Raw genomic sequence first — 54,512 nt, forward strand, 5'->3', positions numbered from 1 at the left:
AGGGCGCGAGCGCTGAGTCCCGGGTCCCGCGGTTCGAGCCCCGCGGGCGCAGCCGAGGGCGGCGAGGGTGGGAAGGATTGGTGTCACTTCGTCCTTCCCCGGGGGGGATTGGTGGTGGTGCGAGGGTTGGGCTCTGCTCCGGGAGAACAAGGGTGTGTGGAGGTGAAGAGCAGCCCTGGGAGCGTGCCAGCAGTATGCCCAGGTGGGCAGGAAGGCCAGTGGCATCCTGGCTCGGACCAGGAACAGCGTGGCAGCAGGACCAGGGCCTGCCCTCTGTACTCGGCACTGCTGAGGCACCTTGAATCCTGTGTCCAGTTTTGGGTCTCTCACTGCAGGAAGGACATCGAAGTGCTCGAGAAGGGAGCAGAGCTGGGAAGGGGCTGGAACACCAGTCCTAAGAGGAGTGTGGCTGAGGGAGCTGTGGGGGCTCAGCTGGAGCAAAGGAGGCTCAGGAAGGACCTTTTCCCTCTGCAACTCCTTGACAAGCCAGGTGGGGCTTGGGCTCTGCTCCCAGAGAACAAGGGACAGGACAAGAGAAAACAGCCTCAAGTTGTGCCAGGGAAGGTTTAGGTTAGACATTAGGAAGAATTTCTTCGCAGAAAATGTGATTAGACACTGGAATGTGCTGCCCAGGGAGATGGTGGAGTCTCCATCCCTGGAGGTGTTTGAGGAGAGACTTTAAGGATAGTGTGAGGTGGCTGGAGGTGTCTGCCCAGGACATGAAGTGTGGGATGATGCACAGAGCCATCAGAGTCACCCTGTCCTCTGTACTTGACATGTGGGGATGGTGAGGGAGGCCCATGGCTCACACACTTGTCCCCAGGTGAGGAAAGCTGGCACAGGATCAGAGCAGCTCGTTCCTGCTGCCACCATCCACAGGCCCTGCTCACAGGGTCCCTGTCAGTCCCAGGACTGGCTGACAGAGACCACTCTGTCTCTGACAGAGAACACTTTTCTTGCTTGTGGGGCCATGTCAGGCTGATAAAAGTCCATAAAACCTCCTTCAGCTGCTCTGGAGCTGGGCATGATTCCCTGGAGAGCAGTGAGCCATGGCCATTGCCAAATCAAGAGTGCCAGTAGGAGTCTGGTCCTTTACTGGTGTGTGTGTCCCACCATTGGGACCATTTCCAAGGAGACTCTTCCCACCACCCACAGGAATCCAGAACCATTACTTACCAACCATCGGACTTGCTAACTGTGTCTCACAGAGCTTAGGTTGTGCCATCCACCCTTTGGATTATTTGAAAACAGCTCTCAGGTGGTGGATCTATGTGCTGCTTCCAACACCCCAGGAGCAACCTGGTCTAGTGGGAGGTGTCCCTGCCCATGGTAGGGCGGTTGGATCTAGATGATTTTAAAGGTCCCTTCCATCCCAAACCATTCCATGCTTTTATCAAGCAACCTGGTCTAGTGGGAAGTATTCCTGCCCATGGCAGAGAGTTGAAAATGGATGATCTTTAAGATCCCACCCAACTCAACCAAGTCTGTGATTCCATGATCTCTGTACAGGAGGTCATGGGGCACATCCATGGAGTGACAGATCCCTGCAGCAAGCAAGGGGTGACTTCCCATTGGCAGTGTGAGCTTAGGGATGCTCAGGCTGGGGAGAGATGGAGCTTTTTAATAAGGAGAGGAGAAAGAGGAGGAGGAGGAGACGCTACTCACTTCTAGACACCACAGATGATTCGAGGCACACTTGGCAGCGAGTCAGGCACAGAATCAGTGCGTTCTGTTCATTAAGGAGCGACTGTCACTTGTAGCAACATTTAGAAAATGTTTCGAGGGCTATGGCAGGATGTTAATGACTGTGTGTGTGGTGGAGCAGGAACGTCCTCTCCTCACTGCCACTCCTGGGAGATGGGCTGAACCTGGGGTGAAGGGTTGCTGCAAACACCCTTGGGACTGGATCCTTTGGGGGTGCTTTGCCAGAGGGACACACTGAGCATTGGAAATCATTTGCCTTCTCTTCCGTAGTGGTTTTATCCCTTCCTTGTATGAAGCAGGGCTGGAGAACTCAGTTTGGGATCTGACAGTGTTGTGGGTTTAGGAAATATTTCAAGGGCTATAGGAGGATGTTAATGACTGCAGGAGCATTGAAGCAGGGACGTTCTCTCCTCACTGCCTCTCCGGGGAGAAGGCTAGTCCCAGGGTGAAGGGTTGCCTGTTGGAGAAATCACCCTTGGGACTGGATCCTTTGAGGGTACTTTGCCAGAGAGCCACACCAAACTTTGGGAATCATTCCCCTTCTCTTTCCTAGTGGTTTTATCCCTTCCCTGTAAAATCTCCAGCAAAGCAATGTGAAGGTGTGGTGGGAGCTGCAGGATGGGTCATGGTGCTGTTGTCCTGCAGGCTCTCATCCCACCCTCCCTGTTTTATCCTGCTTCATCTGCTCAGGCATGGAGTGTGGCTGGAGAGCCCAGTTTGAGATCTGACCGTGTTCTGGGTTTAGAAAATGTTTCCAGGGCTAATGAAGGATGTTAATGATTTTGTGTGTGTGGTGGAGCAGGGATGTCCTTTCCTCACTGCCTCTCCAGGGATATGGCTGGATCCAGGGTGAAGGATTAGAAACACCCTTGGGACTGGACACTTTGGGGGTGCTTTGCTAGAGGGCCACACAAGCTTTGGAAATCGTTTTCCTCCTCTTCCACGGTAGTTTCATCCCTTCCTTGTAAAACTTTCCCTGTAAAATTGTACCCCTTCCCTGTAAAAAAGCAGGGTCAGGTGTGGTGGGAGCTGCAGGATGGGTCATGGTGCTGGTGTCTTGCAGGCTCTCATCCCATCCTCCCTGTTTTTTCCTGCTCCATCTGCCCAGGCATGAAGTAACTGGAGAGCCCAGTTTGGGACCTGATGGTGCTGTGGGGTCGAGAGTAAGAGAGTCCAGAGTTTTGACAAGGTTTATGCCTCCTGGTTGGATGAATCCTGTGGTTGGCTCTGCTTGGATTGGGACAGAGCAGCCTGTGGCATGAGCACCACAACTATGTGCCTGCTCCCATCACAACCTGGCAGAGCCCAAGTCCTTCATCCCTGGATCAGACTTAGTTGTTTACTTCCCTCATCCTGACCTTGGTGTTTCCTTTCAAACTTCAGTCTCCAGTGCTGGGGAGGAATACCAACACAATCCCAAGGGATCAGCAGGCCCTAAACCCCATGATCCTTTCCTATCACCTGTTTAGTGGTTTCCCTATACCTCTCTGCCTTTTCCCGTTCTTCCAGTGGCCTTGCCAGGTTTTTATCTGTTTATAGGATCTCACCTTTAGCCACAAAGGAAGCCTTGGCTGTTTTGGAAAGGATTAGTGACGCTTGGAGTGGTTGTTTAAATTCTAGACATAGCCCTGTGTGATGACAGCACTTATTTTTCCTCGGAAACGCTGGCTGGGAGCAGCTCTGGGGCTGTTTCAAGGGGGATTTGACTAAAACCAGGGCTGGGAGCGATGCAAGGAGCTGTGCAAAGCATCTTTATCCCTGCAGAGGAAAACAAGGAAAAGTTCTGTGTTAGGAACAAAACCCTTGGAGAGCACTCGGCTGCCTGGGGATTTGGTTCAGGGCAGACACAGTGGTTTCCTTCCCCCGCCGTGACCCAGAGCTCCCGGGAAGCGCCTGAGCAGAATTTAGGACAGCAGGCAGGACACATGCATCCCCAGCACCACCTCTGGTGGTTATGAAATTCCCCTTTTCCCTCCCTGATGTTTCTGTTCAGTTGTTTTCCTTCATCTTGAGGCAAACGTTCTGTCGAGTCACCTTTTTTTTCCAGTTTCTTTGCCGGAAAGAGCCTCTGATTCCCGATGGAAAGAAGCTATTTTTAGGTGAAAGAAGAAATGAGGACGTTGGGCTTGAGAATGTGTGATAAGGACTTAATTTCTTGACAAGTAGCTCTAATTTGTTAGGCATACTCCTTTTCCCCCCTTTATTTCCTTATTTTATTCTTTTTCCTTTAAGGATTTGCTAAGTGCCCCCACTCCTAAAGCCTCATGTGCGTTCCCACTGCTTTGGGGTCCCTATAGCCCAGGCATTTTCCCTGGGCAAAATCTAGTAGAAAGTATCCCTGCCCATGGCAGGAGGGTTGGAATGAGATGATGGTCTTTTCCCTCTAAAAGCAGCACGAGGTTGTCTCAGCTGGAGCAGGAGCACAGTAAGAACAGGGGAAGTGGGACAAAGAAGGAGCTGACTTTCTTCCCAGCTGGAGTCAGGCAGGGCCATACCAACAAGCAGAAGTAGGAAATAATAAGAGAGAAATCATAGATCTTTCACAAGAAGGAAATAAAGGGGAATAATCCCAAACCAGGACTGTGGCTTCTCTCCAGTTTTATTTTTCTGTTAACATCATTTGAAGCTGTTTTCAAAGTCCATAATAAAAATTAAAAGGAACAAGTAACTTCAGCTTCACAGAATCACTGAGTATTCAGAGCTGGAAAGGACCCACGAGGATCACAGAGTCCTGCACAGGACATCCCCAAGCTGTGAGACCAGTGCCTCACCAGCCTTACAGGGAATAATTTCTTCCCAATATCCCATCTATCCCTGCTCCCTTGTCCTGTCACTCCAGGCCCTTGTCCCAAGTCCCTCTCCAGCTCTCTTGGAGCCCCTTTAGGCACTGGAAGGGGCTCTAAGGTCTCCTTGGAGCCTTCTCTTCTCCAGGCTGAACACCTCCAGCTCTTCCAGCCTGGCTCCACAGCAGAGTTGCTCCAGCCCTCGGAGCATCTCTGTGGCCTCCTCTGGACTTGCTCCAGCAGCTCCATATCCATGTTGGGCCCCAGAGCTGGAGGCAGCACTGCAGGTGGGTCTCACTTGAGTGGAGCAGAGGGGCAGAATCCTCCCATCACCTGCTGCCCACACTGATATTTAAGGTTGGTCCATCACTCCTGTGGCTCTTGTGCAGATCAGGTCCAGCCCAGCATGTAGGAGCTGCTCAAGATGAGATTGGCATGTGCTAAGTGATGCTTGCTGTTACCAAATGTCACTTTCCCAGCCCTGTTTATCCCATGCAATCCATGGGGTCCTGCAAACATGTTTTTAGAAAACAAATCACAGAGAAGAGGAAACACAGACACCTTTGGGTTGGATGTTTATCTATTAAATTCAAAGAACCTGCCAAAAAAAGCCATCCATTGGCTTTTTTATTTCTCCATCAGCCAGGGCTGGATTTTAAACAAGGAGTTTGTTTGTTTGTGTGTTGTGCTGCAGGTTGTAAACCTCTACTACTGCACATAATACCTGTGAAAGGTCTCTGTGCCCCATCCTGGCTTTGCTCACATTCCCAAGCAGACCTGTCATTACTCTGGCTGATGTCACTGGGATGCAGGAGCTACTCCCATATGGATCTTGTCTATTTAACATTGGAAACTCAAATTTTGAGCATCAAAGGGCTGAGAATCCATAGCTTTAGCCTAAACTTGCTGTGGGCTGGACCACCAGTGTGTGTGCAATTGCGCTCATTGTCAGGCCATGCCTTGTCACAGTCCTGTTGCTCAATGGCTTGAGTTGTCTAAATTTGTTTGGTTTACTTTAAATCTCTTCCTAATTAATTTAAAGCTGACATCAGCCTGATTTTTGAGCTCACCCCACCCCAGGTCTGCATACCTTTGCTCTGGCTTAATGAAATCCCTTTTAAAATCAGGCTGTAATTAAATTGGTGGAGTTGTACATACCTCATATCCTTCCCAGGGCTGCCCAGCACAGGTTTAGAGGAACACTTTCCTGTTTAAAGGTGATAAACACCTTTCTAATAGCTACTGACCACCTCTCACTGCCCTTCTCCAAATTCCTGGAGCCTACAAGGAGTAGTTTCCTTCTCGTTCTTATCTTGGAGTGAGCTGGACCTTCCTGGCTGGCAGCACAGCCACTTTTGAGCTGGATCCATAACCTCCTCCTGAGCTGCTGTGCCCTCAAAGGGAATTAATATTCCCAACCACTCCATCTTGCTTGCAGGCTGGTGAGAAGTGGTCCCAAAATAGCTCTGATTAATCACAGGAAATTTGTGTTATTCAGTTTTCTCCCAGATAACTGTTTACTACAGCAAATGTTCCAGGAATAAAGTGGTGGAAAAGATCATGGACGGATATCTGGGAGCTGAAGGTCAAACTTTGGGGAATCTTACAACCTCTATCCCTCACATGAGTACACTGAGAGAGCTGGAAATGAACCTGTTAAACAGGAATCATCCTGAATTCTCATGGAAATCAGGGTTAGGTTGACAGCATGTTGTAGGACACTGAACAGTGCTTGGCTATGTCTATATCTTGGGCTTGATCCTCTCATCCTGTTCACTTGCCATCATAGAGTGGTTTGGATTGGAAAGGACCTTAAAGCCCATCCAGTCCCACCCCCTGCCGTGGGTGGAGACACCTTCCACTAGCCCAGGTTGCTCCAAGCCCCATCCAACCTGTCCTGGAACACTTCCAGGGACGGGACAGGCACAGCTTCTCTGGGCAACTTGGGCCAGTGCTTCACCACCCTCACAGCCAAGAATTTCCCCTAAATTTCTGAATTTTAGGAACTGGGTTTTTTTGCCTTTTGTATCCTTGCAGTTCTATGAAAACCAATCTTTAATTAGAAAGAAATCTGATGGCTTCTAGTCAGGAGTCTAAACCCAGGAAGCAGGAAATGGCCTGGATCATGGAGAGGCAACCAGCACAGTCTAGCAGCAAAGCAGCTTTCCATAGTCGTCTGAAAAGGAAAAAGAAAGTCCTGTGGCTGAACAGCAGGAAAAAAAAATGGGCATTTTTTTCTATGCTGAGACACTGCAGGAGAGCTGAGCAGTGAAGTTTAGAGTGAGGAGGGTTATATGAAGCCTCAAGAAGGCAATTTGACTCTTGATCTGAGCTTGCTTCCATTTGATGTGGTTCTCAGAGGGGTTTTGTTGTGAAAAATGAGGCTCTTATTCATCAGAGTATAACAAACCAAAACTTGTTCAGACTGATACTCCTCTGGTTTTTGGTGTTCTCTTTAAAATCTTGGCCTGGATGTGGGAGTGATGGAGGTTTATTGCAGTTGCCTCATTGGAAGGACCCTGGACTGGAGGCAGCAGAATGAGGAGTTCTTAATGGCTTGTCTTCAGCTGTGCTGTCGAAGGGTGGTGATGAGAGGTGTTGAGGAAACCTGAGAGTGTGCTGAGCTGATCAGAATGTGTTAAAGGATAACTCACATCATTGGAGTGCAGCTCATCCCATTTTGTGGGATCCGGGAAAGGTCAGGAAGATTTTGGCTTTAATTAGGGTGATGGATATTGTGCTTCAGGGTGGCAATAGCTCTTAAGGTGAAAAGAGTTTGGGGTGGTTGAGCAACACAGTTGCCTTCTTGTGAGACTTTTAAGAGGAGGTTTTTACTTGCTTATAAGAGCAGGAAGGAAGAGCATATTCAAGAGCACGTTCATGGAATTGTGTTTTGGACAGCTTGTGATAATGGAAAAAGAAAGGAAACCACAGCTGTCTTGGTCTTGTTGCCTGCTGTAGGGTGGAGAGGGTGGGCTAGAGCTCAGGTCTCTTCACCTGCTCCCTGTATATTCCTGATGGTCAGAGATCATAGAGTCATGGAATGGGTTGCTTTGGAAGGGATCTTAAAGTCCATTTAGTTCCAACCCTCTGCCGTGGGCAGGGACACCTTCCACTAGCCCAGGTTCCTCCAAGCCCCATCCAGCCTGGCCTGGAACACTACCAGGGATGGAGCAGCCACAGCTGCTCTGAGGGCACCCTGTGCCAGTGCCTCACCACCCTCACAGGGAGAAATTTCTTCCTAATATCCAAACTAAATCTCCCTTTTTTTAGTTTAAAGCCATTCCCTCTGTCCTGTCACTGCTTGCCCTGGCTAAAAAGATGTTCTTCAGAACTGAATTCCTCCTGGTGTTCCAGCCTAGGGAAGGAGTGCCCATGCATTCCCATTGTCCTTTCTTTGAAGTAGCCATAGCAAGAAGGTTATTTCTTTAATTTTTAAAAGCAGGGATGAAGGAATCAAGCACTGAAATAGTCCTGGCTGCTGGCAGCCAAGCTGTTGGCCCTGGGTGACCTTATGCCATGAACTACCTTATGGCATCTTGCGGGCTTTGTCCTGACTCCACTCAGACAGTCCTGCCCTTGCCCTGGGGATGGTCTGACTACAGAACAGACTCAGGCAACACCACCTGGAAATGAATCCCTCATTCCTTTCTGTGCTGGCACAGGTTGCCCAGAGAAGCTGTGGCTGGCCCATCCCTGGAAGTGTTCCAGGGCAGGGTGGGTGGTTGAAGCAACCTGGTCTTGTGGAAGGTGTCCCCTGCCCATGGCAGGAGGTTGGAGCCAGATGGTCTTTAAGGTGCCTTCCAACCCAAACCATTTAATGATTCTATGATTTATGGCTTAGACTTTGGGCACTTTTAGCTCTCTGATCACACAGTTAAAGCATCACGTGAGTATCAGCACTGGCACAAGGCAGGAGCGGAGTAGGGAGTGTAGGAACAGGATTACATCAGGATGGATTTGAGCTGCTGAAGCATGTCCTTAGCTGGGTGTGGCTGAGCTTGACCAGGCAGTATCAGAGCAAGGGCCCAGAACTGTACCTGAGCCAAACAAAACACAGCCTTGGGCTACAGGATCAGCTTCCTGAGGGCCTGGGCAGCTTGGAAAATTCGTATCTGTACTTATAAAATCACATTTCTATCCTGCACATTTGACCTCCTTCCCCCTTCCTTGGCATTTACACCTTAGTCAAGTGGGTGTAAACCACTGACATTCTATTTAATTCTATTTAATGCTGGTTTTCTCACTGTGCAATAAGCACCACAATGATAAAAGCAGCGGAGAAGTTGAGACCACTCAAATTTCAAATCCTCCCTTTCTGTTCTTGTTAAAACTTCCAACTGCTCTGGATTCTCCCATGGCTGCTTAGCATTGAGCAGGTGCTGAGGGATGGGCAGTGGGAGAGGGACGATGTATGTGGGAGCACTGAGGAGGGACCAAGTGAGTCAGGCATTAGTCACATCCCTCCCTGCACCACTGGCAGGCGTTGGGCAGTGGTGATGAGGAGCACAGTGGCATCTGCAGAATCTTCATGCTCAAAATAAAAGTGAGGCAGCAAAATGCCAAACTCACCAAAGCTGTAAAGCACCAGAATTAGTGTTAATTAAATGGATGCTAATTAAAAACCTCTGTGCTTTTTTTCCCTGGAGTTTGTGTGCAGCTATTTTGTGTCATTGTGGGTTTTTCTTTTTTTGGTGCAGAACACAAAAAAATATCGGAGAGAGTTTTCGGAGCAGCTGGGGACGAGGTGCTGCAGTGTGAGGTGGTCAGCAGTGCTGCTGGAAATGGCCCTTAGAGAGGGATTTCTGCTGGAATAAGTAGGCAGAACTCCTGGTATTTCTCTGATTGAGCAGAGAAGAAACAGCATGTCTCAGGAACTGATGCCAGGAATGATTAAATGCCATTCCCACTGCTGTATCCACACTCCACTCCTTTATTTATAGCACGTTTGTGCGTTGCAAACGCAGCAAGAGATTTGCTGGAATATGGCTGGAGAACACCAAAGGGGTCCCAGTGTTTGAGAGGCTGTGGAGGTCTGTGATCTCCATGGCCATCACCATCACCATGGTCCTTTTCACATCCGTGGTGGGCTGTGAGTTCTACTGGAAGGGAAGCTATGGGAGAGAGAGGAACCACTGGACTGGGCTACCCTGCATCCACTTGGCCTTGCCAGTGTCTGGATGAGGGTCTGACACTCAGCCCACATCTGGATCATGGAATCCAGACTGATGTTTGAGTGATGGGCTCTGAAGCAGCTCCCCAGGGCAGTGGTCACAGCCCCAAGCCTGACAGAGCTCAAGGATTGTCTGGACAACGTTCTCAGACACATGATGGGATTGTTGGGTTGTCCTGTGCAGGGCCTGGAGTTGGACTGGATGATCTATGTGGTTCCCTTCCAACTCAGGATATTAATTTCCAAATACTGAGTGTCCTTTTCTCCTTTCCTTTGGATGTGCCCATGATCTTCCCACCCTGTTTCACAGATCTCTCCCACTTCTTTCACACTCTCTTCCCTATTCTGGAAGTGTTCAAGGCCAGGTTGGATGGAGCCCTGAGAAACCTGGTCTAGTTGAATCTGTTCTTAGTGGCACATTTGGAAAACTTCAAGCTAGACATGTTTATGTAGGGATAAAGCTGTGCAATAGCTGGTGAAGATGCTTTTGCTGGGAGCAACAAGTGTCTGAAGGACCAGAAAGGGATCCAGAGAATCCTAGAATGATTTGGGTTGCAAGAGATGTTGAAGATCATCTCATTCCAACCCCTTGCCATGGACAGGGACACCTTCTACCAGAACAGGTTGCTCCAAGCCCCATCCAGCCTGGTCTTGAACACGTCCAGGGATGGGGAGTCCACAATGTCTCACTTCATGCCAGTCTGCCCCCAAAATCCATGACCCTGTGTCACTGCTGGTCCTGTGACATGGGTGCTGGCAGGAATAAGGACGAACAGCAGAGGGACTATTGTAAAGGTGCTGCAGGCTGGGAATTCCCTCAACAGCCTTGCTCAGTGTGGGAAATCTGGAGATGCACATTGGGATTTTCTGGTTTTAGGCATCTCCCAGGAATCCCATAGCCAATATTTCATTTTGTGGGGAAAAGTAAAGGATATTATAGCAGCTTGATAGGATCCCTTTATTAAAGCACCTGTATTAGTGTCCTGTTGGTTGCCTGGAGAAGAGAAGGTTGTGTGGAGACCTCAGAGCAACCTGCCAGGAGCAGAAGGGGCTCCATGGAAGCTGCAGAAGGACTCTTGGTTAGGAACTGCAGTGACAGGACAAGGACTAATGGGAATAAATTGAAAGAGGGAAATTTAGGTTATATATCAGGAAGTAGTTTTTCCCTGTGGGGGTGGTGAGACACTGGCACAGGTTGCCCAGGGGGGCTGTGGTTGCCCCAACCCTGGCAGTGTTCAAGGTCAGGTTGAATAAGCCCTTGAGCAACCTGGTCTGGTGGGAGGTGTCCCTGCCCAGGGCATGGGGTTTGAGGCTGGATGATGTCTAAGGTCCATTTCAACCCCTTAACATTCTATGGAATTGTATGAAATTCTATTGGATCCAAGTCCTCATCTTTTCCTTTCAGACTTTCTATCACAAATTAACAGTGAATACCTTCTCTATTGTTTGTTTTTAGTTGCTGCTTAGTCCTTCAGAGGGAATCAAACCTGTCTTTGCAGCAGCTGATGGGCAATTTCTCACTGAACATGTTTTGTTTTCTTTCCCTGTTTTTCCAGACTTCATTTTATGGCAGATTCAGGCACTTCCTGGACATCATCGACCCTCGCACTCTCTTTGTGACTGAGGTAATGTATACACACCTTGTTTTCAGAAAGTATTGTTTATTAGACAGGTTTAGATTAAAAACAATTTCTCCTGTGAACAGCAGAAGTAATGAAAACAGGTTTCCAGTGGATTTGTGTCTCACAGCTGATTGATTGCCCAACTGAGCTCTGTTAAATCTGTAATGGAAACTTCCTTTGTATTAGCCAGCGGTGAATCCACACTTGCCAGTCTCCCATCTCCCTTTAGTACCTGGTGAGCCCCTGTACTGCTTTCAGGCAAACTTGACAGTGATTTAGCCTTCTCAGAAGGAAAATTCCTACATGTCTTCATGGAAAAAAATGCAGGTGAGTAGAGAGAGCAAATATTAATTGTGAAGGATGTGAGCTGAGTGGGTTCATGCTGCAGATTTGCAGTGGCTGCGTTCAAGAAGACCTTTCTTTAGTTATTACCCTGTTTGTAACAGATTTGGGATTTCTGGTCTTTTATTTCCATTTAGTGTTGCCCACCATGATTGCAGTGCTTTGCTTTCATGAAATAGTGCCTAAGAGTGATGAAGAATCCTTTAGAAGGAATATTTCTACTTGTGGTCTGAAATTCTACATATTGGCCAGAAAAATTAAGGGTTTGCTTTCAGTGAAGGGCAACTGCTTGATCCTTTGTATTTTCCCTTTCTTTCCTGTTTTTTTTTGAGTGTTAAGATGAAAATAGACCTGTAAGCAAATAAACCACAGGGAGCTGAACTGCTCAGTGTAGCTAGTGGTGAACTGAGTCCAGTTCTTCACACACTCAGGGTCTTTAAATCTGTAAGGACAGAAGTGGACTTCATGATCTTCAGGAATGGTTTGGTGGCTTTCCAAGGAAGTGAATGCCTCTGTTTTCTTCGGGAGTCTGAATTATATATGATAGTGATGAATTATATGGCAGTAGACTCGCTGCACATTTTGTGATGTCTGCAAGAGTTCTCTTTCCCGGGAGAAGTCTCTTGACAAAATAGACACTTGGAGTCACAAAAAGCACTTTTTGGGACCCAAGATCTGCTTTGTGCATGTCCTGATTACTCTGCTCTGTGTAGCTGATCTCATGCTTTAAAATAATTTGTATGTACATATGTAGAACTCAAATCTGTTTGGTTTCCTTTGATAATTGAGGTGGCAAATTAGCATCTAGAAAGGGTTTGATGAGCCACAGCCATGTACAGAGAGCTCCTTCAGATGACAGATGGCTGCATCTTCCAGGCCTGGGGTTCTCAGGGAACAAATAAATTGCTGTTTGTCTTGGAGGAACTTGCTAGAAAAGGGAAAAAAAAAGGAGCTAAATGCCTCTCTAATGAGAATTGAGGTTAATCCCATGGAAAATGCCTGGAAATGTAAAAGTATTTTACTTTTCTACATCCTTTTTTAATTGCTGTGTGTTATATCCTTCCATCCCACTGGTGGCTGTGGATGGAAGGATGAAGTGATCCCTCTGAGAGAGGAATTGAGTGATAGTGAGTATATTCAGTCTCAGTGACACTCCTTTCTTACTCATTTCTTTTTTAATATAGCAGATTCTTAACACAATTAAAACCTTCCATGTCTTTTAGAGGTTCTTAAGGAGTGATGCTGGATGGATGCACACTGAGCACTGGATTATGTTGTACCTGTGCTCTTATCTTTAGTGAGTTCTGGTAGAATAATTACCTGTATCAAATCACCTACCAATTTTTCCTGTGTTCTGAGTGCACATGAATTGAAACAAAGCCCTGACCTTGTGTCAATATTGGATGTCACCTCTAAAGAGGTTTTCTCCTGTGCTAATTGATCTCATTACTGACTTTCTAATGAAATAATTTTTTGGCAGCTGCAAATTTGCAAACTTTCCCAACAAGCAGGAGATATGTCACTTCAGAGGTCAAGTCCTGTTGCTGAAGCCATGAGAGACCCTCAGTGGGTGCAATGCCTAGTATGAAAATGTGTGAGCTTAAAATGATTGGAATAATACTTTTAATTGCTGTGTAATTAAGGTCCATCGGGAGAGGCAGATATTTTGCTAAGGTGAACTTATCCCATCTGACATCAGCCTGGGAACACTGTTAACACTCTGTGGGAAGCTCTTCCTGGAGAAAGATCTGATAATAATCTCAAGCACAAGTGAAATAAGAATTAACCTGAGCTCTGAGGGGCTGTGTGATATCTGCTTTTGCTTTATCTCATTGTTCAAAGCCTGAATCTGCAGAGTGTAGAGCATCTTGCATTCCCATATTTGGGTTTAAAATGGAAGCAGGATTAGATGTATGTTATTTATATGAACGATACCTTCTTACTCAGCAGATTGACTGTCTGTGTTTATTCAGTGTCACATCTGCTGGCTCCACTTGAACAAAAAGTTTCTGGCTCCTGTTGTCTGTCACTGTGGATCCAATACAATGGGGCCAGCTGGAGTCAAGTCTGCCTTATGTGTCATCCGTGGAGCAGTGAGACAAAATGGGAAACTGTGGAGTGGCTGATGGCAGAGCACAGCTGGATTTTCATACCCTGCCTTGAATTTGTGGTGCTAGTGGCCAGAAGACTCTTGATTTGGGTCATGTGCCAGTAAGTCATCATTGGTCTGAGCATGAAACCTGTGAAACTCACAGCACACAGTGGTTCACCACTCCCAAAACCCCAGTACAACCCAGTATGAACAGAGCAAGACACAAACTGGCGCAGAGTACTCTGTCCCATCAGTGGATTTGCTCTAACAATCATCAAAAGCATCTTTCTATGTTGATTCTGTGGCAGGAATGTTGTCATGCTCCTGGCATAATGGCTGTTATTACGGTCTGTATGTGCACATATGGGTTTCTGGAGGCAGCTCGGAGCCATGTGCAGGCATCATTTGGGATCCAAGAGAAGACAAGGCACAGATCTTTCAGAGAGAAACAGTGTGTGCCCTTGAGTGAAGGGGACAAGGTGGAAGCTCACTACAAGAGCTCATGAGCTGCATGAAGGTGTCTGATGCATGTACATTTGTGCAGTCATCTGTGAGACCCAATGTGGTTGTTCTCTATCCTGCCTGGGTGCTGCATTGCTGTGAGGGACTCAGGGTGCCAATGAAGGCTTCCTGGAGGTGGCCAGCAGCTCAATGTAATGTGGGATACTTTCCTGCTGGCATCTCTGGTTTCTTTCTTTCTCCTTCTAAACACCAGCCTGGAGAAAAGGAGGCTCAGGGGGAACCTTCTCACTCTCTACAATTCCCTGACAGGAGGTTGGAGCCAGTTGGGCATTGGGCTCTGCTCCCAGGGAACAAGTGACAGGACAAGAGGAAACAGCCTCAAGCTGCACCAGGGAAGGTTTAGATTGCATACTAGGGAAAATTTCTTCATGGAAAGGGCTGTCCAGCCCAGTCACCGGTTGCCCAGGGCAGTGGTAGAGCCATCACCCCTGGTGTGATTTAAAAGCTGTGTGGATGTAGCACCTGGGGACATGGTTGGTGGTGGCCTTGGCAGTGCTGAGGCAGTGGTTTGACCCGGTGATCTAGAAGGTCTTTCCCCACCTAAATGATTCTGTGATTCAGACTGAGTCAAGTGGTGGGTTTGGCCCTGCAACAGCTGATGTACCCTGTGCCGTGCAGCTGGGTGCTCTTCCTCTCCTAAAAGTGCCTGCAGGCAGCTGTCCTGGCCCACGGTAACTCCCAGTCTGTGACTGGGAATCACTTGGCAGAGGGCTGGATGATTTGAACCCAAATTGTGCCAGATATCATGCTGATGCAGGCTCATACCCAGGCTCTGTCTTGTTTAATAGCACATCCATAACCATAAAACCCAGGCTCAGGGAACAGTGATGGCCCATTCCATACTTCTAAGTGAGCTGAGCTGTAGTTCAAAACTTGGGTGTTTTCCAGCTGTGTTCAGCATGAGGCAACAATCGAGCCTTTTTCCAAGGACCTGTTGTTGTTGGGTGTTGTTTCCCAGGTGAACATGTCTGTGGTGGAGCCCCAAACGTGGAGTTTGTGCTGCTGAATCTCTGAGCATGGTAGATCCCTGGCACTGCTTGTGGGCTGAGGTTTGTGAGAACATCCTTTGGGTGCAGATGGTCTGTCTAGCACCCTATTGTGAGAGCTGAGACCCCATCAGCCACCACTAGAAGTGCTCTAGTTTTTTGATGAGAAAAGGGGTATGAAAGAAGTGATACACACTAGGAAAAAAACGTGGTTGTGGGTTTTTTTTGAAGTGATGCTGTAAAATCACAAGTGACACTTCATCCTACAGACAGCAGTAGAGAAATCAAGCAACAATAAATATTGAAACAGTAGCACAACCTTGTAGACAGACCTCTTTTTTCCTGTTAAAATGGAGATGAAGTGTAATCTTAGACATTATCAGCTATCAGAGTAATGCTGCATCGTGCTGAAAGCCGCCGAGCGGAGCTGGTTGGCATTTGGAGCTGTTGCACGTCGTAAAGTTTGTTCCTTTTTTTTTGGAGATTCTGGTTAAAAAACCGTGCTTGACTTTTCCAGAAGGGATATGAAGCAACTGTGGCTTTTCACTAAATTTTGAGGTTGTGGGTCATTTGCTGAAACTACCTGAACACCTCAGAGCCATGTGCAAGGCATCATAATGCAGCCCTTGGTTTAACACTTTTGTTCCCTTTCTTTTGTCAACCTCAGAACCATCAGCAGTGTTGGTCCAGGACTATTTTTTCTACAAAAGTTCCCCTCTTTCCCCAAGGAGCTGAAAGAGGGAATTGATGAAGGCTGTGATTTTAAAAGCAACCTTGAGCTTTTTTGTTTTCTGTTTGTTACCACACCAAACAAGATGGGATCTGGCCAGGGTTGTTATAGTAACTACTAAGATTTCCTCAAGAGAAGGAGGAAAAAAATAGAACACAGACCCATTCATCTATTACTTCCAGTTTTTCATTCAGAGTTACATGCTGTTCTGTGGAGATAATTTGCAAGACACACAGTGTAGGTAATTTCAGTGACAAAAACACATAGCAGTAATGAGCACAAATGGCTCCCCAGAATGTTGTGCTGGCACTCCAGAGTTATTTGCTAGCTTTGGAGGCAAGAAGTGTTGTCTGGTTCCCTGGATCTGTAGTCATTAGGTAGTCAGCTGTCAGGATTTTCACCTCTGGATTATTGGGCTGTCTTTGATATTATTCAACTATATTTTATTGATGTTGGTGCTAGGTAATATCTTTGTTGTAACATGACATTTTTAAACAACCATAAGGCACAGAGCTATTAACTTCAAGAGACTCAAGTCCTGTTGTGATCTTGTTGGATTACTTCTCTTTGCAGGCTGGAAATGCCTGAAACAGCCTGAAAACCTGTTTGTTTCTCACACCTGCAGCAGTTCATAGTTTTCCAGCAATCAATCAACACACCTAACTGGTCTTTCTAATGGTATTATGGTCCTTAAGGGGTTGGAATGAACCTTAGAGATCATCTAGTCCCAACCCTCTGCCACGGGCAGGGACACCTCCCACCACACCAGGTTGCTCAAGGCTTTATCCAACCTGACTTTGAACACTGCCAGGGTTGGGGCAGCCACAATCTCCCTGGGCAACCTGTGCCAGTGTCTCACCACCTTCACAGGGAAACACTTCTTCATGATGTCTAATCTAAACTTCCCTCTTTCAATTTATCCCCATCACTCCTTGTCCTGTCACTGCAGTTCCTAACCAAGAGTCCCTCTGCAGCTTCCCTCGAGCCCCTTCAGATCCTGGCAGGTTGCTCTGAGGTCTCCACACAACCTTCTCTTCTCTACGCTGAGCAGCCTCAACTCTCTCAGCCTGTCTTCATAGGGAAGGAAGTTGGTCATGGCTGGTCATTCCAGCTACAGAGCACTGAGGGTCTTGCAGAACTTTGAACTTGCCCAAGTGCATGGCCATGTGTTCATGATGTTGGAATTCATCACATGTACCTATTCTTAAGGTCAGCTTCTCTTCTGTGTGAGATCCTCAGCCCTTCTGGAGGAACAGTGCAACACCCAGTGCTGTATCACTGGGAAATCACAGAGTCAATGAGGTTGGAAAAGACCTCTGAGATCATCAAGTCCAACCTATGACCAAATACCTCCATGGCAACTAGACCATGGCACTAAGTGCCACATCCAGTCTCTCATCGAGCACCTCCAGGGATGGTGTCAAAATGCCACCTTAATTCATAACTCCTTTTTTCTCCAATGTCAAGGGGACCTGGCTTAAATAATACTCATTTCTTTCCTGGGATGGTGAATAGACATAGAAATGTATGACCAGTGATCAGCCTTATCCATTAAAGCATTAAGGACACATTTAGGCTCAAAGAATGCCAATTCCTTCCAGGAGAGGCCTCACATACTCACTCTATCATGTGCATGTTATTTTGTATTAACCTAGGTTTCAATTTTAAGGCAGATTTAGCAAGTGTATGCACAGGGCAAGGGGGCTGAGAGCTAAGACACAAGTTTTTGTGGCTATACAGTTTTTCTGTTACGTCTAGTTGAATGATGGTGGCTTGGTTCAAGGGGATACAGAGCAAACAGCTGGAGGAGAAATCCCCTGAAGATCACTTAAACCCACAGAAACCTCATCAGCCTTGGCTGAAGGCTGTGGGAGCCTGGGAAGGTGCTTAGGGGAGAGATTATTTCTGCTTGCCACCTTCTTGCTTTTCCTTGTGTTCCTTGAGCTCTGTCAGGCTTGGGGACCACTGCCCTGGGGAGCTCTTCCAGTGCCCAAACACCCTCTGGGCGAAGAACCTTTTCCTAATATCCAACCTAAACCTCCCCTGACACAGCTCCATGCCATTCCCTTGGGTCCTGTCACTGGTTACCAGGGAGAAGAGCTCAGTACCTGCTTGTGGCCACTGTTGGAGAAGTTGGATGGATGTTTTTACTGAACTAGTCATGAAAGCTTTTACATATTGTCATTCCCTGGTTTTTGGAGTAAGGCATAGTGTTCCTCTGCCAGTTTTTTAGGTGATATGGGATTGCCTGGCCTTTGGAGAGGGGTGGTGATTCCTGAACACACTCAATCAGCCTCATTCAATACCACAACATCAGTAAAAACTGATGGATGTAGTTTTCTGAATTTCCCAATACCCCAGTAAAATGAGAATAGAGGAGAAAAAGAAATTGCTCACAGTTGGCACTAAAATAGAGCCTAATGTTGGCCTTCAGTATCTTTCTTTGAGATCCTTCATACTCTCAACATATTCTGGTTCCTTTTGGGATGGGGAATGAATGTGCCAGCAGCGGTGGGGGATGCCTGAATCTGCAAGTGTACCCAGGCCCCAGCTGGTAGGAGAATTCCAGAGCAGCTCTGGGAAGTAAGGAGTTGGATTTCAATGATCCTTGTGGGTCCTCTCCAACTCAGGATATTCTGTGATTCTAAGTCCCAGGCTTAGAAAAGTGTGAGAAGGTTGTGGATGAAGTGAGTTCATGGATTCTCCCTCACTGGATATATTCCAGAACCATCTGGATGCAATGCCATGCCATACAGTCTGGGATGACCCTGCTTAAGCAGATAGTTGGGACCAGATTGACCTACTGTGGTCCCTTCCAGCCTGACCCATTCTGCAATCCTGTGAAGGATGGTCCCCAGCTCTTTCTGGAGGGACATGTCAGGCTTGGAGCGTGGGATGGGCTGAGTCAAAGAGGGAACCAGTTTCAGGCCAACATTCCCAGAAATAGGGCAGGAACCCAAAAATTTATCACCTGTTGCATGTGTGTAGTGCCACAGGGCTGTGAGCTTTGACTGGTACCACTGACCTTGACCGACACAAACAAGTCCCACCTCTGAGCCCAAATTTTTCCAGAATATCAGCTTTTTTGCTGAGTTTTCTCCCATCTGATGCTAAAACCCTCATTTGGTGTCTTTATGCAGACTTTCTGCTTCTGCTGAGTAGCTGCTGATCCCTGCAAGAATATATAAAATCCATAAACTAAAAGGGCTGGAAATAATGTGGCACTGATGATGTGAGCTCAGCCACTGGAAAAACAGCCATGGATCTGATCCCAAGTGAAGGAATTGCCACTATTCCATATGTCTTGTGTGTTGAATGTTTGCAGGACAATAGTAATTCATTAATTGCCACTTTCAGGTTGGCATAACTGCTGGTGCTTCCAAGGAAACAACAAAGTACTCTTTGATGTTGGCATGAAAGGGAGAGAAGTAGTTCCCCTGCCACGGATCCCATGGGTATGAGCTCCTAATGAGCTCGGGGAGGCTCAGCTTGTTGACGTGAGGTTGTGAGAGCTGAGCCTGTGATGGCAACAAGGAGCCCTAACAGGATTGCACTAAGCCCACGAGGCTATACATGAGCCACTCGCACACTATGGGCTATTTTGGGCAAAATATTCCATATTTCTGGTATGTCCTCCAGCACTGATATTAGAAAAACTGCCCAAAAAACTCCCAGAGCTAGAGCTGAAATGTCTGTCCAAAGTGGGTTACTCAGCTGGATGACAGATAATCTACAGAAGACTTGGGAAAGCATTTAACTGAGTGATTTGTTTGGGTTTAAATATCTGGGAGACAAATGGTGATCTGGTGCTTTCTTCAGGCTTGGATAGGCATATTTAACCCCACCAAAGCTGCTCTTTATAACCTAGCTTGTTCCTCTTTAGCTTGGACTAATCAAAAAATCTTTTTACCTGTCTACTTCTGCCCTGTGTTTTTTTATTTCAATAAATATATATTAGATGCAAATATATATATACTCCAGAAAAATATGTATACATACATTCTATATAATACACTGTATATGCACACAGTGATTCTATATTTCTCTATTTATTTCATAGGATCATAGAATCCTTCAGGTTGGAAAAGACCTCTAAGATCACACTATATGTATATTTATTGGAATGATTATATATATAGTTCTTGAAACTATTAGAGAGTTATAGATATATATATAAATTTTGACTGCTTCAATTGCAGGACATTTCTTTATATTTCTATATGTGTGAATAACTGTTCTGGGAGTAAATTGATGATCCTGACAGGTTCTTAGCATGGCTTAATGCTTTGTGGTCACTTGAACGCATGAAATCATGGAGTATCCTGAGTTGGAAGGGACCCACAAAGGTCATCATTCCCACTCCAGGTCCTGCACAGGACACCCTAACAATCCCACCATGTGCAAATGAGCAACTGTCCAAATGCTCCTTGAGCTCTGTCAGGTTTGGGGCTGTGACCACTGCCCTGGGGAGCTGTTCCAGTGCCCAAACACCCTCTGGGGGAAGAACTTTTGCCTAATATCAACCTAAACTTTTCCTGACACCGCTCCATGGCATTTCCTTGGGTCCTGTCACTGGACATCAAAGAAAAAGGGGTTCTTTCTCTACACCTCTATTTTACTCCAACTTCTGCAGTTAGATACAACAGCAGGGCTGTGTCAGCCACCAGGACAAGTGTCCACTCATCCTTTATGCTTTTATACCACATGGATGAAAGGACCCATTATAATGGCTTTAAGCTGAAAGAGGGGAGATTTAGATTGGATATTGGGAAGAAATTCTTCTCTGTGAGGGTGGTGAGGCACTGGCACAGGTTGCCCAGAGAAGCTGTGGCTGCTCCATCCCTGGAAGTGTTGAAGGCCAGGTTGGATGGGGCTTGAAGCAACCAGGTCTAATGGAAGAGGGTGGAACAAGGTGGTCTTTAAGGTCCTTCCAACCCAAACCCCTCTGTGATTCTATAGGATTTGCATGAAAGATGATATAATTCTATAACTTTCATCCATTGCCGTCCATAAAAGGATTCAGTGCAGGACTAGCATTGCAGCCCACACTGCTGTTTGTATTTGCAGAGTCGTCTGAAGGAAGCTGTGCAGTTGTTGGAGGATTACAAACATGGGACTTTGCCCCCAGGAGTCACCAACAAAGAGGTAAGAGGGAAAAACCTATGTTAAATTTCTACTTATTCCTGCGGTTAATGTGTGGAGGCTGAGGTGGGGCTTTAGGCCATATCTACCGTCAAATGCACTGATGAAGAGCATTTTTGGTGTTTCTACTGGTAAAATCCCATCCCAGCTTCTCTTGAAAACTGTGCTTGTACTATTAAAAGCAAAAAGAAGTAATTTTCTCTTTTCAGCTGAAGGAAACCTTGTTGTCAGTCCTATAGGTTCTTGTGCCACCAGCTGTGATCCATCAGCCCTTTCTCCTACTGTGTTCCTGTGGGTTATAATAATTATAATTTCTTCATGGAATTAAATATTGTTTGGGTTATGTATAACCTTTGGATGTCTTCAAGTTGTAGACTGTGCCATCAGTAGTGATGCTTCTTGCTGGGTGATGTTCCTGCTGTCGGGATGGAAGCTGCAGGAGCTGCAGAACCCTCACTGATGTGAAGGTCTTAGCAGGGCTTGGGCAGTTGCTGAGAAAAGGGTCATTTTTGATAGAACTTTGGGACACAGGAATGGGCTGGGTGGTCTTTCCAAGACCCCATCCGTCCTGTTTTTTTGGGCTTTTGCCTGATATTCTTCTACATAAGGAATTTGTAGAAGCAGAGATGAGTATTGCAGGGAGGCTGGACTGCTTTTTGAGCCTTATACCTCGGAATCAGTAGCATGAACCAAAAATCATTGATTTTCTTGTGGGTATTACCTCAAACTCTTATTTCCCTTATCATGTGTAGACATCTGACCATGACACTGACCCAGGGGCTATTTTGTGCTCTATGTCTGTGCATTTAGCACAAAATACTTCAGTTCTGTGGAATTTAATGACAGATAAAGAACAGCATGATTTGATCAGCAAACCTGCTTGAGGAGATATAAGGAGTAGCTATGTCAGTGCATCTCCCAAATAAACTGTGGTGGAAGTGGTGGAGAGCTCTTCTCTGACCATGACACTGACCCAGGGGCTATTTTGTGCTCTATGTCTGTGCATTTAGCACAAAATACTTCAGTTCTGTGGAATTTAATGACAGATAAAGAACAGCATGATTTGATCAGCAAACCTGCTTGAGGAGATATAAGGAGTAGCTATGTCAGTGCATCTCCCAAATAAACTGTGGTGGAAGTGGTGGAGAGCTCTTCTCCCACACCCTGTAGATCAAATAACCTCTTTTTCCTGTTCACAGGTGATGCTTTCTTCTTGTGAAACATGTAAATGAAGGAAATGAAAACCTGTGCTCACTTTAGGAAGTGGCAGCTTATGTGGTAGGTGCTGTGCTGGGAAAGAGACACAGCTTCCACAAAAAATCAATGGGCAATATCCCCTCTCTGTGTGGAACAAGAGCACCTCCTGCTCTTTTGATGTCACTGCATTCTTTCAGCTAATCTGATGGTAAGGAGAAAGAACTCAGGGTTGAGAAAGGAGAAGAGCAGAGTGATGCAGCAGCAGATGACTCAGTTCCCATCTGCCTGAAGGCAGATGACACACAAGTCATTCTCTGTGGCAAACCACGCAGACTTTTGACCTACATTTTGCATAGTGACAATCTGAGGCTATTCACAGAGTTCATTCAGAATTGCAGGGGGAGAAAGCAGGCAAAGAAATGTGGTTCTTGTTTCCATCAGTCATGACAACGTGTGGAGTAGGTGAACCGGTGCAAGCTGGAAGGTTCTGAGTGTGAAATAAAGATATGGGGCAGAGGAGGAGAGAGGAAATGATGGCAACAATGCCTTTCCTAAAGAAATGTTAGCACATTGGTGTGAAAAATTATGGGGTTTGTAGTAAAACCTTGTCATGGGTCACTTTGATCACAGTGTCCGTTATGTCAGGGGGTTTTGTGTAGATTTTTCTGACTCTTGGGAGAAGCCTGAAGTAGAATTGCAGTATGAGCTTGTTGTATTTAACTGCTGCATTAATTAGTCCAAAACACAGGGAGCAGTGAGTGAGCTTCTTCCATCCCTCAAAGTGTTCAAGGCTGGATTGGATGGGGCTTGGAGCAACCCGGTCTACTGGAAGGTGTTCCTGCAGCCTACAGTTGAAATGAGGTGATCTTTGCAGCTCCCTTCCAGCTCAAACTCTTCCATGATTCTAAGATTCTATGGGTAGATCCCAGCAAGGCTGAATGTTTGCTCAGGATACCAGAACCACTCTGAAGAGGATGACAATGGAAGGGACCTGGAAGCAGGTGACAATCCATGTGCTCAGGCTGGAGTTGGATGGGAGGAACTGAATTGATGAAGTGGCCAAAGCTGCCTTGTTAACCTAGAGAAAGCATCCATGAATCCAGCAGATCTCAGTCCTTCTTAGCTCCTGGAACTGCCTGATTCTATTGAAACAGGACGTAAATTGGGCAGTAGAATCACAGAATTGTTTAGACTGGAAAAAGCCTGTAAGATCATCGAGTCCAATTGTTCCCCCAGCACTGCCAAGGCCACCACTAAACCATGTCCCCAAGTGCCACATCCACATGGCTTTTAAATCCCTTCAGGAATGGTGACTCCACCACTGCCCTGGGCAACCTGTGCCAGGGCTAGACAACCCTTTCCATGAAGAAATTTTCCTTAATATTCAACCTAAACCTCCCCTGGCACAGCTTGAGGCTGTTTCCTCTTGTCTGCTCACTTGTTCCCTGAGAGCAGAGCAGCTCACAGGATCCTGCCCAAAGAAGATAGATGGAACATGAAACACTGGTTGCACTCATGTGATCCTTCTGGGTAAAGGTGAATGGGTACTTCTGTCTGGGTTAGTTGGGAGCTTCCCAGTGCACATGATGGGCTGGCCAGCTCTTGGGCCATGACAGTGACCTTCCTGGAGTGACACTGAAAACTCTGAATGTTGTTGAATGCCAGGGTTGTGGTGACATCAAGTGGGTACCTCTTGTGTTGATTAGCCAAACACTCTCCTTCTCCGAGATGGAGGGGAAGATCTAACAATAACTCTGATACGAACAGGGCTGTGGGTGCTCTTTGCATTGTAGGACATAGGGTTGGATGCTGCTCTCAGTCTTGCACTCTGAGCGTTGATTATTTCCTAACTCCAGAAAGGTGGAGGGAAATGTACAGTGAGATTGAGTGCTGGCACACTTGCAGTGCTGAATTAAATACAAGTGTGCCACATATCCACAGCCTGAAGTGTCTCATTAGTTACTAGTGCATTTGCAGAGCATATGATGTGCTGGTTGATGGCTTTGAGGAAAGAGAAACATCTCAGTCACATGACTATCACCCCAAATTTGACCCAAAGTCATCTGGAGAATATATTTTTGCTTTCCTTAAGCTAAGTTTTGCCATTTGGAGGGTGGTGGAGTCACCATCTTGGAGGTGTTTAAGGAAAGACTGGATGTGGCCCTTAGTGCTGTTGTCTAGTTGGTGTAGTGGTGTTAGGTCATAGGTTGGACTTGATGATCTCAGAGGTCTTTTCCAACCTGATGGATTCTGTGATTTTTATGCCTTTTCTGTGCACTGCTATCTGCAGGATGGACTCTGACTGTGAGGCATTAACAATTTGCAGTTGTTCTAGTGCTAATTTGGGAAAGGGATGTGATGCAGCCCTGGAGAAGTGCCCACTTTGTGGCACACCTGCATGGGTTAATGTTGGAATAAAGGACTGAGCCATCCAAAGTTTTACATAGCTGATAACTGAGTGTTGCACACACCTCTGATGCACTGATGAAGTTGCCTTATGCTGGTAGGAGGCCAACAGATGATAGGTAATTTGAGTTTTGACTGAGTTGGGTAGAGTTTTACCCCTCTCTGTCTGTGATCAGAGCTGATTCCTTTGTGCTCACTGTGGACAAGAAGTGTATGTTGGAGCAGTGACTTGACTCATCTGATGTGGTGACACTGTTGTATCTGAGAGAGGCTAAATGACTGTTATTAGTCATGAAAAAGGCTGAGGAGAACTTCAGGGATGCTCAAGGGAGAAGAACTCAGTGGATTTAGTTGGTAGAGCTCCTTATAAATGCAATTTCTGCCCTCACAACAGGCTCTTCAGGCATGGCTTGGACACAGCACGTGAGTAGAAGAGGTGCCTGAATGGTCTTACAGGTTTCATAATCAGAAATAAAATCATGATCACCTTAGAGGACTTTAAAAATAACAGTTTGGGCAGAGTTTTAATGCATTAGTTCTCTAAGAACCGAACACTCCCCCCACTCAAATATCAGCTTTGAGATCAAGGAGACAAGTTGTTTTGACAGAGTGTTTCACTAATCTCCTGCCTGATCCACTTTCGTGGTGCAGAGTGTTTGACAGTGTTCAAATTCCCTATTTTCCTCTCATTCAGAAATCCCTGGTTCTCATGAAGGATGGCAGGCAGGAGCTGAAAGCCTAACAACAGCTCAGCACAATCTCTATCGCTGCTGAAATGGTTTCACCACATGAAAAATGGAAAATATAAGAGCCTAAAGCTATGTAACGTCAAGTATCTCCTCCACACGTATCTTCTTGACAGGGTTCTTGTAGAGTGAGTCTTTCTTTGCTGCATTTTCCAAGCAGATTTTTCAAAATGAGCTGAAATGGAGAAGTTATGGACTATCTAAATGGAAAAAAAACCTCCAAAGAGCCATAACTGTACTTTGCACCAGTTCCCCATGACCATCTCTGAGCCAGTTTCCAGAATAAATGCTGCTTTACCCCAGTTGCTCTCTCTGAGATGATTCCCAGACACCAACACTGCTAACACCTACAACTCTGCCCCTCTCAGGTCTCTCACACTCATCCAGTAGCTCTTGTTGTTGCCCTTGAACGGATTTCACTGCTCAGGAAAATGTCCATTAACTCAAGGTGGTAAAAAACCATTTCTTGGGTTTCATTAGCAAAAATGAAGAATTGATCCTGTAGTTGTCAATAGCTGCTGCACTGCTGAGAGCTTCTTATTGAGGGAAACTGGAGGGTTTATCCCTACATTAGAAAAGTGGTTTAAAAACATGATTTTAGCATTGATGTATCATGTCCATAGTCAGCAAAACAGAGGGCTAATAGCTGCTTGATAAGGATTTATTCAATGCTATATGTTGGAGCAAGAAAACACTCTCCAGTCTCCACTTCTGCAGCTTAATTTATTTCCCTGACTTTTTCTCTAAGTATTTAAGAACCAGACTTGATTTTTATTAAATATGAAGCTGAGTGTTTATTAAGCCCTCACCAACCCAAAATATTATGTGTAGTGGAAATACCCCACACAGTCCTTAATCCCTCTCTGACAGGCTCTTAGGATTTCCTAATTTTTCTCAAAATAAAAATATATTATTGGTAATGCAACTATTTAGGGTGTTCTTCTGTTCTCTTGGATCTTTGGGTTAAATATCTTAAGAGGATTAGAGAACATGCTTGAAGGAAAACACCCTGAAGGCCTTGGGGAAGTTTGGTCTCCTGGTGTAGGATTTTGGGTGTCTCTACTTTGGATGGTTGGACTCCATGGATCTAGAAATGTTTGATAGAAGAAACAGTTGTTTCTTATAATGGTTTAGAAATACAAATTGTTGCTATGAAAACACTAAGAAAACTGGTGAGTTTAGTAAACTTCCTATTCCTTGGTTCTGTTTGGTGTTTGCATCCATCCATGCCCTTCTTTGGGTCCTGTGAGGGTAAGTAAATTTGAAGTACTGGTGTGTCATCTGATGGTGTGTGTCCTCTTTCATCTCCCTGTCCCAGGGGAAGCTAGAAAGTACTAGGAACCTTAGAAGGGGGGGGGGAAGGAAATGCGTAGGGCTCATGTTGATGAAAGTAACTAGTTGAGTTGTCACTTATGTCCCATCTTTTCCAGCTCGTAGGTACTATTGTATTCATAGGGTCACAGAATTCATAGGGTTTGGAAAGGGTTGGAAGTGACCTCCAAGACCATCTAGTTCCAACCCTTTGCCATGGGCAGGGACATCTTCCACTAGCCCAGGTGGCTCCAAGCCCCATCCAACCTGGCCTTGAAAACTTCCAGGGATGGGGCATTCACAGCTCCCCTGGGCCACCTCTTCCAGTTCCTGTCTACCCTCACAGTAAAGAACTCCTTTCTTATATCTAATCTAAACCTGTCTCTTTCAGTTTAAAGCATGATCCTGTGTCCTATCACTCTATGCCCTTGTCAAAAGTCATGCTCCGAATCCCTATTTATTGGAAGGGGATCTAATGTCTTCCTGGAGCCTTCTCTTCTCCAGGCTGAACAACCCCAGCTCAGCCTGTCTACATAGGAGAGATGTGCCACGTGTCTGTCTGATCATAAGAAGTCATTCCCCCTTGTTCTTGCAATCCAGACCTTTGTCCAAAGTCCCTCTGCAGCTCTCTTGGAGCCCCTTTAGGCACTGGAAGGGGCTCAAGGTCTTCCTGGAACCTTCTCCAGACTTAACACTCCCAGGTCACCCAGCCTGGCTTCATGGCAGAGGTGGTCCAGCCCTTGGGGCATCTCCATGGCTCTATTGTTGCCCTTCTATAAGGATCCTTCATCTTGGTCATACATTCTTGCACTTTGTGCTCCTCATTTAATCATAGAATCCTAGAATCATGGAATGGTTTGGGTTGGAAGGGATCTTAAAGCCCATCTCATCCCACACCCCCTGCCATGGGCAGGGACACCTTCAACTGGACCAAGTTACTCATTTAAGTGGTCTCATTGTACTTAAACCACCTTTTTAGCTAAGATTGCTTGCAGGCTGCTCCATGCTGAGGAAGAGATGTGCTAAAAGCCCCATGGCTGAAGCCACTTTTAATGATGGTTCCACCGTTGGCTCCCAGGGCTGGCAGGATCCGTCCCCTCTCACGGAGCTCCGGTGGCTGCTGTGATCTGCGAGTGGGTAGGTGAAAATGACACACACAAGTGCACTGGGAGCCAATTTGCAGCAGAAGGTATAGACTGTAACATATCCAATTCCAAACAGGGCAGGCAATTCCCCAAACTGCCTCCTGGAGGGAATCTCCACTGGAGTAAAAAGGTTTCATTTGAGGGAATAGTTTCTCCTATAAAAACAAGGGCTGTAAAATATCAGCCTCATAAACAAGGATGTAGAGCCAGCTTGCCTAAACATGGCCATTTTCCCTATTTTGGGAATGTTGGTGCTGAGGTTTAGCCTCAAACCAAAAGGCTGTACCAACTGCAGGGCATAATGATGTGGCTTTTGTCCTTTATCCTCAGGCTTCTTTCACTAATTTGTGGGATTGCATCTGTGTCCTCTGTGTATGTGAGTCCCTTTCCCAACCTGTCCAACAGACCAGCACAGATTGGAGGAACAGATTGATGCTGGCATGGCAGCAGTGGTAAAAGTTAAGGGAAGCAGCACTCGGCGGCTATCAGCTACAGAGAGACTGAAATCTCTCCCAGTTTATGACACAGCTGCTTTCTCTCGGTGATTTTTGTGCTCCAGAAATCTGCACAGCAGAAAAAAACCTTTTCAAGGCTGATGAACATTGAATGTGGAGAGGGTTTAGGCACCAAAGTTCTGCCTTGGAAGGACTGCAGTGAGATATCAGCACTGGGAATATTTCATGATGAGCTTCAGGCTTGTCTGTGAGTTCTTCCCCCAAAATACCTTCTCTGACTTTCTCAGCTAGAATTCCCTGCAGTCATTCCATGCTTGAACTACACTTCTGACATGCCCAGCAAAACGTGTAGTTTCCCTTGTGGGCTGAATCATTTTGGCCTTTGAAAATGTGGTAGAAATAGCTGCTGAGCTCTTAGCTGAATATCACTGCTTAATATCACTGATCATCAGCCTAAGAGAACGCCAAATATTGAGCCTAAGCTGCTGCTGTTCAATATTTGAAATGCTATTAGGCTGATCATGTTGAGATCAGAGCCTTGATTTGCCCCATTTGTGGGTTCATACCACTCTGTCCTAAAAACTTGGTATTTAAATAAGAAATCATGAAGATTCATCGTCCTATTCTCCCCCCCTCTGTCCCCTCAGTCCTGATCTCAGGCCTGGCTTCTCCCTGTACTCCTGCCAGCAGAGAGAGGTAAAGAGCCACAGAATAGCAGGAGTGGCTGAGGGTGCTTCATGTGCATTGCTCAAGGACTCTCCAGGGTGAGTGATGCCTCCTCTGTGCAAGGGTTTTATTTCTTTAACACCAATAAGAGGTTTGAAAACTTGTATAATTAGCCAAATGCAATCCTTGGATATACACAGCCTTAGTCTTAGGAGGAGAGCTCTATCCTATGTGCACCCACAATAAAAGTCTTGCCTATTACATTTATCATTCCCTGAACTTCAGCTGTGAACTGGTACAAATTTGTTCTGTGCCCAGAATATTGGAAGGGAAGGTGCGATGCCATGGCAGCGTGAGCTGCTCTGAGGCAGCACTGCCACGTCTCTGCCTCCTCTCCTCCCGGCCATGTGTTCCCACCTCCTTGCTGGCTTGCACTGGCACAGCTGGTTGGTTCACAGAGCTGATCTTAATAAAAACTGAAGCTCCCTTCCCCCACTCCCAAAATGCTTCATTTTGTGCCTTTGACTCCCTGTATTTTCTCTGTGCTTAGTGTTGTCTGTACAACGTAGCGGATGAGCTGCACATCTTGGATGGGGAGGGATGGTGGGGCTGTGGCACCATAAACAAAACAGTTTGAGCTGCTGAAGGTGAGATAAACCTATGATGGAGGTCGCAAATGAATCCAGAGTTCCTAAAACCAAGAATAAACATCTTGAGCTGTGGATCTTTTGCTGGCTGAAATCCTTGTAGCTCCAAGACATCAGGGTTTAAGATTTTTGATCGATCTGCAGCTTCCTCTTTGCTGGAGGATCATAGGCTTGTTCAGACTGGAGAGGACTTCAGGAGGTCATCTAGTCCAACACAGCTCCATAAATTTCGTGTTGGAATTCTGCCTGTTCATTTGACTGTGTGTTTACTTGTACACCATGTTAAGATCCATGAGCATCTATTTGTTAGAAAACAAGAGAGCAGCAAGACAGCCCTATTACCCAATTCTGTACCCTCAGCTCCACCCTGAAAGCTTCACCCCTCAGCTCCAGGGGGTGGTTTGAGGTAAAAAATAAATAAAAATTTAAAAATAACCCCAATCTGAATGATCTGCATAAAGGAGCTTTTTGAACTTGTCCCTTGGAGACAGACATTTGCTATTCTCCAGCCAGCCCTTTCCTGCGAGCGTTGGCGGAGCATGAACTGTGGTGTGTCAGTTGTGACTTCTCACTCTTCAGCCTTTCCAAATGCAGTTTTGGCAACTTGCTGTTTTGAAACTGTTTCATTTCTTCCCCATTAGTATCAGTGAAGTGAAAAGAGGCTCACCAGCTTAATGGGCATATATTTATTACTGTGTGCTTCCCTCAATCATGTTAGCAGCGGGAAGAGCCGCTCACGCTGTCCCAGACACAGCAGAGAACAATGAATCCATCAGAGACTAAACAGCAATCCCTTTTGGAGAATAATGGCTTTTCTTAACAGTGTTGATGAAGAGCGAAGAGGTCCATTTGCAGTAAACTGTAATTTTTTTCCCCCTCTGGTCTCTTGCAGGATGCGATAAAACGTAGATCTATTGCTTGTCCTGCTGCTTCCTTTTCTTGCCAGCCAAGTGCCAGTTTGCTGGTCCAAGGGCTGAACTTGGGCTTTCTCTCTTCTGCAGTCTAAATATTCTATGTGGCACTGAGCTGAACATTTTAGGCATAATTTCTGACCGTCAGAGGATAAAAGGCATGTAGGGAGCTTGGACAGATGTAGGTTAATGGACCTCAAAGGCCCCCACGCTGAATGCTGCTGCTGATGCTCTCACTCAGTTGCAAACAGGCTTTGCTTCAGCACATCATTTCAGGATTAAGAGAGTTTATCTAAAGTCATGTCTAGATTACAAATCAGATTAGATTTGCAAGCTCCATGTGGCTAGAATAAACTGAAACAAATCTGATCTGGAGCAATCTAGTTGGATTAGCAAGCCTGGCTTCCCCAGCAAAGGGGGTGCACTAGAGAGCCTTCAAAGGTCCCTCTGGACCCAAATTATTCAATTATTTCAATGGTATCTAAATCTCTCTCCAACCCTGGTGCAAGTGATGGTTTCCAGTGAATGTTACTTATTCTGCTGAAGTCTTTACAGTGGAATGCTGTGAGGATTAATTAATGTTTATTGAGTGCTGTGAGGCTGCACAGTGTTATTTCAGTGCTGGCTTATTTTATCAGTCAGGACTTGATTCTGGTTCCACCTACACTTGGGTTTGTATCCGTGTGAATCTGTGTCTTGCACTGAAATTGCTCGTGGTTTCCGATCCAGTTCCCAACACGGAGGCGCTTCCCTTGCCGTGCTGGGTGCAGGCAGGTGCTCAGCCAGTGCTCTTCAACACATGGATTTATGGATCTGGAGACAGGCAGCAGCTTGTGGTGCTGGAAATCAGCAGGACCAAGGCAGTGACTGTCCCCTGTGCTGGCACTCCTGAGGCATCTCAAATCCTGGGGGCAGTTTGGGGCTCCTCACAACAAGAAAGACATTGAGGGGCTGGAGAATGTCCGGAGAAGGGAATGGAGCTGGGGAAGGGGCTGGAGCACAAGGAGCAGCTGAGGGAGCTGTGGGGGCTTAGTCTGGAGAAAAGGAGTCTCAGAGAGGACTCTCTACGACTCCCTGACAGGAGGGTGCAGCCAAGTGGGGGTTGGGCTCTGCTCCCAGGAAACAAGGAACAGGACAAGAGGAAACAGCCTCAAGTTGTGCCAAAGGAGGTTTAGATTGGATATTAGGAAAAATTTCTTCATGGAAAAGGTTGTCTAGCCCTGGCACAGGCTGCCCAGGGCAGTGGTGGAGTGAGTCACCATCCCTGGAAGTGTACAAAAAATTGGTAGATGTGGCATGTGGCGACATGGTTTAGTGATGGCCTTGGCAGTGCTGGGGAAACAGTTGGACTTGATGATCTTAGAGGGCTTTTCTAACCTAAACGATTCCATGATTCTATGATTCTATTCTATGACTTAACAATGCTTAGAACAATGAAGGAGTTTTCCGTCACCATCCAAGAAGAGCAGTGGCTTCTGCTGCCTCTTCTGTTGACTTATTTCAGTGCCAGGTGAGGTCAGAAAATGAAGATACCCTTTATGATTTATCCCACTTGTGAGGTCATTGGAGCTTTCTCTCCTTAGAGCTAAAACGTTTTTAATTTAAAGATTTAGAAGTAGGTTGTGAAAGGTCCATTGGTGAGATTTCCTACTGAGGAACAAGTGCGACAGTGGTTTATGTTACCTTGTTTTCCATGTTTCTTAGTAAAGCCAGAGAGCAGATTCTATATCTATTAGCAGGTGGAGTTCGGCACAACAACCAGGTTCACAGACACTCAAGTGACATTAAATGTGGAGCCAAAACCTCTGGGATCCCACCATTATAAATCTCTAAATCTCAGTAAAAGCTTCCATCCCTCACTGAATCCTTTGGCTGAAGCTTGTTTGTCTCTGCCTTAAGTATCACTTTTCCAGAAGTGGGATTTTGGGACTGAAGTTGGAGAGGAGTGGGAGAAAGCACTGGTGGGGAGCGAAGCAGAGCGTGTGGCTCTGTCAGGCTGCACCAAACTGCCTCGAGTTTGGCAACTGCTGTTTAGCATTAGTGAAATACCAGAAATAAGGAGATATTTATTTGTTTTCATGTTGCCTGCTGAGAACTGCTGGGGATGCTACCTGGAGCAAACTGACCACCATAAATGCCTTGAATAACTAGGAAGGTAGTAGGGAAAATCACAGAATCATGGAATGCTTTGGGTTGGAAGGGACCTTAAAGACCATGTCATTCCAACCCCCTGCCATGGGCAGGGACCCCTTCCACTAGACCAGGTTGTTCCAAGCCCCATCCAACCTGGCCTTGAGGTGCTGGAAGAGAGGATGTTGTGTTGGAGGGTGCGGTGGGCACCTGGTAGGCTCATCCATGACTGTGTAAACTTGCAACTAATACAATATCTCAGAAGCAAAGTGAAATAAAAGTGAAATAACATCGGTGAGAAGCACCTTGTCTGGGAGGTGTCTCCAGTGTCCTACTCTGGCATTTGACTCCCAGTTCTGGGATCCAGTATGGAGTTTGAACCTGTTCAGTGTCATCATTTCACTTGACACTAATGTTGTGCCAGATCCTCCTGATGTGTTCCTCCATGAACATTCCAAGGCCACTAAGTTGTTCCTTTTTGAGCAAGGTTTTATTGTTCTATTATTTCCACCCTCTGGATCTGGTTTCATATCATAGAAATGATCTGGGTTATTGGGAAGCAGATCTGGATTTGGATGCTGTCCCTCTCAAAGGCAACACACATGAGTGCATCTTGTTCTTCTTCAGAATGAGCTTTGCTTCATCACATGTTCCAGCACCCAATATTTGGAATTCAGTGTGGGATAGATAATCTAAGCTTCGCTTTAATAAACCTCACAACTCCCAGAGTGTGAACTACAGGCAGTTTCTGACAGGGTGCAAACTAAAGGCTGTTACCTTATTAAAAACAAGATTTTGTGGGTGCAGGCAGGGTCTCAGGAAAGGGTGAGAACCTCCCTGATGGAGCAGGAAGGGGATGAGCAGCTTTTGAAATGGAATTGTGTCTCCGGTTTTCTGGACACATGAAATAAATTAACTAAAAGTACTCATTCTTCCAATGATTTCCTCTTCAACCTTGTCCTTACTAACAGAATTGTACAGATTCTTGGGAGTGTGATGCTGCAAAGTCTAACGCAGGCTGAACCCTTAGTCTTTGCAGAACTCAAAACTCTGTGTTGTTTCTTACAAAAAGGTCTTATGTTTCACATGACTCCTCATTAAGGACATTGAGGGGCTGGAGTGTGTCCAGAAAAGGGCAACGAAGCTGGAGAAGTTGCTGGAGTACAAGTGTGAGGAGGAGCAGCTGAGGGAGCTGTGGGGGTTCAGCCTGAAAGAAAAGAGGCTCAGGGGAGACCTTCTCACTCTCTACAACTGCCTAACAGTGTGAGAGGACAAGAGGAAACGGCCTCAAGTTGCACCAGGGAAGGTTTAGATTGGGTATTAGAGAAAATTTCTTCCCAGAAAGGGTGATTAGACACTGCAATGTGCTGCCCAGGGAGGTGGTGGAGTCACCATCCCTGGAGGTATTTAAGGAGAGACTAAATGTGGCACTTAGTGCCATGGTCTAGTTGACATGATGGTGTTAAGTCATAGATGGGACTTGATGATCTCAGAGGTCTTTTCCAACCTTAATGATTCTATGATTAGCTCTTTGAATGTCTTGTCATTATCCATGTTTAACATGGCACTCATCAATAAGGGCTTTTCTCCACAGTTATTCCTGATGTGGCATATCCAGAGCTCCACCCATGGATTTGAGATAATTTTTTTAATGATAGGACAAGGAGCGATGGTTTTAGACTGAAGGACAGTTGATTTAGATTAAATATAAAGAAATTTTTTTTCAATTTGGGTGGCTAAGAGTTAGACCTAGATGGTCTCTAAGGTCCCTTCCAACCCAACCCATTCTATAATTCTCTTATTCCAATGTCTACTACTGCACTGTGCAAGAGACTTGGATCCAGTTGGCACATACATTGGAGGGAAGGAGGGATAGAGCATCCATTACAGATTTCCAACATCCAGTCTGCCTTGGGGTCTCCACTGAGTGTAGGGAGGTGTTTGCTGGCAATGTGAGGGAGTAAATGGTGTGAATCTGTTGATGCTCTCCTGACCTCAGACACAGCAGGCCAGTGTCAGTGATGCAGGAGGTGGTCTGGAACCAACCAGCTGTGCTCACATAGGGTGGAGCTGCATCCTTGTCTGAGCAGTGTTGGAGCCTACTGGAAGTGAGGGTGAATGATTTGTAAATGTGGTTTTCTAATTTAGGGTACACTTCATGTAGAGGGGAAACAAAAATCTCATCTCTGAGTCCAGAACCATCAAATCTTCCTGTATATAATAGGAGAGAGGTTCATATCTTAAGGATAACTGGTACCCCTTGTACTGGTCTTATCGTGACAGGTGTTAGCTGATAGATTTGGGCTCGATATATCCTTTAAATAAATACTTCTCTTCATTTTGAAAACTATCTCTAAGCTGTGATTCTGCTGCTAAATAAGGAATGCTAATGAATGTCCTGACAACCAAAGATCATATCTATTCCCCAAGATTTATTCCAGTCTCCGTGTCCTCACTGCAGTTTTAGTTCTCTTCAGTTTGCATTGGTCTTTGATGCCCTTCCTTAAATGTCATAAGCACGTGATATGTCTCTATAACTGAGTTCAGCTCCTGAGATCATAGAATCATGGAATGTTTTGGGTTGGAAGGGACCTTAAAGATCTCGTTCCATCCCCTGCCATGGGCAGGGACACCTTCCACTAGACCAGGTTGTTCCAAGCCCCATCCAACCTGGCCCTGAACATTTTCAGGGTGGAGCAGCCACAGCTTCTCTGGGCAACCTGTGCCAGTGTCTTGCCATCTTCACAGGGAAGAATTTCTTTCCACTATCCCATCTAGCCCTGCCCTCTGACACTGGAAAGCCATTCCCCCTTGTCCTGTCACTCCAGACCCTTGTTCAAAGTCCCTCTCCATGTTTCTTGCAGACTCCTTTAGGTACTGAAAGGCCACAGTTAGGTCACCCCAAAGCCTTCTCTTCTCCAGGCTGAACAATCCCAATTCTCTCAGCCTTTGCTCTTAGGAGAGGTGCTCCATCCCTCTAATCAACTTGGTGCCTCCTCTGGACTTGCTCCAGCAAGTCCATGTCCTTACTGTGCTGCAGACCCCAGAGCTCAGGGGTTTGAAGCTCTGCTGTAGGTAGTGGGCAAAGTGGGGAGTGTCTCTTCCTCAAAAAAAACCCTAGAAAAACCAGAATTCTGGGTAGGATGGATGAAAAACTCATCCATTAGTCCTGTATCCTGATATGCCTGTGCTGGGAGCACTTGTGAATGATCCTGGAGCTGATTTCTCCACATCCATGGAGGATATCTCCATGAAACCGGGCCTGATCTGTCCTGGTGAAGATTCCAATGGCCACAGTCTGGAGACACTTGTCCATGAGTGCCTGCTGAAGATGCTGGAAGGATAGTGGAATATATTAACAGTGCCCAACCATCCTGCCCCCTTCTCCTCTGAGCTTCTTTGGTCATGAGCACCTCAATTTGAATGGGGGCAGAACTGGTCCAGTCTGATGATCACGAACCTAAATCTAAAATAAATTGAGCATGAATTTGGAGTCATTCCATGTGCTCCAGTGAAGATGCTTTGGAGTCACACTAGTGTAAATGAGATCAAAGTCTGGCTGCTTCTCCAAGATGGCCAGAGAGAGCATGAATGAAATCCCCAGCAAAAATAGAGACTCTCTCTCAGGAACAAGCCCCCCAGCTGGCAAGATTCATCAGAGAACTGGAGCTACTGAAAAATGCTGCAGACAGAAAATGAATTAGAGGATAAAAAAAGTGAAAATGAGCTGGCAGAATCTTTAGGTGACTCATCAGGTGCATCTTGTAAAGTCTCTTTCTGAGAAGTAATGAAATCGCATGTTCTAACAATATTTGCACTGCAGCAGGAAAATGCATAAATATTGGGATCAATTAATGAAATTAGATAATTTGACCAAAAAGCCACAGTGCTGGCTCAGAAACCATCCCTCTTCCTTTTTGCTAGTGTCAGTGCTTGCAGTTGGAGAGGAAAATCCCATGGTTTTGTTTCACATCTAGGATAAGCAAATTCTGGGCGGTCACAGGGACACGCTGGGGAGTCATAAAATCATAGAATTTTAAGGGTTGGAATGGACCTTAAAGATCATCTAATCCCGACCCCCTGCCCTGGGCAGGGATACCTCCCACAAGACCTGATTGCTCAAGTCTTTGTCCAGCCTTGCTTTGAACACTGCCAGGGTTGGGGCAGCCACAGCCTCCCTGGACAACCTGTGCCAGTGTCTCACCACCCTCACAGCAAAAAACTTCTAATATCTAATCAAAATTTTCCTCTTTCAATTTATCCTCATTACTCCTTGTCCTGTCACTGCAGTTCCTAACCAAGAGTCCCTCTGCAGCTTCCCTGCAGCCCCTTCAGATCCTGGCAGGTTGCTCTGAGGTCTCCACACAACCTTCTCTTCTCCAGGCTGAACAGTCACCTGCAGCTTGAGGACTTCCACATTCACCTTATGGAAATCCTCAACCTGGTGTGCAGGCAGGTGCATAAACCCCTGGTAGCTGTCTGGGCATGCAGCTTCCCACCCTTTGGATTTTAGGATTGGTGAGGGTGGACTCATCTTGTCTCTGCCAACCACAAAGATTGTCTCTTGGTGTTCCTCAACCTCTGTTTTTCAACTGAAAAATGGTTTTAAAGAACATAATGATTTTCTTTAAAACGGGAATTTTTCCTCAGGAAAAAGCCTGTGGATATGTGACATTTACATATTCCACTAACTCATGGCACGTGGTGGAGTTCATTGCAGATCTTCAATTCTGGGATATGAGGTGAATTTGACTGAAATGATATAAGTGAAATGAATTGAGTTGATCTATCAATTTACTGTAGTGACAGGACAAAGAATTAATGGGGAGAAATTGAAAGAGGGAAATTTTGATTAGATATTAGAAGTTTTTTGCTGTGAGGGTGGTGAGACACTGGCACAGGTGCCCCGGGGAGGCTGTGGCTGCCCCAACCCTGGCAGTGTTCAAAGCCAGGTTGGATAAAGCCTTGATCACCCTGGTGTGGTGGGAGGTGTCCCTGCCCAGGGCAGGGGGTTGGGACTAGATGATCTCTAAAGTCTATTCCAACCTCTTAACATTCTGTGAGTCTGTGATTCTACACTAGTTATAGTAATTACCTTATTCCAACAGTATTTTAAGGGATTTATATTTGGGAAAGGCACTAAACCTTGGGAGAAGAATGGGTCTGCATTTATACTCTAATAATGATGAAATCTGAAGTGTCAATGCCTGTATTGCAGAACATACACCCAGCGCTCGGGTAGGGATTTTGGTGGGTAATCATGAGCTCTCTGAGCCAAAAAGAGCTATCACCATCTTCAGATTTATCAACAGCAAGAGCAGAACTCATCAGGTTATCCTACCCTTGGATTGGCTCTGCTACAACTGTTGTTGGAATAATTTGTCTGCTTTCTGGCGTCCTCGATTCAAGAGGATGTTGACAAATTGGAAAGATGTAAAAGAGCCACGAGGGTGGTTAAAAGATTGGCAAAAGCTCCTTGCCAAGGAAACAGCCAGGCTCCTGGCTCGGCTCAATTCTGTATTTTTTGTTCTCTAAATGAAGGTTAAAGGGTGGTATTAGCAGCTCCAAGTACCTGTGTGAGGAGCAAAAATAGAGGCTGTCAGACAGAGGTGGAACACCTGGCAGTGCCTGGGAGGTGAAGCCAGACTTGAGCTGAACAGAACAGTTTTTAATAGTCAAAGTGATGATCTGTTGCGATATTTTACAGGAGTACTGATTTTTTCATTCATCTCTGGAATTATATGCATCAAAATTTGGTTTATTGTGGAGATTATTATTTGGATGTAGGTGTATTTCATGGAGGAAAACCCTTTATTAAGGAGGAGCAAACTAAGAGTTATGTGTATGCCAGAGCATCTCTTGATATTGAGCATCTACTCATTAGCTCTACCTGCACCTCACCTAGGATGTTTCTTCCTCAGTGGTCTTAGATGTCTGTGGTCTGAGCCACGTTCGAGTGTTTGAATGCTGTCAGTAAGCAACAGTGAGAGTTTGAAATGAGATTTTTCCTCTCCACGAGCATTTCCCTCGTGAAAAATGAAAACTAGTGCTGTTTATCCTGTTTATTCTAAATCTAGGTTTGATTTGAAGAGATCCTTGTGTTCCCTGCAGAGTTTGTTCCACCTTTGTTGCACAGCAAGCCTTGATTTCCGCAGGAAGCTCATCCAAGGAGAGGCTGTGCTAAATTTACCTTGAGATCTACGTGTGGCAGCATTACCCAGATAATTCTGCAGTTGTAAAGCTCAGAGCAGAGCATGAAGTCTGCCTCTTGTTGTTCTTTCTTACCATTCAATACAAGTAAAATATTGGCTCTGCCTTGCTGGACTTACTGCCCATAAGGATTTGAAGGAGCTCAGGGTGTGTAAAGGTTCTTCAAATACATCCTGGAGGGATGTTCTGTACCAATCCCTCACCTTCACTTACTACAGCAGATAAAAGAGGAATGTCTGGGGTTTGCTATAAAACCACATTGCCCTTTTATTTACATTTAATGTTCTCTTTTCTTTTTCTAGCTGTGGGGAGCTCAAAAAATCAAGCAGGTAATACACTCTTTTTATAATTCCTTATTATTTTCAACTATTGCTGCTTTCCCCCTTTTCCCTAAGCGACTCTGTCCTCTTCTCCGTTATTCCCTTTGCCAGTTGCTGTTTTGCCTTGCCATGGAAATGTAAATGCAGAGAACACTCTGCCACCAAAGAGCCTGATTTTTTTTATATATATTTATATATTTTGATGTCTTCATTTTCTCCTTCCTGTCTAGTCAAGAGATTTCTTGTCTCCAGTCTTTTGAAAATAGTTTGACAGTTCTTTGGGAAGGCTTGTGGCTGTGCAGTAACTTCCCCCTCTCCAGTCCTGGATTGCTTGGGGATTGATTTTTCGTCCCCAGCCAGTTAATGCCAGTGCAGCCTCCTGGATCCCTTGGAAAACTTGAGTTAAAATTTGGGTAAAAATGGGCCAAGTGAGCTTTGATGCCTGTTTATCAGTGAAACAGATACAGGTTTTCCATGGAGATTGTGTTGTCCACAGCTGCCAGCTCTGGTTGAAAAGCTGTGGATACACTTAAAGGTTGGATTCTCTGGCAAATCCAAATCCTGTGTGTGATTTTATCTGGGTGCTCCTTATGGTAATATCCAGAGTGGCCATACCTGTATGTTTTGATCCCAGCTCATCCTGAAGGAGCATTTCAGGCTTCCTGTGACCTGTGGATGGGGAAGGTGTTCCTAGGAGTGAATCCATCCATCATGGCTGAGTCACATGAGACCTTCTGGGTTTCTCCTGTGACCCATTTGCCTCATGAGCAGAATAAAGTGATTTACACCCTCATTCCCTCCCAAGCTGTCAGCCCTGCCCTCCACATCCTTCTGCTACAGCAAGGGCTTTTCCCATCTTTCCTAGGGCAGAGGTTCAGCCAGGACAGGAAGCTGCACCTCAGTGGAGATGCTGAAAACAGGCAGGGACAGAAAACAGTTCTCCATTTCCCCTCCTAAATCTTCACTTCCCCCTTCTGAGGTTAACATGCAGCCGTGGGTGGCCTTTGGGTACATTATAGAACCAAGAAAGAGCCACTCTTTGTCTTTCAGATTTAATTATTTACTTTTAAATAAGTAATTTATTTTAAATGATTAAAGGAAGGGGAAAGCAGCAATGGGAGGAAGTTTTGTGGAGCTGCTGAGCAGTAGCTGCCTTTGGTGGGAGCTGTAAACGCAAGGAGGGTCCCAAAATATGTGAAGTCTCAGGTACTCTCTGGTCAGAGATGTTTGTAGGCTAAGTGGTGGCTTCACTGCACCTGTGCCTTCACCATGTCCCTTTGCTGACTGTTTTACAGGCCATCATCCACCCCGATACAAATGAGACCATCTTCATGCCTTTCCGAATGTCAGGTATGGTTTGTCCCATTAATTTTACTGGGAATTTGTACAGAACCTTATTTTTTTCTCCTGTTTTTGAATTGTATCTTGTCAACATTTAGACCAAGATCAGAAAGTAGTCCTAGCATCAAAGTCTCTATGCAGGTGAGGAGAATTAGGATCCTAAATGCCTATGCAAGATCTAGTGCTTAATATTTTCCTTTCCTTTCCTTTCCTTTCCTTTCCTTTCCTTTCCTTTCCTTTCCTTTCCTTTCCTTTCCATTTTCTCCCTTCCTCCTGGATGAGAGAGGAACTTCCTACTTTTACATGGACTCAGGCCAATGCCTTTTCCAGCATTTTTGAGGTATCTGTCACTATTTAGAGCATGTGAATTTCATAGTAAATGACAAAACTTGATGCCCAAGGTGTCTTGTGATACATACATCCTCACTAGGTAAAGAGGAGGGGGATGAGAGGATTTTATTCTCTGGGAAAGAATGGGATGAGCCCTGTTTTATCATGTGCGATGATATCTAATAGCCACAGCATTGGGAGTCCAGGGAGGATCACCTTCTCCAAAGCTTAACTGGGCTGCCATGCACAGGTCCAGGGCTGCCTCTGCTGTGGGTTGAACAGCAGCTCTTCTGAGGGTGCAAATGCAGCCTTGATCCTTTCCCAATGGATTTATTTAAATAAACAGGACCTTTTCCATATTTTTAGGTGGAACGTCATCACCTGATTACTAGGCACAGGGGAAAGATGGCAGGGTAGGTGGGTTTTGTCCTCCAGTACATTGAAGAAGGATGATGCAGAGGGTGATATGGAGGGGAGAGAAAGCAGGATCCACTTTTTGCTGCCTTGTTATGTATTTTTCCTTTAAATTTTTCTTCCTGTCAGGTCTTTTTCCTTTTCCAGTTGTAAATTGGATCCACGAGGCTTAATTCAGTAATATTGGTAAAATGCTCTGAGACCTTCTAGTGGAAGTCAGAGAGATGAATTATAATTAGCACAGGAATTGGCAGACTTAGCAGGGGAAAAATGTGAAGCATTTGATTTTTGTGGCACTCAATAAGATTTGGGGTAAAGATTCATCTATAATATAGAGAGAGCTTTAACCTACACCTATGATTAAAATAGTCTCTCTCTCCTCCATGATGCAAATACACTTTCTTCAGCTTATACCCTCTTCCTTTTTCACCTCACCTAGGAATAAATGAGCTCTCCTGGTATACAATCACCAGTGGAGAGGTGGATAAAGCAGATGGTGAGAGAGGGAGGTCCCACCTGTGGTGGCATGTCCTGCTTCTTACCTGGGATGGGCTCTGCAGCTATTAGATGGCTTGATGGGCATCTTCAGGATGCTATTCCTGGTGGGACCAGGCTCAACATGAGGGAAAGGGGCACAGAGAGCTGGAGAGTTTTCTCCTGGGTTAGTGAGGGGAGGTTGTGGGAGGGTCTGATGAGCAACAGAGCTGGCATGAGGGAGGGAACAGATTGTGTGACTGAGCCTGGGAAGGGGGGCAGGATCTCCCCCTTTCCATGGCAGCAAGCCACTAGGTCAGCTCAGTCAGCACCACCACAGCAGGATCCAGCTCCTCCAGGTCTGGACAGAGCAATCCTGGTGTGAGCTCCCATCCCTTTGCTTTGCCAATGTGAGGTGTGGATGCCCAGTCCAGCTCAACCATGTGAGACCCTCTGAGTGCCAACAGCACATACTGACATAGACTGGGTTTACTGGAAGAAGCTTTAGTGTCTAGATGGTTCAAGTTTTAGGAAAACTCTTAGACCACAACCCAAGAAAAGCAAATAAAGGATGGGAAGGAGATGGGACACAAATCAGGAGGATGCTCCAGTTGTTGCTCAGTGCATCAGGTGTAGGTCCAAGATGTGGTGGTGCAGAGCTGGTGGAAGTGAGTGCAGTCCTTCATGCCAGGTGTGGCTTTTTCCCTAAACTGACATTTGTCTTAGGTGGGATTTTTTCTCATCCCAAGATCACATATTAAAATTAATTAACCTCTTTTATTTCCATAGGTTACATTCCCTTTGGAACACCCATCGTAAGTATTTTAACATCCCTCCCTGCTTTGTGAGCACCAAGAAATGCATTTTTAGAACATCCATATTCCACCTTTCCACCTCGTGACACATTCCCACAGGATTCCCACCTTTCCCACTGCATGTGAACAAGGATTTCACCGCGTAAAACCCACCCTCTGGATGAGGTTATTTGTTTATTATTGAGGTTATTTATCTATTAATATATTGATGTTATTTATCTATTATTGAGGTTATTATCTATGATTGAGGTTATTTATCAATTAATATATCGAGGTTATTTATCCATTATATATATAAGGCTATTTATCTATTAACCCAACCTCAGCTGGAGGTTATGTATGCCCAACTTTCTTCAGCATTTTCTTCTTTCCCTCTGGAAAGGGAAGACCAAGCTGAGCTCATTGCCTGGAAAATGCAACTTCTGCAACTCTCAGATTTCATCTTTGGGCACTTTTATTTTACATTTACTTGCATCACAAGTCACCTCCCAAACATGACAAGCTCCAGCACGGTGAGACCAGTGTCATGTGCTCTCATCTTGATTAATTAAATCAACAAGCACTTTCCTGGAGTTATTGCTAAGGGCACTGGTAGTTTGTACTTGTTATTGTGAAATTTGTAAGCATTTGGGTGCTCTTGATAGTGAAAGCCAGAAGGGAGCTAATTCTGCCTGTTTTCCAACTGCTGAAAACTCAATGCATCTTCAGGAACAGGAATGATTAAGTAACTCCATTTTTGTGTGAATGGGGAAACTGAGGCACAGTTTTGCCCCAAAAAAGTGGGTGCCAGAAGGTAGTTGGTCCTCATAGCCATCAGGTCTTGCTTTACCTTGTTAGATCACACATTAAAATGGCTGAAGGAGCAAAATACACTGAATTTAGTCTTCCTACACCCAGTGGACCGTGTGGACTTGGCTAAAGACAATGACCCTTTCCCAGATGGTCATAATGAGGTTGCTAGTCGTAAAACCAGAAGTCATTGCGTCTGTTGCTATTTGTTGTGGTGTGTAAAGGTTTGGTGGGAACTTTGTATGGGGCATTTTAAAAGAAAAGGTTAAACAAAAATGAGTTAACGATCAAATTGACAATGAAATCGGCCCAAATCCAGAGCTGTCAGAGGAGCCGAGAGCTGTCAGATGAGCCCAATTTCACTATAGCTGTAAAGGATAAACTGGAACCTCTTGTCATTTAAAAAAAAAAAAAAAGAAAAAAACCCAAACGTTTCAAATGTTAAAATTAAAATGTAACATTTATGCCAATCGATCTGTGAAATTTAGTGACAAAATTGGCAGCCTGCTCTAGCATAAAAACAGTTTGAGTCTTGTATTTCACATAGGGGGATGGGATTTCCTCAAGAGAGACTGTGCTGGGCTCGGGTTGAGCCAGTGTGGTCGTCCTCACCGCGAAGCTGTGCTGCTGTTGGGGTCAACCAAACACCCTCACAGGGACGTGCTCAGATTGTGTATGAACAGGTTAAGGGCTCGTCAGTCAATCCACACTGCTGCCTGTGTCCGTGAGGGTTATTTTCCCCTATAGCTAATACAAAATAATTCAGTTTGGTTTAGCTCATTGTGGAAGGAGATTAAGGTCTTGTTCAAATAATTGTTTCTTTTCTGGCCCCAGCAGCAACTCCCCTGACACAGCCAAATCCCGTGGCCATTTGTTCTTCCCTGAGTTGCTTTTCTCTTCAGCCTCTATCCTTTCTCTGTCAGGTTTAGGGATTGACCCCAGGATCACATGCAGTTGCAGAATGTGGACAGGATGGAGTATGTGTAAGTGTGCAGACAGTTTGGCTTTACCCATTTCATCCGTTTTCAGCCCAGGAGGGAGCAAATCCAGCCCCTGGAATTATATCCCTGCGCAAAGACACTGCTGGGATGGAGCTTTTTACCCTGAGTTTGTGTTTCCTCCTCCAAGGGGTGGAAGATTTATCTGCATTTAGGAAATTCAGCCTAAAACTCGGGCACTGAAGACGAAGCAGGCGCACGGCTGCTGTGCCCTGCTGCCACCCACAGCCTGCAGCACCTCATTTTCCTCAGCCATTTAAAATTGGGGAGGGCTTGTTGCGGTTTGGAAGTGTGTAGAGAAGACCTGGATGTTAATTTGGGAATGAGATGAGATGTCCCTGCCCAAGGCAAGGGCGTTGGGACTAGATGATCTCTAAGGTCCAGTCCAAGCCCTTAACATACTACGATGCTATGAGATGACTCTTGCTGACATGCAAGGCAGGACTTGGGGCTTGCAAGAGGAGAGCTCAGGCTGCTCAGAGCTGACAGATGTCCAAGCAGTGTTCTTAGCCCTGACTTTGGGGCTATGAAGGACCATTCACACCTGACCACCAATTAAATTTTGTCCCTGCTACTTCTCTAGTGTTTCAAAGATTTTTTTCTTTTTTTCATATATTTTGTTTTCCTTCTTAGTTATTTTTTCCCCTGACAGTAATTAAAAGTGAAATTGTACATTTCTTGACAGACTCTTGCACATATGGAGAGTTTGCATTTAAACGTGCCTCTTTCAGTCATACAGATTTTGGGTGCTCTTTTTTATTTATTTATTTTCCTCTTGTATTTTTCCTCGGCGGCTCAGCTTCAGCTGACAATGTGAGCTGCTGCCTGCCGGCTTCCCGCTCCTCCAGAGCCTCATTATCCCACTGGCTTTCAGGGCACAAGTCACTCCTCGGGTGAAGGAGGTTCCTTGCCTGTTGAATCCGTTTGGCTAAGAGCAGCGCCGGAGTAATTAATGATGAGCTCTGCTCGTTGAATGGAAGTGGTAAATTAGTGTAACTTGCACAGGTTGGCGCTCAGCCAACGCACAAAGTAGCTGCAACTTCACCAAAGGCTGTAGGAGGAAAAGCTGGAGGAGGAGGAGGAGGAGGAGAAAGGAAAGATGTAAATGAAATGAGGCCTCCCAACCCTATTACCCTTTTGTTTGTTGTTATTTCTCTCTCGTGTCCTGAAGCGTAGAAGTTGCCTCCTCTTCAACTGATGCTGCTGCAGATGTGTGGAGATGCTTTAGCTCATCCCTCCGTGCTCTCAGTGCTCTGACAGTGAAGTTTGCTTTCTTCTCAGCTGCTTAGGAATAAACTTAGAGAAAATGGTGGAGAAGATGGGCTGAGGGAGGGAATGAGCTCACAGCCTTCTTGCCCAGGTGCCTTGGAGACATGAGTGTCCTGAATATAAATGTGTTTGGAATGAAAATGAGTTGTTCAGTCTTTTTACTCTGTGATTTTGCCACAAGAAAACCATCTTCTTCAGAAACTATCAGGAATTTAAGGCACAGAAAGGTATAAAATGACAGTGGTGTTGGGAAGTATCTCACCTGTTTCTTACTCAAGAAATAATCATCCTGTTTCTGTTTGTTGGGTTTATCATTGGGACTCCCCTTACTTTGCATCCCTGTACTCTTCTCCAGTTTCTTATGCTCTAAGAGGAATAATTGCCACAAAACAGGTAAAATAGCCGTAAACCAGGAAAAATTGCCATAAAACAGGAAAAATCACTATTAACCAAGGTGGTCGGTGTGTCAGAGTTGAGATCTTTTAAGAACTGCAGAGGATGTGTCATGTGGTATAGTGAGGCATGTCCCAAGGATGCTCTCAGGACTGTACAGGCCACATACACATGTGTGGCCTCGGGTGCTGCCACGGGTGACCTTGCAAAGCCTGTGACATCTCAATTCACACAGCAGCAGGCAGCATTTGGCCAGATGTACTGGGACAGGCTGCCATAAGCCTCTGTGAGATGACAATCGTCAGCCTGAGCTTATAACCCAAGCAGGAGTTTTCACAGCTCAGGCTATGACACATCAACAACTATCTGAAAACAAAATCCAGGCTCCCAAACAGGAGCACATGTGCTTCCAGGTGGCACTCCTGTCCTCAGATGTTCAAATGGGATTTCTGTCTTGTGCTTGAAACAAGGAATGTGCCAAAGGAAAATAAGGAACTCCTCCTTCGCTGCCAATAGTGACAACTTTGAACTCTTGCCCTCGTGCAATGTTTGTGTTTTCCTCCAGAAATTCCAGGGTTAAGGAACTGATTGCATTTTAATGGCCTGATCTTTGGGCAGTGTCAGCTGCCAGAGTATTTTCAAGGTATATTGCAAGCAACAGTTAATGATGCAAAGCTTTCATGGGCAGCTACGTCATCCTCTTTCCCCACTGGAAAACTGAGGGAGGAGAGAGTGAAGGGAATTTCAATAACTAGAATGAAATAAAGCCATAAATGAAGATAATTTATTCAAGTTATTAGAAATAAGCTTAGCTGTTTGCATGCCTAGAAGAGCACCAAGAGTGAACCAGCAATGCCTTTACTAATGAGAAAATCTCTTCTCTTGCAGGTTGTTGGTCTCCTCTTGCCCAACCAGACGCTGGCATCCACGGTGTTTTGGCAGGTAACACTTGTTGGGTTGGGTGGAGAAGGTGGTGGAGAGAAAGGTTGAATTTTGATTAGAGGACAAACTGATGCATGTGGCTGTTGTGCACTGGCCATGCTTTAGGGAGAGGATGTGGCTGGATATAATTAGGGAAAGGTTTGGTAGGTCTGGAAAGGGCTATAAAAAAACTGTTGGGTCCATTTTGCATCACACAACTACTTAAGCCACAGCAAGGAAGAGGCCAAATAGTCCAGAATCTCAAAATCACCTTAAATATTGGAACTTAAATATTAAACATGGAACTGTTAGAGCAAGTCCAGAGGAGGTCATGAAGTTGCTAAGAGGACTAGAGCACCTTCCGTACGAGGACAGGCTGAAAGAGTTGGGGCTATTTAGCCTGGAGAAGAGCAACCTTGCAAGATCTGAAGGAGCTCCAGGGAAGCTGGAGAGGGACTCTTGATTAGGAACTGCAGTGACAGGACAAGAAGTAATGGGGATAGATTGAAAGAGTGAAATTTAGATTAGCTATTAGGAAGAAGTTTTTCCCTCTGAGAGTGGTGAGACACTGGCACAGGTTGCCCAGGGAGGCTGTGGCTGCCCCAGCTCTGACAGTGTTCAAAGCCAGGTTGGATAAAGCCTTGAGCAACTTGCTGTGGTTGGGTGTCCCTGTCCAGGGCAGGAGGTTGGCACTAGGTGATCTCTAAGGTCCCTCCCAGCCCCTCAGCATAGTATGATTCCATTATTTTTGGGCCCATTTTGTACAGGTGTAAATGTTTGCACCATGTGTACATCCATGAAAATGTTAAGCTCACACATCTGCTGTTTGAGGACACCCTGTCAAGTAGTTGGGATCTTCCTTGGTGAATTCCCATTTGAAGTGCAACATCTGGCAGGGGTGGGGGCAATGGGAGGCCCCATTCCCAGGAATTTTGGGAATAGCTTTGCATTGCAAATCCAAGGACTTCTGCATTCAGCGTGCTACAGGAGCTTTGGGGGAAAATAGTCTGTGTGTAGGGAGGTGTTGGTGTAATTTCCCATTAAAATTCTGGGAATTAAGAGTAAGGGAGGAAGTGTGCACGTGAATGAGTTTTATCCGTAGTAAACACACCACTTAAGTGTAATTTCATCACTAACTGAAACGAAAGAACGAGTTATTTTCAGACTCATTTTTAGTGGCAAATGTCTTTTTATTGTCTGGAGTGTAAGTGAGGATAGAGAATTCTGCAGTCAAGAAATATCAGAGCAGAATGGGATCTGCCTGGAGTGTTAGAAAGATGGCAGAGCCAAGAATACATCGGTATGTGCCAGTAACTCGTGGTCTGGTGTATTGAGATGCAAAGTTATCCCATGTCATTTTGTCTTCTGAGACTGGGATAGTGGATGGAGACATCCTAATCCATTCAGATTCTTGAAGATTTTTAGATATCTGTGATAGATTCACAGACTGGTTTGGGTTGGAAGGGACTTTAAAGACCTTCTTGTTCCACCCCCTGCCATGGGCAGGGACACCTTCCACTAGACCAGGTTGCTCCAAGCCACATCCAACTTGGCCTTGAACACTTCCAGGGATGAGGCAGCCACAGCTTCTCTGTTCCAGTACCACTTTCATGGCATCTGTATCCATAAGCTGGTACATCTTCTCATCTGTTCCTCAGCTGAAGCCTCCTACGACCTTCTGAGTCTTGGAGCTTGATAGGTGACTTACGAAATGTGTTCTGGGCTTCCTGCTATATCCTAATTGCATGGATTTGGTGCTAATGGAAATAAAGACCAGTAGCACTGAGTTGTCATATGAAGGCGGATTGGGCCAGGAGAGGAGTTGCACATCAAGCATCCAGGGAAGCCGAGCTGGGATTTCTGTCCCTCATTTTGAAGGGCATTCATATTTTGTTGTGAATGCATGTTAAAGGGTTGGAAAGGCCATTAGAGGTCATCCAGTCCCAACCCCCTGCCCTGGGCAGGGACACCTTCCACCACACCAGGTTGCTCAAGGCTTTATCCAACCTGGCTTTGAACACTACCAGGGTTGGGGCAGCCACAGCCTCCCTGGGCAACCTGTGCCAGTGTCTCACCACCCTCACAGGGAAAAACTTCTAGTATCTACATGTCGCTCTTTCCGTTTCTCCCCATCACTCCTTGTCCTGTCACTGCAGTTCCTAACCAAGAGTCCCTCTCCAGCTTCCCTGGAGCCCCTTCAGATCCTGGCAGGTTGCTGTGATGCCTCCACACAACCTTCTTAAAGGTCATTCTGTCCCTCACAATTAAAGGGTATTCTGTCCCGCATTTTGAAGGGCATTATTGTCCTTCACATAGGGCATGCAGAAGCCTTTGAGGTGAGGCATCAGGTTACGAGCAGGCCCAAAGGGAAACAAGTTTTCCCACATTTTCAGTTACTTATTTTTGTGGGGTTATGTTGATGCCTGTCTCTCCTTGTTCCCTCTCTAGTGGTTGAATCAGAGCCACAATGCCTGCGTCAACTATGCAAACCGCAACGCGACAAAGGTGAGGAGACCCAACATATGTGGTGCATGCAGCGCATCAGGTCTGTTTTGACACCAAAACATAAGTCTTGTCTCTTCGCTGTTAATAGAAACTCTGGAGTTGGCACTGTGATGGATTTAGGCCATTCTCCTGTGGAGGCTTCCACTTTAAAACCAGCTTAAACCTCAGCTTCAAACCTTCTAATTTAAACCTCATGTGTAAGTGGCATGTGGAGCTTGAAATCACTCAAGGCACATAAATAATGCTCAATGCCTTTGAGATGAACCAGTACATAGTTTTAACTGGTATGAAATTATTTAATTGATATGTAAATAAGCATAGAGCAAAATGGAATCTGGTTTTGGATCCATGATCATGTTGTGATCTCTCAAGGTCTTTATATGAGCTACCAGCAATGGTGCTGAGAAGTGGTGGGGCTGTTGCTTCTCTCTTCCATCACTATAGCCTTCATTCATCCCATGTCGGGATGTGGGAAGCTGAGTTGGAAACTCTCCAGCTTATTGAGATAACATTTCAAAGACAAAATATTTAATGTGGCGAGTTTGGGGTTCATCACTAGCGGGCAAGAATGCTAATTTGGTACCATTTGCTGAATTTCATTCCCCTCCTTCTTTTGAGCTGCTATTATTATAATTTTATGATGCCAATTAATTTTCCATTCCCTTTAACCTTGCTCATGAGGCCACAATTTCCTTCGCTTTTGCCGCTGCTAGATGACAGACCATGTGTCACAGAACAATATGACAGAATTAAACCTGTCTCTGCTTTAAAACAAAACAAACAACAACAAAAAGAAAAAGCTTGGTTGCATTTTAATAACCAGAAGTTTGTTTATTGAAAATATGTTTTGTTTTTCTTTCCAAAGCCTTCTCCGACATCCAAGTTCATCCAGGGCTACTTGGGAGCTGTCATAAGTGCTGTCTCAATAGCAGTGGGTAACGCTTTATATCTCTATATTTCATGACTGAGTAGCTGCTCCCTTCCGGCAGTGCTGTGGTGCTTTTGAGGTGTTTGTTGGGTTTGCCAAGCATGTTTATCTCCTGATTGACAGAATTCAGTCTTCTTAACCAGAAAATATTGTAACCCTGAGGTGTGTCTTCCCATGCATGCCCAAGCTTTTCACCAGAAGGAGACTTCTACTGCTGATGGCATCCAGGACCTCCTGCACTGTGGCTTTGCTGCTGAGTGAACTCAAATTATCCACACGTGCATTAACTGGTGGTGAATTAGCCTAGTCCAACTTAAAATAGAGACTTTGAGGCTGCAGGGTGCTGGTGTGGCAGCTGATGTGCTGAGGCGAGGTAGGATTCTGGAGATGTTCTCCTGGTGAATCAGCATCTTGATTCACAGTGCTTGAAATTATGTATTTCACCTGTAGACATTTTTCAAGCTGGAAATAGTGTTCAAGTCATAGCATAGAATCACATAATGCTTTGGGTTGGAAGGGACCTTAAAGATCATCTAGTTCCACACCCCTGCCAATGGGCAGGGACACCTTCTACTAGACCAGGTTGCTCCAAGCCCCATCCAACCTTGCCTGGAACACTTCCAGGGATGGAGCAGCCACAGCTGTTCTGGGCAACCTGTGCCAGTGCCTCACAGCCAAGAATTTCTTCCCAATATCCCATCACACCCTGCCTTCTGGCAGTGGGAAGCCATTCCCCCTTGTCCTGTCACTCCAGGCCCTTGTCCAAAGTCCCTCTCCAGCTCTCTTGGAGCCCCTTTAGACACTGGAAGGGGCTCTAAGTTCTCTCTGAAGCCTTCTCTTCTCCAGGCTGAAGACCCCCAACTCTTACAGCCTGGTTTCATAGCAGAGGTGCTCCAGCCCTTGGAGCACCTCCGTGGCCTCCTCTGAAGTAGTATCTGAAATAATCTGTAAGAGAGGAGCTTTTAGCATTACTAAAGTCATGCCCTTGTGGCTTTAATACTCAGATTCCCCAGAAGCAACTACCTACTATGCCGTCGGTAGCAGAGTCAGCTCATTCCCAGGGACATAGGTGCATTTTTCAGGAGCAACTTATGAGAGTTATCTTGGATTTTCCAGTAAGCCTCTGAAATGAATAGTTGTACCTTTGCTGCTGGAAAATTAAGGATAACCACAGCATTTATAATTTTTTTCTCTTGGTCAAGATTTTTTCCTCTTTCTCAAGCCACGGAGAGTTTGCTTTTCTCAAGCACATTTCTGAAGGGTGTAGAGCTGTTGACGTATCTTGAGGTTTTGAGGGGGAACTGTCCATTTTTTTGGATACACATCTGCTGAATAGTTTTCCATGTTGCTGACTTGATGTGCTCACCAGTCCTGCTTCTCTGTATGACCTGAGTTATCCCTTCACCTCAGAATTAACCCTGCACACAGCCCAGCTGTGCATCAGTGCAACCTCCCACTCCTCATAACCCCGTGGAGCTGTGTTCACACCAGCCCCTGCTTCTCCATCTGAAATATAATCCCAATCCCATTTTACCAACCTCAGTGCTTCAGTTAGCAGCCGTTTTTCATCCACAGCTTGCCAGTGGGAGAGCTTGACTGATCTCCTCAGTCCTTTTTCTACCCTGTGAATTACTAAAACAAAGTTCTCCAGCTTGATGTGCTTCTGCCACTCACAACCTGCCTGACAGTCCTCAGCACAGCTCCAATGGTGACCAGTTCCACATTGTTGGCATTAATGATCCTCTCCATTTTGGCAACAGGGGCAGATTAGAGGGGCAGGAGACACCAAGGAGTGATGTTGGCAGAGTTTTGTCACCCCAAGAAGCTGAGAAGCTTTGGTAAGGAAACTGCTTGGGTGGCAAAAGGAGATATGTGTGTTGGAACAGTTGATGAAGGTCTTGGAGATCTCTGGTTCCTCCAAGGCTGACTGCAAAGGAGCTGAAGCAGAATGAGGTTCAGAGCGCACAAAGTACCATTGGTGTTGCTGTGAGAAACACCTGTGTGAAAAGCTACACTGAGACTTGTAGATAAATGAAACTGCAACATTTTAGCTGTGGGCAAGAGGAAATCTTACTGCAAGAGGTTGTTTCTGCCTTCTTGTAAGTGCCATGGTGGCCCCACCAGACTGGGATTCCACTGGCATGTGCTTGGTGTGTGTGTGAAGAGTACTGTCAGCTCTGGAATACCAGTGTATTTGTAGCTGTGGTGCTCTGAGGGTCAGAATATTGTTACAGGGAGGCAGGAGCTTTCCGTAGATCCATGGATGTAGTTGAGGGGTGAAGAATGGCGAAAGCCTTCACGAGTATTTCTTCCTGGTGTTGGAAGGAGGTCTTCCTCCAAGTGGAGTATGAAGGGCAACAGCCTTCACAGGTGCTTTCTCCTTCCTGATGTTGGAAGAAGATCTTCTTCCAAGTGGAGCAGACTATGTGATGTGGGATACGCAAAAATGAGATGAAGTTTCTCTGCATTGCTGTCCCCATTGTGTCCCCACAGATGAGCTACAGGGGACATTCCTGATGTGTGTATTACTGTGGAATAGCTTGTCCTGGTAATCCCTATCAGGACTCATCGCATGCTCAATTCTCAACAAACACAGGAAATAGAGAAAATCCTGCAGAGCAGGGAGTGATTTTTGTGTTGTAAATATCTGGATTAATAACCAACATCTCCTCAAGCATTGGTTTGTTGGTTGTTTTTTCAATGCTGATGACAAATAATAGAGAAACAGCTCTGAGGTTCATTATGTTGGACTGTGAGTCCTCAGCCCTCATTAACTGATCTCTGCTGTCAGTTAGCAACAAATCACCTCCCAGTGTGAGCCCATTAGGACCAGATGACCTGAAAACAAGTGCCACTGCCTCCAGTGGGCTGTGGAGCCTTGGTATTAATTAAAGTGAGCCCCTTCCATGTTTGCAGTTGGCAAGCGATGCGGGGAGAAGGCTCACGAAAGGACAGAGCAGTTGACTTGTGATTGTGCTTCCCATGGTCCTCACCCTCCGTGTCTTTAACAAGAGGGACAAACAAATTGCTTACTCAGGCGGATGGATGAGCAGATTTTGGCTTTGTGTATCTTGCAATTAAATGAGAAGTCTTAGGAAATCTTTGCAAATAACCTGATTCTCTTCCCATTTTAGAGTGAAAGGAATTGCTGCCAGAGAGGTGCAATGCTTCTCCCTCATATCCAGTGCTACATCCACAACTCCTGATGATTTGGGAGGAATCAATTTTCTTTTATTCAATATTTTTCAGTATTTTCCCCCCAGTATTCCTTTTTTCTTTCCACCTACTCCCATCCCAACCCAGTTCACAGCAGAGCTGCATGCATGGAAAGCTCTGCCAAGTCCAGAATCTTCTCTCTTCTCCTATGCAGTACTCAGGTGAAGGAATCAATTGAAGTAAGGCTGGAAAAGGTGTTTGAGTTGGAAGGAATCCCAAAGATCATCCTATTCCATTCCCTGCCATATGCAGGGACACCTTCCACTAGACCAGTTTGCTCCAAGCCCCATCCAACTTGGCCTGGAATGTTTCCAAGGATGAGGCAGCCACAGCTTCTCTGGACAACTTCTAAAATTTCTGGTTCTCCTGCTGTGATTATAGTTTATTTTTATCCCGTTCTCCATACACCAAGGCCTCTTTCCTGCCTTTTCCTTTGACCACTCTCTTTTTGCCACTGTTCTGAACACTGAGTGATAATTGTTAATATTTTTTCCAAACAATTGAATGTATTCCTGTGATTAGGCTTTATTTTCTCTTCTCTGGCTGTTGTTCATGGTGGTGGTGTACAAAGCTCAATTAATACCAGCTGGTTTTCCTAAACAAGGCAAACAAAGGCAGAGAGGAGTGAAAAGACTTGAGAAAGACCAAGTGTGTATTAAATGTTGGGAGGTTTTTTTTATTCCCCAAATATTCCTGTGCCAAGAGCTGTACAGATCGGAGGGTTTGTAATGATGCAGAAACCCTTTCCAGCACACACACACACACACACACACACATACTCTTCCCCTCTGCTATTTTCTTCACAATTTTAAAAGGTTGAAAAAAAGCTACATAAAGCCAATTTTATTGGTAATAACTGCTTTTTAGATATTATCATTT

The 54,512-nt window shown here is 45.6% G+C and overlaps 1 protein-coding gene across 1 annotated transcript; it reads left to right on the top strand.

Annotated features, from left to right (window-relative positions):
- Positions 1-11,216: 11,216 nt before the first annotated feature.
- On the top strand, positions 11,217-50,424 carry LOC103807954 (sideroflexin-5; the record flags this gene model as incomplete). The annotated part of the gene is made up of 8 exons (XM_009080706.1): positions 11,217-11,285; positions 21,022-21,099; positions 39,223-39,249; positions 40,536-40,590; positions 42,589-42,614; positions 46,952-47,005; positions 49,433-49,489; positions 50,355-50,424. Coding segments are annotated over 8 exons (436 nt in total), but the record flags the coding sequence as incomplete, so codon positions are not given.
- Between the last annotated feature and the right edge of the window lie 4,088 nt (positions 50,425-54,512).

Source organism: Acanthisitta chloris, unplaced genomic scaffold (assembly GCF_000695815.1).
Source record: "Acanthisitta chloris isolate BGI_N310 unplaced genomic scaffold, ASM69581v1 scaffold12818, whole genome shotgun sequence".
In the NCBI taxonomy this organism is placed as follows: Eukaryota; Metazoa; Chordata; class Aves; order Passeriformes; family Acanthisittidae; genus Acanthisitta; species Acanthisitta chloris.